The sequence below is a fragment of the Mauremys mutica genome, chromosome 9 (genome assembly GCF_020497125.1).
Source record: "Mauremys mutica isolate MM-2020 ecotype Southern chromosome 9, ASM2049712v1, whole genome shotgun sequence".
NCBI classification, from domain to species: Eukaryota; Metazoa; Chordata; order Testudines; family Geoemydidae; genus Mauremys; species Mauremys mutica.
The window spans coordinates 85,377,532-85,449,620 of NC_059080.1; the positions used below are offsets into that span (position 1 = coordinate 85,377,532).

At 41.3% G+C, this 72,089-nt stretch overlaps 1 long non-coding RNA gene across 1 annotated transcript; it reads left to right on the forward strand.

Moving 5' to 3' along the window:
* Positions 1-12,565: 12,565 nt before the first annotated feature.
* Positions 12,566-44,208, forward strand: LOC123377906. Its single transcript, XR_006582382.1, has 3 exons — positions 12,566-12,726; positions 27,576-27,748; positions 43,272-44,208. It is a non-coding gene; the product is annotated as an uncharacterized LOC123377906 (long non-coding RNA).
* Positions 44,209-72,089: the final 27,881 nt, after the last annotated feature.

The following is a 72,089-nucleotide window of genomic DNA, read 5'->3' on the forward strand; positions in this document are numbered from 1 at the left end:
CTATTTGTAGTTTGGACAAATGATAGTAAAAGTGAGATTTTCTTAAGACTAAAAGCAATGTCACTGCTGCAAAGTATTCACAACATTTCATAGCATATCTTTTTATTTTAATTGCAAATGCTAGCTCTGAATGACTCTTTTATAGTGGAGCTAATAGAATGTATCCCTCCTCCCATGCCAGCTAAGGGGAAAATTTACCTCTCTCACAATCAAATGCAATGGAAAGCATTCAGTGAATTTTCTTAGCAAACTTATTTTTTCCACAGAGCATGTGAATGAAAATAGATCCTTATCCTGAGTGCCTGATTCATAGGCTGTTTCTTCTTTCTGTATTTATGAACAGATAATTCATCTTTTAATTTTAAAATTTAAAATAAATGAAATGATCTCTTGATGCCATTTTTAAATTCCAGTATTCAGCTTAGTTTATCTGACTAGCCTATATACATTAATCAGAGGAAAAAATATAATACTGGATGAGGGTACCATCCGTGATGTATATTCAGCGTTTTTCTAACTGATTGCTATAATTGTAGCTCTCCAAGTCCTATTATGATTGCAGGATAAAATATATACTTTTATTTCAGTTTAGTATTTTGGAGCTATGCCTTGTGAGTAAGACAGAAACTAATAATTTCTTGTCACTAGAAAGCTGTAATTATGTGTATTTATATTTAACCTTTCCAGATACTACTCATTAACATCTACTTGGCACTGGCACAGATTTCATTTTGATATACTGCTTTTGTGTAAAGGCTGTAATGACTATGTAATCTTTGTCTTGCAACTGTTCCTGTCCTTAAAGTGCTGGGGCTATGTCAAAATGTAAACTTGGGAGAACAAGGGCTGGTTTCTTTCTGTGTAGATACCCAAGAGATCAATAACAGGCATGACTTTCCATGCAGAGGCCTCCGTGACGCTACACTGCTGGGGATTTCTCCAGCTATAGATGCTCTTGGAAATGTGGATCTCCACAAAGAAGAGAGGTAATAGGAAATTATACCCTTAGACTGTTATTTTCTCCCTGTGTTCCAGAGAGATAGTAGAGGCCTGGTTTGCCAGTGCTCATTCGTTACCCCAGACTGCAGACCATCCTCTGACGAGCCAAGAGAAAGGGGACAGGATGCACAAACTTTAATAGTTATGAACTATAAGTGGATTGCGATTAGAACTACCTTTCTAATTAATATAATAGAACAATCATGATGTTTTCAACTTTATCTTAGGAAACAGGTGAATGAGTGTGTGTGTTTGTTGCTGTTGTTTAAGGTTTAAAAGAACAGAAAAGAGAGAGAATGATAAAAAAGAGGATTCAAGTGTATTCTTAGATTGACATCCATTCTATTTAAAGCTATTTTAATCTTACGAAGGTAGATTTCTTCAATGAGAATGACTGGGAAGGTGCATAATTAAAGGCCAAAGATGATAAGGCCATTGTGGAGAAACTAAATGAATTCTTTGCATCGGTCTTCACATCTGAGGATGTAAGAGAGATTCCAAACCTGAGCCTTTCTTTTTAGGTGACAAATCTGAGGAACTGTCTCAGACTGAGGTGTCATTAGAAGAGGTTTTGGAACAAATTGATAAATTAAACAGTAATAAGTCACCAGGACCAGATGGTATTCACCCCAGAGTTCTGAAGGAACTCAAATGTGAAATTGCAGAACTACTAAGCGTAGTCTGTAACCTATCATTTAAATCAGTTTCTGTACCAAATGACTGGAGGATAGGTAATGTGACATCAATTTTTTAAAAGGTCTCCAGAGGTAATCCCAGCAATTACAGGCTGGTAAACCTGACTTCAGTACTGGGCAAATTGGTTGAAACTGTAATAAAGAACAGAATTGTCCCACACATAGTTGAACATGATTTGATGGGAAAGAGACAACATGTTCTTTTTAAAGGGAAATTGTGCCTCACCAATCTACTAGAATTCTTTGAGGGGATCAGTAAGCATATGGACAAGTGGAATCAGTGGATATAGTATACTTAGATTTTCAGAAGGACCGTTGACAAGGTCCCTCACCAAAGGCTCTTAAGCAAAGTAAGCTGTAATGGGATAAGAGGGAAGGTCCTCTCATAGATCAGTAACTGGTTAAAAGATAGGAAACAAAGGGCTTCCACCAGTTCCCCTCCTTTTTCCATCCAGGTTCCCCACACAATCCATTTATGAGACCTTACCATCCACCTCCACCCCCATAGAAGGATTAAGGTGGGCTATAAGAAAGGGGGGTTGGCTCCCTGCCATACCAATCATAGGAGTCCCCAACCCCCCTTTTAAAGTCATTTTCCAAGCCATTTATCTCGTCGCTGTATACCTTCCCTATGGAGTACCTGCACTGGACATCCGCCCCTCACTTATATAATGAGTTGTGATATATAACCTACCGCTTGTCATGCCAGGCATGAAGAAAGTTCTCCCTGAACCCACTGTGGGGAGTGTGAAAACCCCCCAACTCCACCTAGGGCCAGTCTAGTGGTGAGAGAAAAATTCCTTCCCAGTCACCCTAAAAAAGGGGCGGCTAGTGCAATGCCCACAGCAAGTCATGACCAAACCTGGTATTTCACCACCTAAAGGGGGCGGGAGGTGCTGCCTGAGCCTGCTCTGTGTAAAAGGGGGCTTCATGCACAGAGCTGCCCCTTTTAAACCCTTCCGCCCATCCAGTTCCCAGGGGATTAGTCAGTGTCGCCATGCTGGCCCCCTTGTCCCCTTTTGCTGCAGTTTGACCCCACCCCCCAGCCATAAAGCACTGCTCCCCTTATTCGGCCAGCCAGCCAAACTTCCCCCCGTAGAAAGGTGAGGTGCGGTCATTGGCAGTGTCAGGAGATGACTCACTTATGTTTTCTGGGCAAGGATCTTCTCTGACTGACTTAGGCAAACAAAGGACATGGATCTTGGCCCAACTGAGCCTGACCCTTTCAAAGACTATCCTGAAGAACTGTGTGCCTCCATTTGCCACTGGAGATGGTTGAAACTCGACAGTTTGTTAGGTAATACGGCCAGTAAAATGTGTGCTCAGAGCCAATTTTAAGAAGCAGGTAAATATAACTGCCCTGAGCTAATCTTTGCAGGTAATACAAGTAAAGCTCTTTCATAGACTGAGGTGTCAAAAAATGAAGAGGTGTAGGAACAAATTACTCATTGACATTTCAATGTCAGCAGGACCAGATGGTATCCATACAAGAATTCTGAAGGAGTTTAAGAGTGAAATGGCTGAGCTGCTAGCAAAATTGTGTCATCTAACAAAAATCTGTATAAGTAGCAGTGTGTGCCTGATTTGGATGATCCGATGAACAAGGACATGGAAAATTTTGTGGCTAACGCACTATATTTATTTATTTTAAGTTAGTGAAATCTCAGGCGCATTCTCAGGCATTTCAAATGGAGCTAAACCTTGCTGGAAAGCTGGGCAACAGGATAGCAGATGAAATTCAATATAGACAAGGTGAATTCACAATGGAGGAAATAATTTGAACCGCTCATATACAATGATGGGTTCTAAATTAACTGTAACCACATAGGAAAGGGGCCTAAGCATCACCATGGACAGCTTGATGAAAACATCTGCTCAATGCACAGCAGGGGTGAAAAATAATAAAAAGCCAAGAAGGAGGTTTTTCTGCACTTTAAAAGAAGGGATAAAGGGATAGAGAATAATATTGAAAATCTTATAATACCATTATATAAATTGATGGAACACCCTTGTCCTGAACACCATGGCCAGTTCTGGTCTCCTCACCTCCAAAAAAAAAATACAGCGGATTTAGAAAAGATCCCAAGAAGGGCAATGAAAATGATTAAATGCACAGAAAGGCTTCTCTAAATGAAAGGTGATTTAAAAGCTTAGAGCTATTTAGAGAGGAGCTGAATAGGAATGGACATGACAGAGGCATATAAATTAATGAAAGTGGTAGAACAGGTTCATCATCAAGCAGATCAAATAGTTAAAAATACTAAGATTCACAAATATATAATGTGAATAAAATTACCGAGTTGATTCTCTGTACAGGAGTCCATCCTTGTAGGTTCTTCTCAACACATGTTTCTTTTTGAACATCTTGTTCAGGGAGGAGTATATCCCATTTCTTCTGCATTAATATTGTGGGTGGGGTTTGCTTTTGTTTTTCTTCTTTGGCATGCCTGTTACTCAGCATGTGGACATTCTTTTTTCCCTGTTATTTCTTTTCCTCCACAAAATCATTTCTCACGCATGGCATTTAGGTCTGCTCATGACTCAGCATAACAACAGCCAGAGCCCAATTCCATCCTATGAGATTAGACTTCCTCAGTCATGGTGTTGACTCAATCACCTTAGTGTCATATTGGCATAGATCCCTCCTTTGTTATCTTCCTTCAGCAGCCCCGAAATCTTCACATTTCCTCAGAGTAGACTGCAGAAATAGACTAATCTTAAAGTGTCAAATACAACAAGGGCTTATTGGGAGAAGCTCAGATTAAATTAAAGTTGATTTTAATTCATGAAACACTAACATGATTATGTATTAATATTTAATAGGGAGATTAGGACAAAAGCACATAAACTGGCATAAATTATCTACTTAATCTCTTATCTGATGTATGCAGAATTTAATAGTTAGGTGAGATTTCCTTTCCATGAAGCAAAGAAGAGGCAGGAATCTGAGTACATAGGGCTTTATCCCAGGGGAGAATGAACAGTTACCTGTGAAAACTTACAAAATCCATTTGTTTTAGGGACAAAAGAGAAATAGTGATGCTTAATAATGATTAAAGACAACATTAATCAAATGCTGTAAAAATGCCAAGTCCTTAGTCGCTCACAAGTTCATTAAAAAGGCTTAGGATAAATCCTGGTCTCATTGAAGTCAATGGCAAAATTCCCATTTGCTTTAACGGCGGGACTAGTGTTTGCCCTTTGTTCCACTCAGGCTCCAGCTTCTTGTTATTGGTACTAACCAAGTGTCATAACATTCTTAGACATAATGAGCATAAATTAGGCCAATTTTCTATTGCAGTATATTACAGTGAGTCTTTGATTTATAAAAGCTTTAATAATTTAGGCTTTAGTAGGAATTAACAGTTCAGCACCTGTCAGGATAAAGCCATTGGTGATCACTCCTTTTCAGATGCAAGCTCAGTTTTTAGGGTTTTCATGCTGTCTGCACACAATATTTTTAAAATGTTCATTGAATCTGGTCTTTTCAGGATTCAGGGCCTGCAGCAGAGCAGGTGGGTGAAGGGGGAAAACCTCAATGTTGAGGCAAAAATGTTTATTAACAAAATTATCATTTATTTTATAATGTTGAGTCATGCCAAACCTGCCTGCACCTTTACTCAATTTTAAGAGATACTTCCCAATATGTTTATACCTCAGATGCTTGGAGGATATAACAGCACATTTTTGGTTGTTTATTTTTTAAATGAAATGCCAGGCTAATTTAATTAAATTCCAGGAGGTTTCTGCTTTCAGTTGCTAGGGCCAAGTGTCAGGGAATGTGACATCTCTGGCCATGAAACCATTTTATTGCACATTTGCACTCAAGCCCTAAAATGCAGCTTTCATAATATCTATTTTGATTTAATTTGCTACACTATTCTCCTTTATGCTGTGTTTGAAAATATATATCAGCATTGATTATTGTGATGTGTTTGTATGAAATATTTAATAGAAGTCTTTAGTGGCAAGTTGTAAATATCCTGCAAATGGCAGGTCATAAAGCCAAGGGCTTTAGTCAAAAGGCAAACAAATTACAAGAGATCTTATCAAAGAACAGGACACCTCTTCTTATACCAGTTGGTATAGAGATGCTCTTACCTTGAAAGAATAAGCTTTAAGATATTTATGTTTTAGAAGAAAAAAAGTCCTGACTTTAAAAAAAATAAAAGAATGCCATTTATTAAAATACTTCAAAGAAGAGCTGTAAATAAGAGATGTTATTAGAAGCTATAAAGCCAAGTCATAAAAGCAGGCCTTCTTACCTTTCCCCTTTTCATAGAAAAATACCTCAGCTTAACCCCCCACAAAATTCTTATTGAAAGTAATTTCTTTTATGAATACTGTAAAATTCTATATAGTTGAAACAACAGAAAAATTGATGGTTGGAAAATGTTTTACAGAAGGTTTTGTTTACTTCTATCTAACTCAGGGATCGGCAACCTTTGGCCCACGGCCTGCCAGGGAAAGCCCTTGGTGGGCCAGGCCAGTTTGTTTACCTGCCGCGTCCGCAGGTTCATCCGATCGCAGCTCCCACTGGCCGCGGTTCGCCTCTCATGTTTCCTTTTAGTGGTGCAAACTTTGGTTGTTACTTAAATACTTGAGATGACAAGCTTCTTTTGAGAGGCTCTGACGCATTCCACCACAGATGTATATTTGCAAATATTTTATTTAAATGCAAAGCTTCTATTGGAATATCTTCCTAATATCATTGCTAGGTAAATGGTTAGATGCTTTAGGTACCAACTTGGAATCCGATGACCTTGTTGGACTGGTAACTAATACAAGAAGCTGTTTAACTACAGAATATGTACATTAATTTGGGGGATTCATTAGTTATTTGGCAATACTTAAGCAACTCCCTCGCCTAACTCAGAAAAATAGGTGTCACCTCTTAACAAACAAACAAAGCCCAGATCCCCAATTGATTTCAGTAGGAGTTAGATGCCTAAACACCTTTGAAGAACAACCGTTAGAAGTGTGCTACTTATGCATTAAACAGTCTACATATTCATGAGCTTAAAGTGTTACTAAGGCCCATGAAGATATGGAGCCAATGAAAGGATGACAGCAGCTAATTTTGAATCTTGACAAAGGAGTGAAAGGGATGTTTTCCTCCTTTCATGAAATTAGAGGAAAGAGAGTTATAAAAACTCTCTGAATTGAGCATCTAGCAGCTCACCTGCTCTCTCCACTTCCCTCCTCATCTTCACTGTACTCATCAGAGCACATCCAGTTTATCTCATCTCTTTAAATAGACAGCTAATAAGAACAAGCAGTGTCAGAGAAGCATCAAGAAGGAACAACTTTCCAGTTCAGATGAGGCTATTCCCAGGACTTCAACACAGCTTAGTAAAATGGAAGTTAGCTAAAGCACTGAGAAGGGATTAGATTTTTTGTAGTGATTTTAATTGGGCATTGAAAATACTATTGTAACATAAGATACTAGTAGCTTATCTTAAATACAAACTGTTTGGACCATTCATTTCTAGAGTAGAGACATAGATCTACTGTTGATAAGAGAGAAATAGTGGGATTTGATATGGATTTAAGATCAGGCTGAGCAATATTGTCTCATTGTTTCCTTGTACTCCTCTGTCTGTGTATCTATCCATCTATGTCTCTTGTCTTATACATAGATTATGAACTCTTTGGGGCAGAGATTGTCTTTTTTTTCTATATTGGTACAATGCCAAGCAAACTGGGGTTCAGTCCATGATGAAGGATTCTAACTGCTATGATGATACAAATAATTAATAATAATTCTTAATTAATTTGCCTATCTTAAGAAACCCACTTTTGGGTTCTTCTGAGTAATTGATTTAAAAACTTCTTTGGTTTCATAAGACTTAGTTAAGATGATCCACCCTTACCCATCAATAAATGGTTTCAGTGATCTCATTGCTAATTTCATGGAATAATATACTTTGGTCTTAATTTACAGAGAGAGGAGTCCCCCTACATCCTCTGCCCCAGGCAGGCCCACTCTCAAAGGTGTAATCTCTGTTCAAAGCTCTCCACACAGGCATACAGGAGAGACTTAGGTCTGGTCTACACTACACAGTTAGGTTGACATAAGGCAGCTTACGTTAACATAATTATGTCACTGTACATAAATCCTTCCTCCCACCAATGTAAGGGCCCTTCTACACCAGCATAATAACTCCATCTCTACGAGAGGCGCAGGGCTTATGTCAACGTAGTTAGGGTGACGCAGTGTCTGTGTAGACACTGTGTTACTTATATTGGCAATTAACTCTCATGTCAAATTCCAGCAGAGCTGTGAAATTGAGAAGAAAGCCGGGCAGCTAGATTCTAGCTCTAGTCTACTCTAGACTTTAGCTAGACTCTAGCTCCCCTGGAGAGCTGTACAGATGGATCCCGCTCCTGGCTGGGAGACAAGGCAAGAAGCTGGACCCCGTTCCTGGTGGGAAACAGGGAGAGAAAAGGCCCAGGCAACTTCCCTCCTGCTCCCGGAGGGTAATGGGGAGGCAAGATGCCCTGGGTGGCTTCCCCCTCTTCTCGGGGGGACAGGGAGCCAAGGGGGGGGGTCACCCCACCTGGTGCCCAGGAGCTGGTGGGGCAGCAGGGCTCCCGGTAGGAAGCTGCCAGCTCCCCACACTGCCCCTCTGATTTCGATGGAAGCACTCCTGGTGAGAATGCGCACCACAGACCCCAGGGGGGGTAGTGTGGACGTGTATCACTGCTGTAATTACTGTGGTGGCTGTAAGTCAACCTAATATAGGTTGACTTAAATTTTTAGTAACTGAAGTAACCATTTTTTAATTGTTGTACTGTTTTGTTCTGTTTCATATTTTCTTTTACTTACTAATAAAATAGTTGTAGTTAATAATTGTGGTTGTTCTGCATGTCTTTAAGCATGGTCTCTGCTAAGGTATGTCTAACAACCCCATCTGACTAAAATAGTAGAAGTCTCCCTGAATTGACATTGAGAAACAATTGTTAAGATTTGGCCTCCAATTTCTTGTTTCTCCAGACAACATTTGTATTATTTTGGGGATAAAATTACTTGGCTCTCAGCAACATAAAACACCCTTTTCTACCCCACCTGGGTATTGCATATGTATGCTTTAGATAATATTCTTTCTTATCTGATTTATCTTTCCATCCAAGGCAATATTAATGCCTGTGCCTGTGCTAATTTTAGTGATTATCTTTATCTTTATGGTCCAGTTTCTATAGGTGGCCCTGCTACTTTGGTCTATGCAACTAACCATATCTACAAGTAGAGAAATAGTTAGAAAGCCTGTATTTCTTTGTTGCTATTGTGCATTGCTCCTGCACAAGAGAATAAGACAAGACCAAAAGAATAAGACCAAAATGGTAGTAGTGACAGCGGTTCGCTGCTCCAGGCCAATGGGAGCTGCTGGAAGCGGTGCGGTCCGAGGGACGTACTGGCCGCCGCTTCCAGTAGCTCCCATTGGCCTGGAGCAGTGAACCACAGACAATGGGAGCCACGATTGGCCGAACCTGCAGACGCGGCAGGTAAGCAAACCATCCCGGCTCGCCAGGGGCTTTCCCTGCACAAGCAGTGGAACAAGTTTGGGAACCACTGCTGTAGGAGGTAGCCCTATGCCACTGCTACTTATTTAATGTTTAGTGCTTTCTGAAACTAGAATGGCCCGTATTTCTAATGAGAATTAAAAATAGTACCATTATTTCTGGAGCATGAAGAAGAGTGAACTGTTTTATAATAAACTGGAACCCTGTTCTGCTTCAGGATACTATAGCAGATGGAGACACTGCAGAGAATCCTGAAATGATGCAAGATGCATTGCTCATTTATTTTTATTGTAGCTGTTCACCAGAAATAGCAAAATGTAGTACTGTGCATTGTAGCAATTGATTCACAAATAAAGAAAACCCAATCTGGAAAACATTAAGTGCCCCCAGCCTCAATCCTAACTTTGACAGACACTTTTAAAGTTTGGGTTGGTTTTAATAAGCCCTTTGCCATCTTCTCCCTTGTTATCAAGGCTTTCTGATAGCCTACAGAATACATGGGTTGAAACAGATGTCAGAGGGAATTCTGGCATGAGCAGCTGGCATGAGCCCATCAAAGATTACCTGCACACCCACAAATGGAATACCAATCTAGCTGATATAAAAGATGGTCTAAAAGTCATGTCACAGACTTCCTGTGAGTGACTTTCTCATCTGTAAAGTGGGAATAATAACAGTTCCTTTATAAACATGTTTTGAGGATAAATTCATTAATGTTGGTGAGGTGTTCAGAAACTACAGAGATATGGGCTACATAAGTACATAGAAAAAATTGTGGCCAGTATGTTAAAAGGGACTGGTTGAAGGATGAATAATCTGTTCAGAGAGACTAAAAATTTGTTAGTCTCTAAGGTGCCACAAGTACTCCTGTTCTTTTTGCGGATACAGACTAACATGGCTGCTACTCTAATACCTAAAAAAAGATGGAGTCCAGAGGAAGATAGGAAAAGGAAGAAACAGGGTACATCATCACAGCTAATAAACAAAGGTCTGTTCTTAACTTGGGTTACCTCACCTGCATTAACTAACTCAGATTAAAATAGCTGGTTTTAACTCTAACTCCTAATTTATGTGAAAAGCCAAGTCACTGTGTCTTCACTGCTACTTTAACCTGAGTTAGCTAGTTAACACTTTTCTGCAGTGAAGACATAGGCAAAGAGACCTCAAGAACTCAGTTAAGTGGGCAAACTTTACAGAGCCTGCCCAAACAGTCCAGCCTTTTGAAAGTTTATAAAAATCCCACTATAAAATCCAGTATTACATTTTAATTTTAAAACAACAACAACATAGGGCTCATTTATTCCCTCCCATAGGAAAACTAAACCTTTACTGGAATTTTAAATGGTAATGGACTTGGATTGGAAACTGGATCTAAATCTTAGTGCTGCTCACCTTGAAATGTTGGGAAACTTTGGATTTAGCAGTAGATCCACATTCCATGTCCTCACTATGGGCAAAATCATCCAATGTAAATCAGCACAGTTCCACTAAAGTCTCAGTGTGTCTGTCTTTAGTTCCAAAACTTCACTTCATGTTTAAATAAATGTTTTGCTTTCAGAAGGAGAAATACAGGAATATTTCTTCTGAATTAAGTGAAATTCACCCTGCTGAAAAGTGCAGACACAAGGCCAACCCACTACTTAAGTGCCACTTAAGCCCTATTTGAGGTGAATTTTACCTCCTGTTAATCTGATAAGGACTGGCAAATTGATTTGGAAATAAGTAGGAAGTACCCAAATATGAACCAAACCATTTTTTTTTATTTTTGGAACATTTGGAAAGGCTGCTTATTCACCTTTTGATTTACACCTATATTGAAAGAGGTAGAACTGGCAAGTACACAAAATTTCACAGGAAATCTTAGCAAGATTTCCAACTTCAAGTGCATGCAGATAACCTTGTGCAAGTCTGAGGTTCATTAACTTGAAATACACAGACAAGTTTTATTATAAAGCCTGCTTGTGTAATCCAGAGGTGAGTGTGTGTTACAGGTCCCAGTCTTTACTGACTTACAGAGGATAGGAGTCTGTGACAGCCCTCATAGACAAGCCTGGTTACTCAGCTCAAACTGTAGCAGCTTGTGCTTTTGGTTCTGGCAGTCCACAGTTCAGTTCTCAGTGTGTCAATCAAGCTTGTTTATCGTGTTTCTTTGTGAACAAGGCAAGCATATATATTCTTTTCTCATAGGAAAAACTATATTATTTTGCATACAAACATTTTGTACATTTCCAAATGTATTGTCTTGTTTTAAAAAACTGATCTATGACAATGCTGTCATTAGCAAATGTTATACAGTGTGTATAAATGCAATGCCATGTAGAAATGCTAATGCGATGTAAAATATCCCTTTCTTCCACGTGAACCATAATACTTAAATAAAATTATCTGAACAGTACTCTTTTCAGAGTGTGGTAAAACATCTCCCAGACACCATTACTGCAAAAGGTTGTAAAACAAAGACATCATGTTAATGTTTGGTTCTGAAAGTCAGGTAGTGATGTAGTGAAGGCATGATCAGGAATATTTTACCATTTTCCTGTCTGCTGGCATTTTCTTTCATCCTGTCTCCTAATCAGAACAGAAAATAATTGCCACCTGGAAATCATGAACACTCTTGGCAGTTCATATGAATACCACACCATAGTGTGAGTGGGCAAAGATGCTTTGATTAATGTACTGGAGGAAATCTATTTAACTCTATATAGCACTAAGAATTTTTCACCATAGGTATATAAAATTATAACTCTGCATTGCAGCAGCACTTCCCTCCAAACACTAAGGTATACTGTGTAACATCTACAGGAGAGGCCACATACTATTTTATTTGAAAATTAAATTAACACTATGGCTATAGCATATGTATTTCGTTCTCTTAGGATTTACTTTGCTATTTTGGATGTTTCTGATTTACTAATACAATGTAAAATACTCTCTGGTTTATTTCATTTACCCACTCCAAAAAAATCAAAGTTGCTTCATATTTAAGAACTAACAGGCAAAGCTCTGAGAACAAAACTTACATAGAGAAGCTGGATGAAATATAGCAACAATGTTTGGTTTTCTTTATCTGGACAAAAATTCTTGGTTTTGAGAATTTTTATGAAATGGAAATAGATTTTTAAAAGTTTGCCAGTCTTTGATGAAGAACATGTGTGAGGACATTTTCACAATCATTGCCTAACAGCAAGCATTTGTTTCCCTCATTTCTTTTCCACATCTTGTGGGTTGGTTGAGACTGGTCACATGAGACACTCTGTGCTGGGTACTGATTGGCTAATTGCCTAGGCCCACCTCATATATTCAGGAGTCATAGGTTTAACAGAAGCCATTTTGATGACTACTTTCAGAGGAAGCAAGTCTGTGCAATATTCTGCTGTAGTGTGGTGTGAGAAGAATGGGTATCCCTTATCCAAGGAGAGCCTAGGCTTTCAGAGAGGCAATAGAAGAGAAATTAATCCACTGAAAAACTGAGCATGCTGTTCCTCCACCTGCAAGACAACATCACCAGGTAAAGCTGAAGGGGTTGTGTTGGGAGAGTGTGTTACATATCCTGCATGAGAGTCCCCAGGATGTAGGTTTGGATATTTAAAATAGGTGTCCAAATGTTGACTTTTTTGTTGCTAAACTGATATGGAATTTGGTTTTGAGGAAGATGCTTTTCAGGGTTCTGTCTCATGCAGTTAGCTATTTTAGTGCTCAGATTTACATGGTTTTTACACTGTGCTCCTCATTGTGTGTAGGTTGAAAGAATTGGTAACATTTTGGGGCCCATTGGTGGAGTCCAGGTGCGAGCACAGACTAGCTTTTCTTATATAACTCTGTAAACAATAACTGTTTTGCCCTCAACCTTAAGTTTGTTTTCCTTCCCTTTGTTGCCTTTACATTCTGGCTTAAAATCATTCACCACACTGGATGTAGTGTAGATTTCCATGCCACATGCAGAGGTGAAACATGATTGCATCTTTTGCTGAACAGGTTATCCCTCCCTGACATGATATGTACCTGTCTGTGGACATTTGTGTCCCCCTGTGGGTGAAAGCAAAGAAAGGTGACGGCACTTAGCACCATACAGGATCAGACCACTAGAAATTGTTATGGAATGCTGTAAGGTATGTTTGTGTATTTTACAGCTAAACCACACTTAAGCCCAAGCAAATGAGCTGTAGACAAGAGGCTGGGTTAGTGTGACTGCAAGGGTGTTGTCCTCCCAAGCATTCAGACCTTTTTGTGGGTTCTCAGAGTCTCTACAAAGGGATCCATACCATTTCAGTTGCATTCAGGGTCTTCCTTCACAGGCGGGTTATTTGGCTACTCTTCAGTATTTCAGGCCTGTCATCTCTCTAGTTAAACAAAGAATAACTAAACAAGACTATGCTCAGTGTGGGATATACTTTCAGTTGGGCATTCATAAATTCTGATATGGCAACAGGATGAGTTAAAGCTCATGTAGGAGAGTCTTTGCTGCAGAATTAATTCACAGAGCTATTCATGAATTACATGGATCATTATTATTTTTGTTAGCATTAATCCAAACTATCACAGGAAAGCTGTTTCTTCAAGTACTATTATAATGTACTCTGTGTTTGAACTAGTATGAGACTTTGGTATATTGGCAATTATTTTAAGAGTGCTTTGATACATAAAACTTATCAGAATATGAATATTACAGTTCTTCAGTAAGAATTAAACCAGCACCAGAGAAGTGATAACATGAAATACATTTAGGTAGTTAGTGTGAATGCTAAAGAATATACTTGTAACTGAAAATATACCATGAAAGTATTACAATGAATCCATTGCTTGGTTTATGTTTACATATATCATTGTCATGATCCTCTCCCACTCCTCATTATGGGTCATAAATGGAGGCCCATGTCCTTTTAGCTCCCAAACAAACTTCTACTACTGAAGTTCAAGTAGTAGCTCCATTAGCTTCAGCAGTTGCAAACTGCTGTCTCTTCTAACCCATCCATGAGAGGGTGACATGACAGATTTTGCCATTGTTTTTTGCTTGAATTATGTTAACAATATAGAGGCAAACTGTGCATCCCCCTACATGAGCATGTAATGCTACACCATTTGTAAAGGGACCAGGGCAATGGAGAGCTTGCACAGAGAATTGGGGCCTAACTATGTCTGTAGGACAACAGTTTTTCATGGCAACTTTTGAGGTTCCATTTGTTTTTCATTGAAATGAAAACAAACCCTTTTGGTCATGAAATGGAATTATGTTGGAGAGGTTTGTGTGCGTGACACAGGCTAGTCTGGTGGTTAGAGTACTGGCCTGGGATGTAGAAGACCAAGGTTTGAGTTGCTGTGCTTCCTGTGTCAGGTGAGCCTTTTCCATCCCAGCTCACTCCAAATCAGGCAGAGCAGAGAGTTGAACCTGGGTCTTCCACAATCCAGGCCAACATACTGAGTATCTCTGGCCCAATCACCTTTCCAGTGAAAGTTTTGTGGAATCTCCTGCATCATTATGAAGTGTTTCCACCTAGATGAAACAGCATATTTCTGCTAAAATCTTCCAACCAATTCTACTGGTATCTCATCTCAGGTATCATTGAGTGGAGAGCTGTTGTTGTTGTTAAATGTATTGTGTTCTGTCCAAGTGGCCCCAACTAAGGTTGGGGCCTCACTGTGGTACAAACATCGTTAGACAATCTCTGCCTAAAGAGTTTACAATGTAGACAGTCAAAGAGTGTGAGAAAGGAAGGACTTTTATCCCTGTTCTTACAAATGAGAAAACTGAAACTTGGATTAAGTGATTTGCCTAAAGTCACTAAACTAGACTGTGGTAGAATCAATAAAGGGCATCCCAATCAAACACAATGAAACACATGACTAGTCTTCCTCTCTTGCTTTGTTAGGACCATCTCATTTACAGGCTGCAATCTAATATTGCAAGCACACATCTCTGGGCATTGTGTATAACTCAGATTCTACATATAGGTTCATTATTTTGTTGCTTTCAACTGATATTTAACATTTTTGTGCTTTCTCTACCTCCATCTCAATTTTTGTGCTTTCTGTACAATACTTTATATTGCATGCATCCCATCTTTTGACGTTAAGGAGTCTGGTAAAAATCTGTTAGACTTCACAACATATTAGACCTATTTCTCCAAGGGTGTAAAGTAAATTAAAATGCTTGCTTGTTGCGCCACCTCAGTACAGATGTGTTCAGACAATGAAGGGCTATATGCGAGGTATGGTGGTTAATGGAATGTTCTGTGATTAATTTGTCAGGTTTGATCTATTTCTCTGTAAAAATAAAACTGTTGGAATTAGGGCCTGGCTTAAATCTACCACAGAAACTTCAGTGTTATGATTGCCATAGTACCCTTAACAGTGTTTCCATATGCATAGCTATTATGGGTCTCATCCTGCCCTCATTGCAGTCAATGGCAATGTTGCAGTTTAATTCAACGGTGGCAGAGCTGAGTTCTATTTTAACCCTTTCTTTTTTAATAGTTACAAGATATGGGACTATCTCTGGTGTCATTTACTCCAGACTCAAATTGGTGCATCTCCACTGAAGTTGACTTTTACTGGTTGGTAAAAACAGACAAGTATCAGGTCTTTTATAGATGAGGAAAATAGGAAATTAAACACATTAGAAATATTGTAAATTAAATGTTACCTAATCATCAAGACTAGGATATAGCTCAAGAGAGAGTTCACTGGAGATAGAGTTACTGGTGAAAGCCACTGTCAGTGAGAATATAGAGTTATAAATGAATGACATTGCAGTTCTGATTCTGGGGAATACAATTTTCAAACTTACTTGAGAAATTCAGTGGATTGAGGATTTGGCCCTTAGTATGTAAATCAAGCCTCAAAGTTTGTGTTAGCTTCAGAAATAGTATGAAGTGGAATTTACAGGATTGTTAATTAGACATTAAATAACTTGCCAAATACTATCGATTTTGTAGGTTTTATAGTTCAGGAAACAGAAAAAGCCAGCTGAATTTCCCTATGGCTATGTGGTAGTTGAGTTACCTTCTGGGTCAATAGTTAATGTCATGTTACATGTCAGTATTGCACAGATGTGCAGAACTTATCCCATGTAAAGAATGTTTAAAAATCACTTTTTAGTAATTTGACTTGTTTTCTTTTCATATGAACTTTATTTTTGTCTTGGCCTGGTGTTGGTCCTCTATATAGGTGTAATGGGGACTTGATCTAACATACTGAAATCAGTGGAAAAACTTAATGGGTATTGGAGTGGACTCTTATTCAGCAGTACCTGAATTTCACAATTACTGTATTTTTTGTTAAATTATGGGAAATGATGGATAATACCTAAAGTTTAATAGAACTGGTCTACATTTGGGAATTTTTTAAAAAAATTTACACTGACCACTTTTACAACATGAAAATCTAAATTGTATTACATGATTACTTGAGTCCTTTAAACTAAAATGGTATTTAATGTTGTGCTGGGTAATACTGGATGGAGCTACAGTAACTTTAGGGAAACATCCAGCAATTTGTCAAATTTTAATATTCATGTTCATCAGAGGGTGAGACAAGCATTTTCCTGTCTTTTAATTGGCTTTTTTAAAAACTTGATATCAATTTTTAAACAAATTATAAAACTTTGTATACCTGTAGGAGACACTGCCTGGTTTTGATCTGCTTATTTTATTTATACACCAATATATATGAGAAGATGAGAGTAAATATTTGCCTTTGCTTTGGGGCATTTAACTTTGAAGTATCCTTGTGAGAAAAATAAGGTTTCTGCTGGAATTTAACCTTGTACAATTCATTCTTGGTATCCGCAGTTCTGTCACTAGATGGCATGCTGTATGTATGAATTCAGAACTGCTTTTGCGTAAGCTTCCTTTGTATCTTATACTTTAGAAGAAGCTAAATAATGCCAAGTAATGAGTTAATTCATAGAGACATATAAGCAGCCAAGGAATGCCAAATAGACAGTTCATATGTAAAGAAACCAGGGTGAAACTGACAACCACTGAGAAGGCAATTTAACTGAATGTAAACTTGTGTAACACATGCTGAATGGCTAGATAGCAAGAAATGGACACACATGACAAATGCCAAGCTGACAGGCTCTCATATAGGTGTATGATACAGACATCAACAAATCATCATTATTAGAAACATAAGTGATTACCAGATATACGGTTCTGATGAACAGATATCACTGCTCTACAGACAAAATGCTTCTGAAATAAATGTAGTCCAACTTTACTAATTCTGGGTCACTGAGAACAAAAACTGATGCTTAAAATTGGCTCTAGTTTTCAAGATATGCTATTGGGTCAGTATATATGACCCTTGACTTGGGAATAGTGGAGGATAAGTGAGTTATAAAGGGAAAGGATCTCAATTTAAACCAGAAATGACTAAAATACATCTTTGACTGGATCTATGAATAAATCTATGACTGGGTTTGGACAGTACTTGCTTTTTAGGCAAAACAATGAATGATGCAATCTGAAGCTGGTATTGCATCATACATGATATGAATTGCATCATGTTATTCCTAGAAGTCATGGATGATGCAATCATAATGAAGCTTACATCACTCTGTTGAACAAATTGCCCTATATCAGCTCTAGAAATCATACAGTGTTGTGCTCTCATTTGTCAGTGTTTGATTTTTGCAAAGGGACACATTTCTGTTTAGCCAAAGTGAGCAGAGATGCCTTGTACTTGTGTGAACAGTGCAGATAACTTCTGCTATGTTTGGTGAAGTGACTTTTGCATCACAAAAGCGCAGTATAACCACTATGGTTAAGAAAGCCTATCACCTTTATTTTGGCTGCAAAATTGGAGATCAGGACAAGAGGTGGGCCCCACACATGCTGCAACACTTGCACAACAAATCTTCGCCAGTGGTTGAACAGGAAAAGGAAATCTATGCCTTCTGCAGTGCCAATGATTTGGAGAGAGCCAACAGATCATACCAGCAATTGTTACTTCTGCATGGTGCCTCCAGTTGGGAAAGGTGTGTCAAAGAAGAAAAAGTGGACTGTGCATTATCCAAACATTCCATCTGCTATACGCCCAGTACCCCACGGAGAAGGACTGCTGGTTCCTGATGCACCAGAATCATTCTCACTTGAGTCAGACGAGGAAGAGGATGAAACTTCTGGTCCTGAACCATCAATGTCACAGGACCCACATTTTCTCCCATCCTCCTCCTCTGAACCACACCTCATAACACAAGATGAACTGAATGACCTTGTCAGGGATTTGGAACTACCCAAGAGTAAGGCAGAGCTGTTGGGCTCCAGACTACAGCAGTGGAATCTCCTGGCAGGTGGTGATAGGGTTTCCATGTTCCGTGACCGTCAAAAGGATCTTGTCCCATTCTTCTTCATGGAAGGTGATCTTGTAGCCTGCAACAACATCGATGGTGTGATGGCAGCCCTCAACATAGTTCACGATCCAGATGAGTGGAGACTGTTCATTGATTCATCAAAGACGAGTCTTAAAGCTGTTTTACTGCATAATGGCAATGTTTTGCCATCAATTCCAGTTGGTCATGCAGTCCATATGAAGGAAACCTATGACAACATGAAACAACTTTTGAGGTGCATAAACTATGACCAACATCAGTGGCAGCTTTGTGGCGATTTGAAGGTTGTTGCTCTCTTGCCTGGTCTGCAGACTGGATACACAAAGTACTGCTGTTTTCTCTGCGATTGGGATTGTCGTGCAAGAGATTCCCACTACATCAAGAAAGATTGGCCACTCCGACAGTCATTGGAGCCTGGGAGGAAAAGTGTTCAGCATCCACCACTTGTTGAATCAAGGAAGATTTTATCACTCTTACACATCAAGCTGGGTCTGATGAAGAACTTTGTCAAGGCCATTGACAAAACACAAGCAGCTATCAAGTACCTCTATGGAAAATTTCCAAGGTTAAGTGAAGCTAAGATAAAGGAAGGTGTCTTGGTTGGTCCTCAGATTCGTGAACTTCTTCGAGATGATGCATTTGACCATGCACTGCGTGGCAAGGAAAAGACGGCATGGAAAGCCTTCCAGTTAGTGGCAATAAATTTTCTCGGAAACAACCAGGCAGACAACTACAGGTTGTTGGTGGAAAACCTCCTCAAGGCATACAAAAGCCTTGGTTGCAACATGACACTAAAGATACATTTTTTTGTACTCATCTAGATTTTTTTTTCCCACCGAACTGCAGACCAGTGAGCGATGAGCATGGCGAGCGATTTCACCAGGACATTGCAACAATGGAGAAATGCTATCAGGGCAAATGGAGCCCATCAATGCTTGCAGACTATTGCTGGACAGTGACAAGAGATGCTCGATTTAATGAATACAAGAGACAAGCCAAGAAGCGCCGAGTAGACACTGAATAGGACTAAACTATGTACATAATTTTTTGCCTTTGTTTCATAATAAATTTTAGTTATATAACCCTTTTGCTGATTTTTGAAGTGTTACATAAACAGGACAGGTGAAATATTATCATGTAAAGCAACCATAAACACATGAAAAGACCTAGGTTTACAATTTATGATTAAAACTCTATCTACACAATATACATAGACATAAAATGTAAACTTAAATATCTTAAACAGTAGCCAATCAGTTGTTTTGTTTGTCATATTTGAATTCAGCACGTCAAAATCATAATAAATACCACATTTTATCTCTGAAGCAGACGACTTCTCAAATTGTAGACCAGTGTATCCAGCAAAAACAAAAGATCAGTTATTTTGATTAGCAGCAAAAGAATCCTGTGGCACCTTATAGACTAAGACGTTTTGCAGCATGAGCTTTCGTGGGTGAATACCCACTTCATCGGATGCAAGTGGGTCTTGCATCCGATGAAGTGGGTATTCACCCACGAAAGCTCATGCTGCAAAACGTCTGTTAGTCTATAAGGTGCCACAGGATTCTTTTGCTGCTTTTACAGATCCAGACTAACACGGCTACCCCTCTGATACTTAACCCATGTGATACTAATCAAAATTAACACACCAAAATATGTTCATGTGTAAAATGCAAGCAAAACACAATGACAATTATCAATATTTATGCTGTAACTATTATGGAAACTATGCTATTAAACCCATTCCACTTATAAAAAACATTAAAACCTGCTGAGAGAAGGTAGGTAAGAAGATTCACCACTTCCCACTGATGCTGTGAAAGTTAGATGCGCAGCTCAAGGACAGTAGTATTATATTTCTTACATTTTTTGAAAAACCATTTGTGTGTGTGAGATATTATGCTTGTAACTGCTTCCTCATTTGGGACCCAAAATTACATTGAAAGCTTTGTATCTTAAATTATTTACATCAGAAATGCAGTCATGACCCCTGTAACTTGAACTTATAGGGACAAATCCCACAGCATTTTAAACTTCCCATATTCATTTTTGTATATGCCTTTGTGATGGCCAACGCACGGTTGGTTGAACCTTGGGCCTCCTGTCTTACAGATTTGAGCTACCACAGCTTGAGCTAAAGAGTCAGGCTCTTCAGCTGACAACTAGAAGAGGCTCACATTCACTGCAGATTGGGTACAGGGGGGTTACATAACACACAATGACCAGCGAGTTACACCTTGTCTGATGTCTGTGTTCTATAGTGCATCTGACATTAAGCCTCAACAGTCTGAGAGCTATTCTAGAAATGTCTCAGAATGGAATTTTACTAAATAGTAAAATATCTTACTGGGTTCTTTATATAACGGGTGGCCGAACTTTGGCTTATGAGCCACATGCAGCTCTAACCCCCCCAATTCTCCACCTACCAGACTTTGTTGGGGGGGAGAGGGAGCTCGGGACCTCCACCTTGCAGCAGGGTAATGGGGTAGGGGCTTCTGCCCAGCGGGAGGGGGTGGGATCTCAGGGCTTCGGCCCCATGGGGCATACCTGCTGGGGCTTGAGGCCCTGAGCCCTGGCAGGTGTGCCTTGTCTCCCACACTTCTGAATTATTGTATGTGGCTCAGAGGCTCAGTAAGTTTGGCCATCCCTGTCATGTAATAGTGTCTGTAATTACATTAGGATAGATTCTGTCACCTTTACTTATGGAACAATACTTTACTTCTCTACTAGCCCTACTGATGTAAACAAAACAACTTGAAGTAAAATATTACTGCACGTGACAGATTCTGGCCTTTTGTGGCCTCCTCCAATCACATTAACTATATGGTTTCACTTCATATTTACAATCTACTGGATTTTGTACTAGGTACATATAGCAACAAAAATTACCTTCAGAAAAACTGCAGTAATGTCATATACAAAGCTAAAAAGGTAATTAATAATTAGCCTCCCAGGTCTATGAATTGTTTTTTACAAGTGTCTAAAAGCATAACAGGATATTATAACGGATAAAGAAACCATTTTTTTAAATGGAGTTTGCTTCCAAAAATTGAAAGAGAACCTTGTCCTCTGCTTTTATTTCTAAATATAAAGTTAAGGTCCTAAGTGGGCTGTATTTTGAAAAGTGCTGAACCTGAAGCACTTCCTGTTGATTTCAGGGTGAACTGTTGATTGTTCAGCTCCTCTGAAAATCAGCCCACTAACAAAGGTGCCTAAGGGATTTAGTGGCTTAATTGTATGCACATATTTCTGAATCTTGGTCAAAATAAACATTTATTAATCAAATCCTTCTCCTTAAATACTTTTCCAGTCTCTCCCTGCCAGTCTCCTGCTTTCCTTCACAGATCACTGGCAGAAGGGCCACCAAAACTGATCCCATTGTCTGAGGTTACCAGAACTAAAATGTATCTTCTGTGCAAAGTGGTTCCTTGTCTGGCACAGGATGAGGTTTACAGATTCTGCAGCCCTTCCTTATGCTGAGTAACATTTACCCGAGTGAATTCCCACATTGACTCACTTGAAGGAATGCTGCTCAACATGAGTGGGTTTGTACAATTTGGATCTGTTTTTCTCTGACAGGTTCAGAACTGCTGTGGTTTTGTAACATTAGCTATTGACCAGGACTATAGTGGCTCCCTTCATGGTCATTACAAGCCTGCATCTCAAAGACAAACTTAGTTGCATTTGCTCTAATTTTCCGTCACCAGCAAATGTGAAATGGGATCCCTTTGCCCACAGGACTGAGGGGGAGTAGGGTGTGCTGTTGGGGGGGGGGGGGGGAGAAGGAAGGGGGGATTATACTGGAGACTCAAAAATGTCTAAGATCTGTGTAAATAAAGTGAAATGGGAGGACATGGGGTCCCAGCAAACATGATATACCTGGGCTCCAGATGTCTCCTGACAGACCTGTTTACTCACAATGGGTTTCAAGTGAGGCTATGATTAATTTGTTCAAGTTCCACATGGAGATATTACCAATCTCCCATACTTTGTACCATAGAACATAATTTAGCATTTAATTAAAACACTATATACCTGTGGAGGAGCTGGCAGAAGATGTAGGGTGAACTCCTGGGCCCACTGAAGTCACTCAGTTTTGCAATTGATTTCAGGTAGTGTCAGACACTTCACAGTTGAAGCCTATCAGCTATACAAATTGAATGATAACCAAAAGATGAAGATTTTCACTTTTGTGATGCTACCCATATTAATCTTGCATTTAGATCTACCGTATTTTCCGGCGTATAAGACAACTGGGCGTATAAGACGACCCCCTAATTTTCCTGTTAAAACATAGGTTTTGGCCTATACTCGCCGTATAAGACTACCCTCCCTTCTGAGGCTGAAGGACCCACCACCGAAGACCCGGTAGGGAACCGCCCAGTGAGTACACCCCCCACCCATGTCCTGCCCCCCCCACCCTGCTCCTTGTCCCCTGACCACTCCTTCCCAAGACCCCCAACCCTAACTCCCCCAGGACCCCACCCCCTGCCAAATTTGCCCCGCTTCCTGTCCCCTGACTGCCCCGACTCCATCCACCACCATCCCAACAGACCCCAGGAACTCCCACGCGGCGCCTACCCAACCCCCCCTTCCCCATCCCCTGTCTGCCCCCCCCAGAACCTCTGCCTGATCCAACCCCTCCTCCCCCGCCCCAGTCCCAGCCCTGGCCTCTTACCCCTGCCGGGGGCCAGGGCCAGGGCCGCAGCCGCGGGGCCCGGCTCCCCGGGCCCGGCCGAGGCCGGCGCCACAGCCGCAGAAAACAAAGATAAAAGATAAAAACAAAGATATAAAAAGGTAAGTTGTCCCGCCCCCTCCCCCACACGCCCGGCTTACCTGCCCACTCCTTTTTTCAGGCTTCCCGCAAACATTTGATTCGTGGGAAGCCGGGGAAGGGGAGGAGAAGGAGGGCGGAGCGTTCATGGGAGCGGTGTCATCTATTAAGCCTGCTCAGATTGGCTGAGTCAGAGAGGCAGGCTATTACAACCTTTGCCAATCCAAGCAGGCTTTGTATGCATTAATAGCATACACCAGTGAGACCCCTCCCAGGATTGGCTCAGCCGAAGCTGTTTATACCCGGCGTATAAGACAACCCCCGATTTTTGGGGGTTGTTTTTTAGTTTAAAAAGTCGTCTTATACGCCGAAAAATACGGTAATCAAATATTGCTTATCCCACCATGAACAATTTGACAATACCCATAAAGAACAAGGGTTGTGAGAGACTCTTAAGAATTGTGGCATAATTTAAATAGAATGCTCTAGTCAAGCAGACCTCAGGGTATTTGGCTAACAATTTCTGAGCCCAGCAAGATGGGTAATGAAAGAAGCATTGCATGATTTTTGTTTCTGTGCTTAAAGGGGTTGGGCCAAGAAATTCTACTCTTCAACTTAAGGATGATGAAGTTTGAAAATATAGAGCAGAGATGTACCCAATTTAGCAGCACTTTCCATAGAACATGGGATGCTATCAAATCCTTGTCTCTTTGAGATACATGAAAGGAGGTTAGGGTTTGTACTGAAGTAAATACAATCTTCCTTGTAAAAAAAACCCTTGTTTTAAGCATCCATCACCAAAATAAACCTCCAAAACCCTGATCTAGTGACTTTAATGGCTCCCAAATATAGATGCTGGATATAGGGCGTGGGGGGTGCTACTGCACCGCCAGCTTGAAGTGGTTTTCATTATATGCAGGGTTTATAGTTTGGTCAGTGGCTCTCTTTACACCCCCTCCCATAAAAAATTGTTCCAGTGCCCCTACCCCCAAAGATCAACAAACACTACAGGTAGCTTTCAAATATTTACATACTTATTAACCACGAAAGACCACACAAAATACTTAAATCCAGATCCATCATCATCATTACAAAGCTACTGCATATGAGCTCCTTGCTATAGACAGTTATCAAAATCCTAGCTGCAATGTCAGCAAGACTCCTGGGAATATAATATGCTGGGGTAATTTTTATCACCCTTTGAAAACCCTAGAATTATTACATTTGTATCCCTCTCCCTACGAAAGGAGCCAGATCAATTTAAATGCAACAAAATCTGGCATCCACCATAAAGCATTAAAACCAGTCATCTGCATGTACACGATCCTTCCATGGAGTGTTTTGGTTTGTCTTTTTGCTGTAGATGTCATTTAAAGAAAGTTCTTGTACATAACAAATGCATAAGGAAAAATAAAGACTGAAAGTTACAAAAATGAAGCAACAGGAAAACATGGATGAGACACTTAAAGAAAAGATGCTACATAACACACCAGCAAGATGCCTCTAAAAACTTGAAATTAGATTGCATAGATTTCTATTTATTCTTTCTGTAGATTAAGAATTCATGTTCTCTGAGCACAGTGTTAGCTAATTCAGCCACTCATTCTTTGTAATTGACAATGAGGTTTCCCCCAGTTTTTTTCATATGATGCTTTGATACTTGGTGTGCTTTAAAGACTACCCTCAAGGTAAAGCGTGGGAACCACAAAGTCATAGCTTACAATAGGGAGTGTGGTAAAATAAAAATAAAAGCAGGAGCAGCTTCTTTAGATGTCCGTCCAGCACTTCACAACTTTCTGGCAAGAGACTGTGATAAGTTTGCAGGCTGCATCTAAATTTAACACCAGCAGCACTCTCCATCAGACACAAGATCCAACCAATGCATTGTTTTACAGTGACAATCTGGTGGAAGATAATAAGAATTAGTAAATTTAGGAACACTTACTGAGACAATTTTCAATCTCCAAACCATATACAGTTGTATAATTCTTTCTCCTATTTAATTTTAACTCATACAAAAGGTATGGTGAGTGTATTAAACCATTTATGTATTTTTCTCCCTAATGCTTCAATCTGAAAACCTAATCAGGACCTACATTTTTTATTTAATACACCATGAAGTCTCTTAACTGAGAGATCTGAAGCTGAAATGAGGCAGAACTTTGTTTAGTGACTTAGGATGAAATCCTGGTCCCACCGAAATCGGCCCAAAACTCCCATTGACTTCAGTGGAACCAGATTTCACCATTAGTTTGGAACTGCTTATTTATTGTCAATTTTTTGTTCAGTCCCTTCCCATCAACTTTTTCTGACCGGCCCAACTTATTTTCTTTTTCTCTATTTTTTCCCCACATTTTTCCCTTCGCTTTTTGCCACTGAAAAATAGAGGAGACCTGAAAATTGAAAACAAAACATTTTTCATTTGGTCAAAAAGGTTATATTCTGAAAATAATGAAAACATTTCATTTGTTTGAAAAAGTACATTATTCATTTTAAAGATGTTTTCCATGTAACTTTTTCACCCATTTAGCTAATGAATCAAACAGACAGATTTAATATTGATTTGAATAAGCTCTATTCCAGGATCTCCTAAATCATGTTTAGGATCTCCCTAAGGAGGTGATTCTTGCACTCTGTAACCCTCTCTTCTGGAAATCAGAACAGGATGCTCAACACAAGACTCCCTACTACTCAACAGGTTCCAGCAAGATGGGGGAAAAGAACTACTGATCTAGACCCAAATCAAATTTGTATTTTCTCCAATGCCTGGTCATTGTGTAATAATACTTAGCTTTTATTTAGTGATTTTCATTCATGGATCTCAAAGCATTGTGCCACAGTGGTCAGTAGTAATCTTTTACAGGTGGGGAAACTGAGGCACAGAGGTGCAATGACTTGCCCATGGTCACCCAACATGTGTTCAGTGCTCAAGGTGCCAATAGAGCCCAGGTCTCCTAAATCTTAGGCCAGGGTTCTATCCACTATGCCATACTACTACCAATAGTCATTTACACCTTTGCAAAGTGGGTTTAAGATGTTATCAGTATAGAATGGTAATAGTTTACACTAGTGTGACTACCCAAGGTAATGCAGAGTCTAGAGTATTTCTTATTTTCTCATAAAGAGCACTTTGCAATTGAACATGGACTTTTCCTGGAACCCCCCCATCACAGGCAAATTGCTCTCTAATATTGTGTGTATAGTTAGTCTCCACACACAATCAACGTTCATACACCAATTTAACATGTTATGTTACAAAATCAGATTTATTTTCTTGTGTTGGTTCTTTATCTGGGTGTTAAACATGCAACCTGGTAGGCTCAGACATCTTTTCCCCCCAAAAGAAATTAGGCCAACATCTTTTCCCATCTTTCATAATACTTAATGTTCATTTACTTGCAGTAGCTCTCACAAATCAACTACTGATCAGTGGAACTGGAACAGAGATCTATTACAAATAGAAATAAGTACACCTTAGCTTTGGCTGTGGTGACAATTGTATAGGACATGTGTAGCATGTTTGTGGATTCATATACATGCATATATCAGACAAAACATTAATTATATTTTCTGAGACTACAGTGTTTAAGGATGTTCCTAAATGTATGTTAAAATTATTGTGCATTTGTTCAAGACACTTTGCGCTCAGAACAAGGGGATTAGGTCCTCATTTGGTGTACATTGGTTCAATAAGTTTAAAACTCTAAAAATCATACAGTACACTTTGCCAACATTACAGCTCCATTGTTTAATCCTTTAGCTATGGCCCCACTGCCATCACTAATGACCTACTGCATGTCCTTTAAATGAAAAGGCACAGAGTATGCTCAGCAGCACAGAAGGTGTGTTTAGCTGGGCATACTGCTAATGTTCAACAGCAATTAAGCATTTGCAGCCTTATTATATATTTGACTTTAAATATTTCCTTCCAACTCAGTTTTATAGCTATTGCTTTGTATGAAACACCTTTTGGAATAAGGTCAGGCCAGGCACTGTAACAAGGTGTCCTGTCCCTTTAAGGGCCAGGGGGCTTAATTCCAGCCAGCCCTATTCAATTGATCAGACCCAGCTGGGAAGGATTCAGGTGAGCCCTGTAGGGGGCTAAAAGCCATTATTTGAGAAGGAGCTACAGGAGGGAGATGGGAGTACTGTAGTAGGCCCTGAAGTAGGAGAGACTCAGAGGCAAAAAGAGAGCCCCTGGGATGCTGTAGCTCAGGGTGGGCTGAGCAACTGTTCACTGTGTTTTCTTAAGTTTTATGTTTGGAGAACAATACTTTGCCTGGAAAAAGACTCTGATTGTGGCAATGAGTCCTTCATGCTGAGGAGAGAGGCGAGCCGCCTACATGTGGTGGAGAGTCTGGGGAGGCGATCGGTCCCTGGACCTGTGGGGAAACTGAGGCAGCAACTAGCCAAAAGCCAGACCAGGTAAGTCACTTGGAGTAGGGTTGCCACCTCTGAGATACCAAAGATCAGGTCACTTGGGATGATCCCAAGCCCACAAAACTGGGCAGCTGGCAGTTTACTGAGCACTTTTAAAGATTGCCCAGGACAGCTACCTCAACAGGATGATTCTGGGAAAAGCTGGGCAGGTGGCAGCCTTATCTGTGAAAGGTGCATTAATCATTTTTGCAACTGATTATTGATATGAAAGTCTAGAATACTTCTCTTGTGCTAGTCAGTAATTTTTGACTGTTGGCATTGCCTATGCGCCAGTTCACATCGCTCATTACACCATGCCCTATAACATCTTAATTGCTTTCAGGCCCATACATTTTTTTGGGGGGAAGAGGGCAGTGAAGAAGACTATTAAACTTCACTTGCTTTGAATAGAGTTAAGGAAATGAATTCCTTTTGCCCCAACCCCCAGTGCATTCAGCAGACAGCATATATCTGTTATGTAGTATGATTGCAACTGCACATCTTGTTTAATGGCCGGCATTGAATATCAAAAGTAAAATGGTGATTGTCTCTCTTCCATGTTTTACTTTAGAGGATGTATGTGCCAGTAGAAAAGGAGGCTCAGCATATACCCATAATAGTCCGTAGCACCTATCATGTGCTTCACTTGCACAAACATTAACAATTATTTCTCAGACACATCTGTTGCATCCTTTTTATGAAAGATGGGGAACACTGAAGCAGAGCTAGTAAGGCTGCATAGTGAATCAAGTGAAGATCTGGGATTAAACATAGTTTTTTGGTTTCCCAAACCCTACTCCTTTAGACTGTGCTTCCTGGGTTAACCTTCATCGGCCATTAAGGCATCATGCCTAGTTCCTGAAACTTGTGTATACTGGCACTTTCTCACTCAGGGGTGTGAAAAAACAGCCCCCTGAGCGCGGCAAGTTTCAGCACTGTAATGTGCCAGTATAGACAGAGCAGCAGCACTGGGAGCTGTACTGGTAGCTATGCCCCTCATGGAGGTGTTTTTGAGAGGTCTGGGAGAGCTCTCTCCCAGTGCTGTGCTGCGACTGCCACTGCAGCACTTTAATGTGGCTTGTGTAGTGTTTTAACGTTGCCAGTGTAGATAACCCCCTAAGACTGGACTAAGAAGCACTTCTGTAGACTGAGATAGCTGAGAAACAGTGTGGAATCATTCAGTAGATTGCCTCTGAACTGAATGCTTCAGACAAATTAGACTAAAGTGCCTACCCTAAAAATTAAGCAGCTCTATCAACACTGATCCCAATTTTTTTAAATTTTGTGTAACTGTGATTTACAAACCCTACAAGGTCTTGTACAATTTTAATGAGTCTTAAAAATACATATAAAAGAATGAAAAAACAAGTTTTTGTTAATATGAACATTATCCTGCAGTAATAGTAACCCAGCACAAAGACATAACCTTAATATGTGAATATTACATGGAAACCAAAAAGTAGCAGTGCCCAGTCAAATTTCCTTGTCCAAGCTGAATAAAATGTGAAAAGCTGAATGGGATAAATGATGGAAAAAGTAAAATGGATATTTGAAATCCTTCCACACACTGAACATGCTAAGGTGATAATAGTAATGACAATAAAGATTTCAAAATGCTATTGTGGTGTTGGGATCCAGATTTTCAACCCACAAAAAGGGCCTGATCCAAAACCGATTCAGGTCAAGGGAAGTCACTTTATTTACTTCAGTGGGCTTTGGGTCAGGCTTAGTTTGGAGTCGAGGGGTGAGGCATGTGTTTGCCTGGATATTCTTACCTGCCCAAAGGCTCCAAGAAGTCCACTAAGGCCTTTCAAAATCTTTTTTTCTTTAAACAAGGAAGATGCTCAGGTTCTATGATGGTGGCAGAACAAAGAGCTGGGATAGACAAGTAGGTAGATAGGCCTCTAGTTCTTATGGCAGACAAACGTTCCTGTATCACTTCAAGGTTCTCTGTAGCCATTCTAACATTGGAAGAATACAGAGAAGTGGCTTTAGAAATGAAATATGAATTCTAGTAGGGAAAAATTACTTATCACATTAATGGTCTGTTGGAAAGGTGTGAAGATAGTGTCACCGATTTATACTTAACCAGGTTATAATGAAACTCCATTTAGTTATGGGTGAATGGGTTTTAGACTCCCATTAACGGCATTAAGACTCTAGGATGAAAAGATACACCATGCGCTGCACTAAACTGAACATGTTCCCCAAATAATAAAGTGAAGAAACAGAATGTGGATTATATAAATTTGAATGGAATACAACATAACATTCCTGTGAGCAGCTCCTTTAAGGGGAAAAGCTGCTGTTTTTTAAAAAAACCTACCAATATATGTTGTCTTTCTGACTTTATACTGTATTATTCATTCCAATCACTCATCCATGTAAACTCCAGACACAAATAGCTGAAATTTCTGGAGGTGAGGCAGGAACAATTATCACTCCAAACCTCAGTACACAAATCCCAAGATACAGGAATGAATTCCTGGAAGAGAATGGATTTTACACCTTTAAAAAAACCCTAAAAATTAAAGTACAAGATTTCTCTTCACACTGCCCCCCCGCCCCAAAAAGGGCAGTGTTAGCGGTTGACTTAGGAGCCTTGGTGTGGGAAATGCAACATTATTACTTTCACCACTGTGCAGAGGTAGAAAATCAGGGTTTGGGTTTTTTGTTCTGGGTAAACTTGTTAAATATTAGGTGGGACTAAATCTTCCTTATTAAATGGGCTATAACCCTGTTACTGAGCCACTTGTATATAGAGCTATTTAATAATGCCTAGCTCCTATATAACACTTTTCATCAATCGCTCTTAAGGCCCTTTACACAGATGGTAATTATCCCCATTTTACAGATGAGAAAATTAAGGCACAGAAAGTTGAAGGGACTTTCCCTAGGTCACACAGTCAGTGGCAGAACCATGAACAGAACCCATATCTCCTGAGCTCCAGCACTCTCAGCCACTTTGTTCACAAGCTTGATTTGGAATCGCACAGAACAGCTAATACTGCTAGCTGGGGCTACTTGGTCATTATCATTTACATATTCTTTCTGCAACCATCATGAAATGAAACTTGTTTAATTGTTAAATAATTTGTCATTAAATTCTGGCTGGTTTGAATTCATTCATTCTCAACCCTTCCAATTCTGCTCATGTGAAAACTTTTACTAAGAGCAGATATTTGCAAATCTGGCAAACTGAGTCTGTATTTACTCTTCCAGGTTTTTATGAAAGATTGTAACCGCTCTACCCACCCCTCCCCCGCTCTACCCAACATCCATGTGGGGCATCCTCCCTTTGGCTTGGCATGGCTCCTGAAACCAGTCTTTTTCCTTCTGATATACGCATGCAAGTCCCTATGACTTTAAAGAGAAACTCAGAGGTGTATCTGAGGAGAAATTTGTCTTTGGGCAGCAGTTGGAACAATGATCGCTAAATTGTGCCTGATTTAGGGCCTGATCTTGCTTCTATTGACATAAGTGGAAGTATTCCAGATTTCTATACATACAAAGAATGTAAAGGCTTTATCTTGTATGTAATTTAAATATGACTTTGCAGGTTGTGATTTGGACAGAATTTGGTCCATTATCACTGGCTTTAACAGAAGAGAGATTATGGGAGCAGCAAAAGGTAGGATTGTATGCCTTGCTAGAAACAGGACACTCTCTGTTCATGCCAGTTTGCAGGAATGGTATGAATGTAAATTAAAGAAGATTAAATCCTTCCTCTTTCCATTTTTTCCTAAAAGTTGTAGCCCAAGGACTTGTATACTGACTGTATGCACTGTCAAGACAATATATTTCCCCAACCAGATGCTGTGTGATCATACACACTGCTGCAAATTTCTCAATACAGTTACTATATTGATCAAAGCAAAGCCATGCAATTTTCACTGTGCGCTACAGATGCTGTGCGTGACTTTGTTGTACAATGCTGTATGATACACCCATGTTCCTAGAGACATGAATATAGCAGTAAAGTCCTCTGAACACGTCTGCCAGTACTGTTGCTAGATTCTTAATTAGCATGGTGTAATTAGATGGTGTAATATCTTTCATGCATATACCAACTTCCTGTGGCGATACAATTAGTTAGGTCTGTTTGCAGTGTTTGGCAGTTGAGCTATGCCTCCAGGCTTGCTTGGAGTTCCTGTAGGAGTCAGAACTCTAACTACTAAGAACCCCTGCCCCAGGGAACATACAAACTATCTCCTTTCCTAGCTGAGATCCATGACTAGCTGACCCGGCCCTATATATAATACATATCTTTGCAGAACCCAGAGATCACTTTTCCCAAAGAGTATGTTGGGAATAATATGCCTAGCAATGGCTTCTTCCCCTTTCAATCTACCCATTGTTTCTCAGGAGAGGGGATTGAGTTGCCCGATCCTATTACTAATAATATAGTGGGCACAGGGAAGAATTCTATACCTTTGCACAGCATTCCAATTACTACGGGTGGCATTACACTCCATATTCTTCAGTCATATGATATGATTATGGCATAACCATGTAAGATAGGTCATGTAAGGTATCATTGAAAAGGATTCAGAGTAGCAGCTGCGTTAGTCTGTATCCGCAAAAAGAACAGGAGTACTTGTGGCACCTTAGGGCTAGTCCATACTTACCTGCCGGGTCAACGCGGTGAGTTCGACTTCTCGGAGTTCGAACTATCGCGTCTAATCTAGACACAATAGTTCAAACTCCCCGCGCGCTCCGGTCGACTCCGGTACTCCACCACTGCAAACGGCGGTGGCGGAGTCAACCTTGGAGCCGTGGACTTCGATCCCGTGGCGTCTGGACGGGTGAGTAGTTCGAACTAGGGTACTTCGAGTTCAGCTACGCTATTCACATAGCTGAACTTGCATACCCTAGTTCAACCCCCGCCCTTAGTGTAGACCTGCCCTTAGAGACTAACAAATTTATTTGAGCATAAGCTTTTGTGGGCTACAGCCCACTTCATCAGATGCAACGGATACAATTCACTGAATGATTGTCCTATTTGTATGTATATATCATTTTGGTATCTGAAGTTAGGAATATTGTCTATGCATCTATTACAAATGTTTACACTTGAGGAATGCCCACTATGCAGAATGCAATCAGTCTAGATGGCTGGCTGGGAAGGGCCGTTGGGGAGAACAATACGTCTCAGAAGATTTAAGTATCCAAATCCCATTAATGTTGAGGGAGAGACACACATACCCCTCTAGACACTGAAAAGAAACTAGACCCATTATGTTCCTTTTTAATCAGACTTCTCTTAGATGCTGTTTCAATTTTTGAACTGACACTCACCTTATTGATTTTTCTTCACTAAACTGGCCCTTCTGCTGTATATCTGATCAGTTACAGAGCCACCAGGATTTTATAACCTTAGCAAGTACATCCAAATACAAAATGGTGACTTCTTTTAATGTTGGGCTGCTGTGTAGTTTAATAAAATCCTCTCATAGCTAATTTTAAGAACAAACAAATGGATTTCCTTTTCTGTCAGCAGCAGGTATCTTATTTGGGAAAACTTTTAGAAAGTACTTTTGTTGCATAATGCAAGCTGTGAATTAACTGACCTGGCCTTTATGTACAAGTAGACCTTTCTTTGATGTGGTACACACCTGAGTGATAAGCCTTAGGGCATTCCTCACTGTGGTACATAAAATATGTATCTTTTAAGGAAAAAATAACCCCCCAAAACTTTGAAAGGTTTTGAAAAAGAAAAGAGGGCAAGTTACTGCAGCCCCAGAGCAACACTAATATATGCACCACAAGCTACAAAGCTTTAACTCTTCAGTAAAACAAAGTTTTATAGTATTTCAGTGACAAATCTTCTGTCCCAGATCTCTGGTGAACTTCAAGAATTAATCATGCACCAAAATTTAACGCAACTCTGTTTACTAAAGTTCGGAACTCTGGTAGGCAAACTGTTATAGGTTGGAAATGATTCAGGGTTCTATCTCTGCCCATCCAATTGGGATGGGTCAGTCTTGTAATTAACAAGAACAGTTCCTTCCTTTCCAATTTTCTCTAAAAGAGTGCTGAAAGCTGGGATTGCTGGTAACTGCTTTCACTGAGCCTAGATAGTACATCATTGTTTAGAATGTTATCAGACAATTCTGAATTTGGAATTGAAATAAGGGGCAAGTGTGTGGTGTGGGCAGTGATGTATTAATATCCAGGACATAATTCTTCTCCAGGACTGTCCCAATGAAAGTGTTCCTTGGTAGATTTTCTTTTTAGTTTACTCTACATTACATTAACAAAGATCTGATTCTAACTGCTGTATTTCATAATTAATATATGTATCTATTTGTAAAAATGTAAGAGCCTGACTTTCCTTTTATGTCCAACACAATGTCTCACAATCAAAATGTTTTGTTTACTTCAAATTAACATTTTCCTTTTTTTTCCCCCTCATCTAACTGTAGCCTAAGTCAAATATTTGTCTATGGGGGGGAAAAGTGGTGATTCTAGCTAGAGAAAACACAATTTAGAAAATGTGAGACTACATTTGATCCATTGGCAGGCAATTCAGGTAGACAAGGAACAATCTGAATTTTCTCTTTCCCTCTTTTTTTTCTCCCCCCCCCCTCAACTTCAGGGGTATGTTTATACTACAATCATGGGCTGTGATTGCAAATGGAGTAGATATCTGTTTTTGCTTTAATCTAGCTATATCTTGGGTTCCAAAACAGTGAAGCTGTGTTGTTGAACCCTGGATAATTACTCACAGGGCAGCCCACACCGAAGCATGTACTACTGCAGCTGAGCTGCTCCAGGACCAGAGCTAACTAGATCAAAGCTAGCTTGGTTAGGTCCACCACAGCTGCAATCATACCCTGTGATTGCAGTATAGATGTACCCTACTTGAAGACATAGGAAGTTTGTCCCACAAAGCCAGCAGATTCCTGACACCTATGCTTTGGCTCCTCATAGGCAAATAAAACAATCTGCACAAAAGCAGCAAAGAGTCCTGCGGCACCTTATAGACTAACAGACATATGTTGCCACAGGACTCTTTGCTGCTTTTGTACAGATCCAGACTAACACGGCTACACCTCTGATAATCTGCACAAAGACTCTGTACCTCCAAACAGGCTTCTCTGACTTCTTCTAGCTCCATGGCAACCCTGTAAGTATGTTGATGTAAAAATTCTTCCTCCAATTGCAGCCCTAGAGCCTCCACTGTGTTGGGGAGGGGTTTATAGTGCAGAGGGGGAATGAATTCATTCTCTCAAGGTCACATACAGGAATTCATGGTCTAAGGGATAAATGATGCTGAAGAAAGAGGCGTCCCCTTACCTCCCACAGAGTATATGGCCCAAAACGCACACCTCTCAAAGTGGTCTATAGGGTCTGTGGAAGAGGAGAAATGATGCTGAGGAGTGGGGCCACACATGTTCACTACCCATCTAGGTCCACCATGTTCTCATCCCTTGCTAGTAAACCCATTTTTGGCAAAGATTAGAATATTAACCTTAAAATATTATCCTTTTTGTTTTTCGATCTGCTCTCCTACAGGCATCTTTCATGTTTAGCCTCTGCTTTTCCAATGATATAGGAGCTTCATTATAATCCTGATAACCTACCAACAATAGCTAAGTATCAGAGGGGTAGCCGTGTTAGTCTGGATCTGTAAAAGCAGCAAAGAATCCTGTGGCACCTTATAGACTAACAGACGTATTGGAGCATGAGCTTTTGTGGGTGAATACATCACCGACGAAAGCTCATGCTCCAATACGTCTGTTAGTCTATAAGGTGCCACAGGACTCTTTGCTGCTTCAACAATAGCTAAACCATTTTAATACACAGCACTTCTTATTCCTGTATTCTACATCTCACAAACGTACAGCTTTCTAAACCTTCAGGGATGTTTTAATGCTATCATTTGAAATTGGCTCATCATAATTTATCTTCCAAGGAAGTAATATACTGCAGGTCGATCATTATAAATCCAACTTCTGTGAATTTCTGAATTCTTTGGTTTCCAGCTGATTCATTGTTAAGTTTCTCAAGTATTTTTTCCCTCTTGTAAAGGGAAAAAATCTGGGTTGTTTCATAGCAGTAGCAAAGACAGGAGTTTGAAATGGAGCAGAATTCACAGCAGAGCCTATGAACTCAAAAGTTTGCTTTTCCTTCTAAATTGCTGGAAAAAACCTGCAGGGCAAATTATTACTATTTTTATTACACTAGCATCTGGAAGCCCCGTGAAGGGCAGGTCCATTGTGTTAGTTGCCATACAGACACACAATAAAGGGAAGCCCATGCTGAAAGCTTGCCCTGATCCTGCACCAAGTCCATATGGGCAGGGCCGCCCAGAGGGGGGGGCAAGAGGGGCAATTTGCCCCAGGCCCCGAGCCCCACAGGGGCCCCCACCAGAGTTTTTTCAGGGCCCCTGGAGCGGGGTCCCTCACTCGCTCCGGGGTGCCCGGCAAACTCTTGCAGGGCCGGGCGCAGGAGCTTTGCTCCCGGTCTTCGCCAGCGGGGGGGTCCTTCCACTCCGGGGCAGAAGGACCCCCCCGCTGGCGAATTACCACCGAAGACGGAGTGGGACCCGCCGCCGAAGTTCAGCTTGGTCTTCAGTGGTAATTCGGTGGTGGGGGGGGCCCTTCTGTTCCGGGACCCGCCACCGAAGTGCCCCCGAAGACCCGTGGCGGGGGCCCCCCTCCGCCAAATTACCGCCAAAGACCAGGCTGCGCTTCGGTGGCGGGTCCCGCTTCGGCGGTAATTCGGCGGCGGGGGGGCCCCCACCGCGGGTCTTCGGGGCACTTCGGCGGCGGGTCCAGGAACGGAAGGGCCCCCCGCCGCCGAAGACCCCGGGCCCCCGGAATCCTCTGGGCAGCCCTGCATATGGGTGAAGCCCTTTGCCTGTATGGAAATGCCAAAGTCAGCAGGGCACCCTACAAGCACAGGGATCCACCTTACTTCATTCATTTTGCAGTTCGGGGCCCTAAATAATGGTGTCTGCTCCCTGAAACCAAAGCTGGCACTGAAGTACCTGGCCCTTTGAGTGATATTCTTGGTGTGAATGATCCTGAGTACATCCTATACCAACCGAAAAGTTTCCTGACTCTACCTTAGTTTTCTGGGTATTTTTGAAGGTACATATCAAGTATTCAATGTAACCTGAGACTCGGGAATTATCCCTTGCTGGCTGAATGAAAACAATGTTTAGGTTTCAGAGTAATAGAATGAAATCTGGCTTAGAGGATATGGAAACTTCAGTTTCACAGGAGTTTTGAACAAATGGGAAGCTTCTCATAATTGGAAGAACCTAATTGAGTTGTAATGTTTTGCTGCAAAATTCTTGGATATCGGCCATCCAGGCAGGGGGTTGCTTTACTTTGTGAGGAGTTGACCTGTATAGAGATGCCTTGGAAAACAAAATGCTGTTTAGGTATTCTTTCATCATTGGCAAATACCTTTCAACGGCCATTTATTTTGGAGATAGTTTTCTCATCAGCTTCTACCATGTCACATTGGCAATTTCACTTTACTGCATAGTCTCACAGAAATATGCTCTTAAAAAAACACCAAGAGCTTCCCAATAAGAGAGGCTATTTGACAGAGGCTGAGGAAGAGCTTTCTGGCATAGAGATAGTATTGGAGGCAACAGATCTACTGCTGAGCAACATGAGCCAATGTGAGCACATTACTTCAGTGCTCTGCACTACACTAGCTCCCCATTGAATACAGAGTCAAATCCAATATACTGATCTGGATATTCAAGCGTTTCATGCCATAAAATCCTCCCTCCCTCCTTGACAGGACATCTCGTGACAGCTGTGTTCTGAGACTGCTAACCTCTAAGGGAGGCTTGTAAGTACATGGAGACAACTTTTAAAACAGCTGAACTTAGAATGAGGAACTTGCTTCCAGAAGAGAGAAGAATTACTGTCAAGCTCGCCACTTTCAGAACACAGTGAAATGAAAAGATTACTGTGCACTTAATTTTATTTAAAAAAAATTCAAACCATTGTCCTGTGGATGGAGGAGTAGGCAGAAGGAGAAAGAAAGCTATATCTTTATTTAATAATTGTGAGGTGCTCAGATACTAAATTGTTGGATGCTGGATAAAAATCTGGAAAAAAGATAAATTAGATACCAATAGATCTTTATCAGTATCCATCATTCTAGGTAAGGGGTTCTCAAACTGGGGGTTGGGACCCCTCAGAGGGTCATGAGGTTATTACATGGGGGTCATGCTCTTCCAGCCTCTACCTCAAACCCCACTTTGCCTCCAGCATTTATAATGGAGTCATAAAGGAAAATAACTTTAATATATTTTAAGGGGGGCCACACTCAGGCTTGCTACGTGAAAGGGGTCACCAGTACAAAAAAGTTTGAGAACCACTGCTCTAGGTGCTCATACACCCTGCCAGAATTGTAATTGCTGAACGTTCTTTATGTATTGATAATGGTAAGCTATCAGGTACCTACAAGTCTCATCACCATAATGTCTAATCTGCTCCTAATTTTTGATGCCATGGTACTACCTTTCTATGCAAGGCTAGCAAAGAGTGAGGATTCCTCTTCCTTTGGAAACACTGGGATTCTTCTCAGTTTTGAGAGATTCGTGGAAAACTTTTTTTTAATCACACTTTGGCAATACTGATTTGCTTTTTTTTCCACCATACGTAACTTGTAGATAATGCAGGAAAACTGCATTGTGGAAACCATTTGTGTTAAATAGTTAAAACAATATAACACTAGTCCTATGCCACACGTCTCTCAGGAGTGCTTGTAATCCCTCATGCTCCTGATCTGGACAAAAGTCTATAGTGACCTTTAAAAAGCAAGCATGCTGTGGCACTTGGTTATCGACTGATCACTGCCTACATCCCTAAGCTCTTGGAGATGGCAAAAACGTGTGTGAGAAATAGGGATACATACCCCAAATCAGCAAAGCGCACAAGCGTATAGTTAAATCAATCCCAGTTTGACAAATCACTAAGCATGTGCTTAAGGTAAGCATGTTCTTAAATGCTTTGCTCAATGGTATGGATTGCTGAACTATGCCCATTTGATTTTAAAATGGGTTGATTCTTTCCATTGGATTTTTTCCCATTAACTTCAAAGAGCTTTGGATGAAACTCTAGTACTATTCACTAGCAAAAACTGAGTAAGGAACTTGAAATTTGTGCAAATTCAAAAATAATCCATAGGCATAAAATATTAGCTTTCCTATTGCTTTGTGAAGATGGATCTGGTTGAGCATAAATTTCAGATTTAATATTTAAAACTTCAGGACTGTCTTTATATCAATAGTTTCAAACTTAATCTTGCATATTTCTGTTTATTGCATTACAATTGCACTCCACAAATAAGCTCTATCAATTTATATATTTTTGATATTCATTTCTTGTATCCCATTTGGAAACTATAGAATTTAATAGATGACATGAAGTAGCTTCTTTGGAAGGGTAATCTTCTATTAATGTAAGAACTTATAACATTTAATACAGAACATCTTTTCATTAGGTTTTTCTGTTTTAATTACTCTATAGAATTCTATATCAGGGATATGATATAATCTGTGGAATTCTATAGGATGGTCTTAAAAAAACTAGGTAAGTTGTTTGCTGTTTAATCTCTTGTGGGAAAAGTTCTACAGGTGTTCATGAAATAGCAAGAAGGGGAGTCAGTATCTCCTGCGGACTGTATATATTACTGTATTGTCAGATCAGTGTTACTTTGACAAAGGAAAACATATATGGTCATAATTTAAAGAAACAGCTTTTCCATGTATTATGTTAGTCTTTTATTTCACTCCCTACCAGGGCTAAAAACAAGTGTTGTGTGCTTTGCTTGGAAAGTTAGGAATATCTCTCCTTTTTTAGTGGTCTAAAATTTCCATTTCTAACCCAATGGGTCATGATGCAAAACTGAGACCAATATTGTTCCAGGAGACAAACATTTGTGAAACAAATTGGTTTTAAAAATGGTGACTTGTGCAGAATGTTAGAGTATATCCCAGTGTGAATGGACTAGTAGTAGCCTGAGACTAAGCCTGACACTAGTGCAGGTTAAGTGTCCAAAGGAGCAAAATAAATGTTAGGGCACGTATGTAATAGAAACCTCTGCAGCATCTGAAAGGTGGTCCTATGACATTTTTGTTTATAGACAAATTGTTTCATGGGTAACAAAATAGCTAGATTAGCTATAGGTCAGCAGAACACCATTTTTGCAGACACCTGAATCTTTGGTATGGAAACCTGGGATATCTCTAAAACAAATACACATGGTGGAAAAGGTCAACATTGTACAACACGGTATGAGCCAACATAAAAATACTGTTTTCTACTAAAAGAAAACAGTGCACTGGTAGCAGAAAATATATAAACAGAGGGGAAAAAAGCCAGATAATCTCACTTGTTTTCTGGAGAGAAGGGTTTCTCTTAGCCTGCTAAGTCTGTTTTTAAACATCTCGGAAAACAGTTTATTGAAGAGAAAACACCAGTGTTAATCCATTCTCATGGCAAGAACAGAAAATGGCACATCAATTATTTGTCCTGACAAACTAACGAGAATGGGGAAAAGTACAATCTCATTACTAACTTAATCTTCTGGCAGTTCTTGGATGCAGTACAAGTGATTCTATCAATCTGGAAACAAAAGGATTATTTTTGCGCCAATTATACAAGCTCAAATACTCTCGACATATGAAGTGGGTTGATCTAAAAACCCATGGCACCATAGAAGTTTAAGGCGGATAGTATTCTGTTGGCAGTGTGTAATTTGTTTCTTTAATGAGATTATTTGTCATGCAAGTATGCATAGCTTTCTCTGTTTCAAATGTGTGCTTTTGCTGCTGCCATACAACTTGTTCTGTGACTACTGACAGCTTTAGCAAAGGAAGTAGCTGAACTTTGGCTGACATTGCTATGAGTTTACTTTTATAATTAGGCTTGTTTCTTTAATTTTCTTTCCTTTCTTCCCCCCATCCCCTTGGTTAGTTGTCAATAAAATGGAAATTGATATTCTATGTACTTTAAAGGCTGTTCCATAGAAACGTACATTTGAATCTGTTTCCGCTAACACAAGGAATTCATTGGGCCCGATTCTATCCTCTATGCTCATGGAACTCCATTGACTTCAGTGTGGCTGTAGAGGTGTGGGCAGAATTTGACCCATTGACTCCAGTTGAAGTTGAACTCTCTCATTAAAGAGTTTTATGTCCAATTATTTGAAAGGTATCAGGCTGCCCCTCTTCAGTTAAGTGTTTATCCAAGGGAAATGTAAATAGGAGGAGAGGAGATCCAGGCTGCAGATGTAAAAGGGGGTGTAGAGTCCCATTTTTCCAGAAGATGCTCCTTTTTTTAAACTGAAATTCCCAGGCATCACTTGGACCAGTTTGGAGTTAACTTTTTGAACACATCCATAAAGGAAAGCCAGGCTATGTCAAGGTCTGTAAGCGGGACTTAGCTTTCCTTGTACAGTAGATTTGTTCTGATGTGTAATGATGAAATGATTGAGTAACATTTAGAAGTATGTGTAAGAATTGCTAAAATAAGAACACTCACTCTGATGTTGTAACTTTAGAACTGTCCTGAGTAAGGAGTGGAGTGTATTCCAAAGTCTCAGATACCAAAGGAAAATTAAATTCAGAAGCTATGTTGCTAATACAATTAACATTTTCATAACAAAAGAGTAAAGTGAAAGTTAAGGATGAAACTCCTTTCCAGTGTGAAAAGAACTCCTTATATGTATGGGTTTGAGTGACACAATTCAGATTTTGAAAACCCCACAAGCTTATGGTTCTGATTTGGGCCATGATAAAAACAAATCCTAATGTGCTACATTTGGGTCCAGGATTAGGTCTTTGTTTTTTGCATCCTCACACTCCCTGAATGCTTCTGAATGTTGGGAGTATCTCTAACTAGTGACTTGAAAACATCAAAGTTGCTTCCTCAATTGTTCATTTAGATAGATATTTAGGGTGACCTACAGTCTTTACTGAGACACAACTCTTGCTCATGTCAATGAAAAGTTTTAAAAAAAAAAGTCAGGTAGAAGGTTGTGAAATAAGTTACTTATTCTGAATTCAGAATAACACAAAGAACCCAAAAACAGAAAGCCAAAGCAGACTGCTCCCTAAAACAGTGGTGCACAACTCACCCCAGGTTGTTAGCAGACAGACTGCTGCTAGGCACAAAATGCATGCTTCTCCACAGAGCCTCCTAGTCTGCAGGCCAGATCAGGAAAACCTCCTGAGCATTTCAAGTGAGAGTATGCAATTTCAGTGCAGTTTTCAGTAACTGCAAGAACACGAATCTGTTCAACTGCTGCCAGTAGGGTGACCAGACAGCAAATCTAAAATTGGGACAGGGGGTGGGGGGGTAATAGGACCCTACATAAGAGAGACACACAAATTGGGACTGTCCCTATAAAATCAAACATCTGGTCACCCTAGCTGCCAGCCTCAACAGGCTTGGATAAATCCCAGACAAGCCCCCAGTTATGTGACTACCCACACACTAGAGACTGAACAAGAGATCTCTAGAGCTGAAAGCATGAATCTGTGTTTCAGCTAATGGGGCAGACTCTCTCCCTGGGGGCTATAATAGACTTCTCTGAATCAGGCACTGATAGGAACTTGCAGCTCTCACTGATCAGCAGCTTAGAACTGCACAAGTAGGAAGTCAGGGAAAGGTGAAAAGTCTCACCTATGCTTACTCCACACAAGTGAGTTACAGTTCCTATGGTTGAGTAGCACAGGATTCCTCTTTGTTCACTTCCCCCCACCATGAAGCACATTACCCCAAATATGCAAGTAGAGGTAGCTTGTTTGGTTACTGGGTGGGCACTCAGAGCTGTGTCTTTAAAGGCACAATCTGTACATCAAATACGTATTGAATGTAAAAAGGAAAAAACACTCCATTTTTAAATGTTATAAAACCATATTAAATAACCAGATCCTGTCTTGTACTCACTCCCCTTTCAAAATCATTAGGTAATAAGTATGCACAGCATGTACTCAGGATCAGTCCCTTTCATCTTTTGTAACCACTTCTGAGAATTCCATACAAAGTTATGTCTAGCCAATGTTCTCCATTGTGAGACATACTGACAAAGATTTAGGAATGTCAAACCTCATGCTGAAATCTCTGCTTGTGAGGTGTCTTTACCTTTGTTTAATCTTTTACACAAGTGTTGCACAGACCCTGTGTTTTAGTCTTCCGTTTGAATTTTCTGGCATTTGTCTGTCTAAATGGTAACATTTATATGCAGTTTTTGTATTTAATTTTGTCTAATGAATACTCTCTGTAGCAGTCATAAACCATGCACAGTAGCATATGCATATTCACCCGTTTTGACATTTCTTCTTTCCTGTCAGTAATCTGACAAAAAAAGTAAACTAGAAAAGGGAGATCCATTAATCACATAAGGTGTCTCCTGCTGTGGCAATAAAATTATCTTCCCTATACTACATTTCAGTATTCTTGACATCTGTCATAAAACTAAGATCATGCATATTTATCTGCTATTAAAATAAGAGCCATCCTAAAACAAATTCCTTTGCTATTCCTAGGGCCATGTCAAATGGAAACATCAACGTATTGTCAAGGTGTCCAACCTTTCACATTACTGCTAGTTATATAGACACATCTTTGCTGAGATGTTTACTGCTGGGGACTGTTTTCAAGCTTGAAGCTGAAGAAGAGACCTGGATGCCAGACATTGATGGTCCTGACCAATGTGAAGATTCTCAGGGCCTCACAGGATTGGGCCCTGTGTCTTGACTACAGCTGGATACTGGGAAAGGTGTAATTGGCCTAACTCTGTTCCCACTGAAGCCAATAGCAATGCTTTCAATTGAGTGACAGAATTTCAATAAAGGGCTAACCCATCAGTGAAACCACAAGGAAAAAAGCTTAAAGTAAATACAGAGACTGAGTTCTGCCCTGACTGATACCTTTGCACACCAGAAGTCACATTTCCCATTTGATCAGAAAGCTAATCTTTGATCCCTCCCCAGTTGGAAGGAAATGACCATGTGCAAAGTCATATACTTTGTTCCCCAACAAATTTTCAGGGGGGAGGAAAAGGACATTTCTTCATACAGTTAGTGTATCTGTGCTGGTTTGTATGCAATAGGCAATGCCAGGAACTGGAACCTTACCCCAAAACCTTTTTTGTACAAGTTTTCCAAAAGCTTTTTTTTGTTGTTGCTGTGTCTTTGCGCAGCTAGAGGTCATCCAGTGGAAGAAGTGAGGGAGCCTTTAGCTGCAGCTTATCTGACTCGGAAATCTGATGGAAGAATCTGTTCTAGTGAGACTTCCAGAATGAGTTGCATAAACTTCAGCAAAGTGTTCAGACTGCTGTGTGCTGCTGTACTAAATTATCCCAGTTCCCCTGAAACTTCGAAGATCTGTGATAATCTGTTTGTGTCAGGCATTCATCCCAGAAGAGACAGTGTGTTCCTAGCCTCAGTATGTAGAATGGTAATACTCAGTCTCTGGCCCAATTCTCCTTGGCCCTGTGAATTGTTTACCTTAGTACAAAGTGGATGTAAAACACTACCATTCTGACTTGGTAATATTTTGCATTCACTTTGCACTGATGATGATCTCACAAGGTGCATGGCAGTGAAGACTCAGACCAGGGTCAGCTCCAGGGTTTTTGCCACCCCAAGTGCCAGGGGGGAGAGAGGGAGGGAAAAGCCATGATTGGCGGCAGTTCCACCGTGCTGCTTTCTTGTTTGGCGGCAGATCCTTCCCTCCGAGAGGGACTGAGGGACCCACTGCTGAAGAGCCCAATGTGCTGCCCCTTCCCCTTGGCCACCCCAAGCACCTGCTTGCTGAGTTGGTGCCTGGAGCTGGCCCTGAATCAGACCCTGTGTCTGCAGAGCCATACTTTGCCTTTTTGGGACCCCACATGTGACTTTTGTGCTGCTCATTGATTTTAATCATCACTTACTGCTATGGACAAAGATAGAAGTTGCCATGAGTTCTTCTTGCCCTTCCAAGCTGCAAGGAGGGGAGAAGAACTCCTGTCTCTGAGCAAATAGCTAGGAAGAGGTGAGCAGAGAAAGTAAATACTGTGGATCTCAGGACTTCCAGTTGCCAGAAGATAAACCATAAACATAGTGACAACCTGACATTGCATTGTAATGTCTGTATCATGGCATCACAGCTTTTGGCAATGACCTTATCTTGCAACAATGCAATGTCACATCATACACTGGAGCTGCATTTGCTGGCAAATTGTCTCTTGAGCTCTTCAAGGCCAATATCGCTGAAGTAGAATAGTGAAATGAGGTCAACATGCCAGAAAGCACCAACCAATTGTCTTTTCAAAAGGCAATGCCACAGTGAAACCATTTGCAGAGCTCTAATTCACACTCATGGGAAGTGCATTTTGCACTGTACAAGTGTGGACTTCCATTTTGCTTCACTGTATGATGTTGCACTGTATCTTGGCTCAGATGAATAGGTTCCAAATAGCTGACAGGTTTCAGAGTGGTAGTCGTGTTAGTCTGTATCAGCAAAAAGAATGAGGAGTACTTGTGACACCTTAAACACTAGCAAATTCATTTGAGCATAAGCGTTCATGGGCTAAAATCCTCTTCATTGTATGCATGCAGAGGAAAATGCAGTAGGAAGGGGTGTGTGTGAGGGGAAAAAATGGGTGTTGCCATACCAACAATAACAAGAGTAATCAATTAAGGTGGGTTATCAGCAGGAGAAACTTTTGTAGTGATCAGGATGGCCCATTTCCAACAGTTCACAAGAAGGTGTGAATAACAGTAGGGGAGAATTAGCATGGGGAAATAGTTCTTACTTTGTGCAATAACCCATCCACTCCCAGTCTTCATTCAAGCCTATATTAATTGTGTCCAGTTTACAAATTAATTCCAAATCTGCAGTTTCTCATTGGAATCTGTTTTTGAAGTTTTTTGTTGGTGTATTGTGATTTTGAGGTCTGTAATTGAATGTTCAGGGAGGTTGAAGTGTTCTCCAACTGGTTTTTGAATGTTATAATTCTTGACCTCTGATTTGTGTTCATTTATTTTGTGTAGAGACTGTCCGGTTTGGCCAATGTACATAGCAGAGGGGCATATTTCACATCGGTAGATGTGCAGGTGAATGAGCCTCTGATAGTGTGGCTGATGTGATTAGGTCCTATGATGATGTCCCCTGAATAGATATGTGGACAGAGTTGGCAATGGGCTTTGCAAGGATAGGTTCCTGGATTAGTGTGTGGTTGCTGGTGAGTATTTGCTTCAGGTTGGGGTCTGTCTCCCAAGATCTGTGAGTGAGGGATCATCTTTCAGGATAGGTTGTAGATCCTTGATGCGCTGGAGAGGTTTTCGTTGGGGGCTGAAGGTGACAGCTAGTGGCATTCTGTTACTTTCTTTGTTGGGCCTGTTCTGTAGTAGGTGACTTCTGGGTACTCTTCTGGCTCTGTCAATCTTTCTTCACTTCAGCAGGTGGGTATTGTAGGTGTAAGAAGGTTTGATAGAGATCTTGTAGGTGTGTCTCAAGGCACAATACTCCAACAAAATTCAAAAACGGACTCCAATGAGAAACTGCAGAATGGAGTTAATTTGCAAACTGGACACCTTTTAAAATAGGCTTGAATGAAGACTGGGATTGAATGGGTCATTGCACAAAGTAAGAACTATTTCCCCATACTATTTATTCCCCTATTGTTGACACCTTTTTGTCAACTGTTTGGAAATGGACCATCCTGATCATCACTACAAAAGTTTTTCCTCCTGCTAATAGCCCACCTTAATTGATTACTCTTGTTATAGCTTGCATGGCAACACCCATTTTTTCGTGTGTATATCTTCCTGCTGTATTTTCCACTGCATGCAGCTGATGAAGTGGATTTTAGCCCATGAAAGCTTATTCTCAAATTAGTCAGTCTCTAATGTGCTACAAGTACTCCTCCTTCAAATATCTGTGTAATAGTTCCATAGTGAAAACCCCAAGCCAAGCGAAACTTACTCACTTGGGTTGTCTGTCTGGAATCTGAAACTTGGGCCAAGTTCACCAGGTTTTACAGCCCTTTTGAACAATCTTGGCCTGATTTACAGGTTTTGCATTATACTATAAGAAAGCTGGTGGTTATTACTTTGACTTGAAACAAGAGGAAAAATGGTGTCTTTCAAACTTGACGTTTGGGTTTTGTCAAGATTAGGAAAAGTCTACAGGATTAGGTTATGACCTTTCCTCTTGTGTCGATGCAGGTATTAACCTTTCTTCTCAGTGTAGTCTGAGAGCATAGAGTCCACTAGTTGACAAAAGGTGTTAACTTGCATCCACATAAAGGTAAAAGTTGTTTGCTATCCCTGACCTAACCATGTGTTAGCTAATGTTACCCTAATGCAGTGGTGCCCAAATTTTTTTCGTCTGGCAGGCGCCAGACGACGAGCCACGGAAGACCATGGCTGCGAATGAGCATCCACCAAAATGCCACTGACAAGTGGCAACATCAGTAGATGTTGCTGCCAAAATACTGCCAACAAGCAGCATCATCCAGGGGTGTCGCTGTCAAAAATCGGCAGCATTTCAGTGGTGACGCCTCTGAATGCCGCTGCTTGTTGGCATCATTTTGGTGGATGCTCGTCCACCGGCCAGTGCATGGGCACACTTAGATGCCCCGGCGAGCGCCATGGTGTCCACAGGCACTGCATTGGGGACCCCTGCAACGTAAACCTAATTTAAACCTTCATAGGGGACAAACCTACTGAGAAGCTTCCTGTGGAATGAAACTGCAGTGCCCTGCTCAGCTCCAGTAGTACTAGATAACCATAATAGCAAATGAGTGCAGTTTCAAATCCTGGCATAAGTAGAAACACAAGTCCTGCTAAACTGGATTTGAGTAGGTGGCTCTTGGACAATGTGTACCTCAAGATGTTACATTCATAAGATGAGTTTTGAATGGCCGTACCTTTTTGCCTTTGCCTCTTGTTTGCTTGTAATTACTATCTGTAAGCATGCCAATAAATGTAGCTAGATTCCTCAGGACTTCACAGGAAATGGCTTTCTAATCAATGCAGGCTTTTAGAAAAACCAGTGGCTACGTTTAAAAATTGTTGTTTGCTTTATTTCTTTGTGTTTGCTGGGCAGCTACAAAAAGTGTATCCATGCTTCCTAGAGCCACATATCAATGTTACAGAATTCCAAAGCCCCCCTTTATCAATGTGAAAATGACTTGCTTCCAGTTGGACCAGAGAATTGCACAATTAAATATTAAAGGAATTAAATCAAAGGAAAGAAACAGGGATAACAGTCAACAGTAACATGATTTCCTACCAAGATATCTAACTTTTTAGAACTAAATTCTGTTCTAGTTACCTTAGGTACTTGTATTTAGCCAGGGTAGTCAGAGGGGAATTTGGCAGTTGGTTTTCAGTTTGTTTGAGGGCAACTTTTACCGACAATTTTCTTCCTCAGTCTCTATTTTGTGGCTTGTTCCTTATTTTATCAATTTTTGAGGTAAGAACAAGTACCAAGAAATCAATCAACTATTTGTTGCTATTAGGGGGGAAAGTGTGGCATAGAACTGCTGGAGTAAGTCTGATGTGGCAATGATATTTACCCCTGTCAAATGATCCACATTTCACAGGTCACTTTTCCACTCAGACCTGTGAGCAATTCTACATGATTTTTACTACAGCTCAGCTGTTCCCTTTCTTGCTTGCTGTCTGCCCAAGCTTCCCCCGCTCCCATGTCTGATATAGATTGTCAGATGCAATGGATGGAGGAAATGTGGCAAACTTACAGCTTCATCTGTTGGTGCAAGTGAAGTGGAACAGTGAGGCAGCATTAAGAAATGCTAAATTGCATAGCTTAGTTGGAAAAAAGTCAGGATAGCAGTTTATTTTTTCTCATTGTGATATAGTTTTCTCATGTGCAGTGATTTTTCTTTCCTTTTTAACCAAGCATGGAAAATATAGTTGTGATCAAGATTTGATTTATTTCAATAATTTAACTATCCACAAAAATATTCTTTATTTCAAGCAGATCAGATATACATTTAAGTTTGACCTAGAATACAGTCCTGAAACCTCTACATTTCTTCTGCCTAGCAAGGTGAATTCCACTCAATAAACATTGACCTCCTGTTGAAAAATTCCTGTTCCGCAAGACAAGTGGAATCTTAAACTGTGCCTGCAATCCATCAATTTATTGGTACCAACATCTTATTCACGTGGCACCCATGACCTGCCTAGCTACCTGCAAAGACTAAGTTGGAACTTTGTAATATTGAAGATAAATGGCTGGGTTTGGACCCTTTAATTGACTTTCACAGTTGTAGCCACCTAATTCTGTTAGGTTTCATTTTAAGACCCTATACGTGCAGTCTTGCAAAACATGGTAGTGTCAGTTCTGGGGAAAAAACTTATACATAATTCTAACTAAAGAGTGTTGCAGTTTTTTAGAAATAATGTAGAAATCCTGCCAGTGGACAGGACAGCTTATCTTGGCTATTGAGGGTAATCTTGTCTGAAGTGGAGCACCAAATGCTGCTCTAGCTACAGTGGTGTTTGAAAGTACTTATCAAGCAAAAGCTATTTGAATATCATTCTAGTAGCATGGTTTGGTGCCCTATGGAAAGAAGCTATTTCTGAGCTGGTGGGTGACTTACCAAACGAAACATCAATAATTTCAGTACTACCAAAGTTTATAACCATAAATCAATAGCAGATACTTCAGAAAAGGAAATGTGTAAAAAATAACAAGGTGCTCTGCCCCTCTTAGGGCTAGGGGGATCCCTAGGGAAAGTGAGCCCTTTCTGAAGCAGTGCCCCCTTCACAAGCAGGTGTTTGAGGCCCTGCAATAGGGAATTATCAGATCCAGATGGGGGGTTCAGGGACTTCATGATGAGCACCTGATTCTATAAAGATTGAAAACTCATTTGTAGTGGATACCAATAGGAAGCAGGTTGTCTTTATGATAGGCTCTGGAGTCCCAGTTAAATGGCCTATATGAAGATTGAGAGAGTTCGCTTGGGAGCAGATGGGCTCTGGCAAGGTAGGCCTGGAGACTGGGGAAAATAATGCTTGGATTTAAATTGAATTACTTCATTTTGGTCTTGCTGAAGATTGATGCAATTTATAAAGCTGAAGCCCTGAGAAAATGGCCTGAACCCAACTCTGGGTGTAGTGCCCAGTCCTTCATGGGCTGCAGAGATAGACCAGCAGCTTACAGCCCCCTCAAACTTTGTAGCCTAAGATTCAAACCACTTTAGAACATGGGTGTGCAACCCTTGGCATTCTCCTATGTGGTTCCATGGGTTCTTCCTAGGGTTAACTGTGACCAGATAATATGCTCTTAAATATGACTACTGTCCTCCATATGAAGGACAAAATTGTGTCCTCCAACATGGTAGTTAGTGTGTGAGACATTTATTGTAGACAAGGCCAGTGGGAATAAAGAAGAGAGAAAAGACCCTTATGAGCTGAGCTGGTTGCATAATGGGAGTGATTTTTCCACTGAATGTTGGTTTAAAAATTTAGCGCTTGTTTCTATAAAAAAATTTTTTTGGAAAATGTATTTGTTGCAAAAATGAGAACCAAATATTTTTTTCAGCTTAAACTGCCACAACCCAAAACATTTTTGGTTTCAGCATGCAATTTTTTCAACAAGCTTTCTTATGAGAAGCTAAACCATTAATTTTATTTTCCTCTGAGGCTTGTATGCTGCTGCTATATAAAAAGTAGATCCTAAAGGGAGATAGGATAGTCAGCACTCAGGATTTTGTACATGCCTCTTAACCAACATTTAGATTAGGGATTTAGAGTAGATGACCCTTGTGGTCCCTTCTGACCCTGTGATTCTATGATATTGGATGTTTCCCATCCATTGTTAAAGTGAGAGGAATGTGGGCTCAGTGCTTCAGTCACGGTTCTATCTAGCATCCTTACCACCAGCTCAGGGATGCAATTGACCTTGGTCCAGATTATTTACTCTAGCTAAGTAGAACTCTATTTGGCTGTATACTCAGTAGGAGTTCTCTTAAACTAAGATTGAGAAGACCCAGAGAGACAACAGGCCAAATTCTGATCTCAATTACACTAGTGTAACTGCTTTTGTAAGAAATGCTTCCAAAACATCCCAAATGCTAGCTCGTGATGTGTAGTGTAGAAGTTGTCAGCAACCAAAGTGAGGATGTTTGGACCTAGGGGTTGAAATGGTGGCAGTTGGGACTAGTGGTCAGAGGCAGAATAAAGAGTCAAGAGCAGCGTTGGAACAAGGTAAAAGTAGTGCTGGAAGTTAGGCTGGTGCAAAAGCAGGGCTGGAGCAGGCTAAGGCCTTTAATCTGTCCCTACTATCAAGCGCAGCACAGCAAAATAGAGACAACGGATTTCAGGAAGGTCGATTTTTTTTGTTAAGCTCAGAGAGCTGATAGGTAAGATCCTATGGGAATCAAAACTGAGGGGAAAAACAGAGGAGAGTTGGCAGTTTTTCAAAAGGACACTACAAAGGGCCCAAAAGCAAGCTATTCCGCTGGGTAGGAAAGATTGAAAATGTGGCAAAAGACCACCTTGGCTTAACCACGAGATCTTGCATGATGTAAAAAGGAGTCTTATAAAAAATGGAAACTAGGACAGATTACAAAGAATGAATAGAGGCAAACACAGCAATGCAGGGGCAAGATTAGAAAGGCAAAGGCACAAAATGAGCTCAAACTTCCTACAGGAATAAAGGGAAACAAGACTTATCAATACGCTAGAAGCAAGAGGAAGACCAAGGATATGGTAGCCCCTCTGCTCAGTGAGGAGGGAGAAACAATAGCAGGAAACTTGGAAATGGCAGAGATGCTTAATGACCTCTGTGAAGACCAAAACAAAGAAAAGTCTGAAGGAATGCCTAACATAGTGAATGCTAATGGGAAGGGGGTAGGTTTAGAAGATAAAATGAAGAAAAAAGTTAAAAATCACTTAGAAAATTTAGATGCCTGCAAGTCACCAGGGCCTGATTGAATGCATCCTAGAATACTCAAGGAGCTAATAGAGGAGGTATCTGAGCCTCTAGCTATTCTTTGGAAAAATCATGGGAGACAGATTCCAGAAGACTGGAAAAGGCCAAATATAGTGCCTATGTATAAAAAGGGAAATAAAAACAATCCAGGAAACTACAGACCAGTTAGTTTAACTTCTGTGCCAGGGAAGATAATGGAGCAAGTAATTAAGGAAATCATCTGCAAACACTTGGAAGGTGGTAAGGTGATAGGGGATAGCCAGCATAGATTTGTAAAGAACAAATCGTGTTAAACGTGATAGCTTTCTTTGATGGATAACAAGCCTTGTGGATAAGGGAGAAGCAGTGGATATGGTTTACCTAGACTTTAAGGCATTTGATATGGTCTTGCATGATATTCTTATCAATAACCTAAGCAAATACAACTTAGATGGGGCTACTAGAAGGTGGGTGCATAACTGGCTGGATAACCATACTCAGAGTAGTTATTACTGGTTCCCAATCCTGCTGGAAAGGTATAACAAGTGGGGTTCCGCAGGGGTCTGTTTTGGGACTGGCTCTGGTCAATATCTTCATCAATGACTTAGATGTTGGCATAGAAAGTGCACTTATTAAGTTTGCAGATGATACCAAACTGGGAGGGATTGCAACTGCTTTAGAGGATAGGGTCATAATTCAAAATGATCTGGACAACTTCGAGAAATGGTCTGAGGTAAACAGGATGAAGTTGCACAAAGACAAATGCAAAGGGCTCCACTTAGGAAGGAACAATCAGTTTCACGCATACAGAATGGGAAGAGGCTGTCTAGGAATGAGTACGGCAGAAAAGGATCTAGGGGTTATAGTGGACCACAAGCTAAATGAGTCAACAGTGTGATGCTGTTGCAAAAAAAAAAAAAGCCAACACGATTCTGGGATGCGTTAACAGGTGTATTGTGAGCAAGACACAAAGTCCTCCTTCCACTCTACTCTGCACTGGTTAGGCCTCAACTGGAGTATTGTGTCCAGTTCTGGGCACTGCATTTAAATTTCTCCATCTTTCTTGGAGAGAGTCTAGTTAAGAGCAACAAGAATGATCAAAGGTCTTGAACATGACCTATGAAGGAAGGCTGAAAGAACTGGATTTCTTTAGTTTGGAAAAGAGAAGACTGAGAGGGGACATGATAGCAGTTTTCAGGTATCTAAAAGGATGTCATGAGGAGGGAGAAAACTTCTTCACCTTGGCCACTAAGAATAGAACAAGAAGCAATGGGCTTAAACTGCAGCAAGGGAGGTTTAGGGTGGACATTAGGAAAAGGTTCCTAACTGTCAGGATGGTTAAACATTGGAATAAATTGCCTAGGGAGGTTGTGGAATCTCCATCTCTGGAGATATTTAAGAGTAGGTTAGAGATGTCTATTTGGGATGGTCTAGACAGTATTTGGTCCTGCCATGAGGGCAGGGGACTGGACTGGATGACCTCTGAAGATCCCTTCCAGTCCTAGAATCTATGAAGAAGCAGAGGAGAGTTCCAGGCCATGACACAACACAGAGCAGAATGAGTTGCTGTTTCTCCTGTGAGTTTTATATATCTACTCTGAGAGTCATCAGACAGCTCCTGGCTTGTGGATTGGCTAAAGCCAAATACAGGAATGACTCGTTACTGCATGTAACTTAATCAGGCTCTAGTCCAGGGATCATAGTTTCATAGAATATCTGAGTTAGAAGGAACCTCAGGAGGTCATCTAGTCCAACCCCCTGCTCAAAGTAGGACCAAACCCCAACTAAACCATCCCAGCCAGCGCTTTCTCAAGCCTGACCTTAACATCTAAGGAAGGAGATTCCACCACCTCCCTAGGTAACCCATTCCTGTGCTTCACCCTTCTAGTGAAATTTTTTTCCCTAATATTCAACCTAAACCTCCCCCACTGAAACTTGAGAGCATTACTTCTTCTGTCATATAGTACCTGAGAACAGTCTAGATCCATCTCTTTGGAACCCCCTTTCAGGTAGTTAAAAGCAACTATCAAATCTCCCCCGCTCATTCTTCACTTCTGCAGACTAAACAATCCCAGTTCTCTCAGCCTCTCCTCATAAGTCATGTGCTCCAGCCCCCTAATCAATTTGTTGCCCTCCGCTGGACTCTTTCCAGTTTTTCCACATCCTTCTTGTAGCGTGGGGCCCAAAACTACACACAATACTCCAAATGAGGCCTCACTAATGCTGGATAGAGGGGAATGATCACATCCCTCTATCTGCTGACAGTGCCCCTACTTATACAGCCCAAAATGTCGTTAGCCTTCTTGGCAACAAGGGCACACTGTCGACTCATATTCAGCTTCTCGTCCACTGTAACCCCTAGGTCCTCTTCTGCAGAACTGCTCCCTAGCCACTCGGTCCCTAGTCTGTAGCAGTGCATGGGATTCTTCCGTCCTAAGTGCAGGACTCTACACTTATCCTTGAACCTCATCAGGTTTCTTTTGGCCCAATCGTCTAATTTGTCTAGGTCCCTCTGTATCCTATCCCTACTCTTCAGCATATCTACCACTCCTCCCAGTTTAGTGTCAACTGCAAACTTGCTGAGGGTGCAGTTCACACCATCCTCCAGATCAGGGGTCGGCAACCTTTCAGAAGTGGTGTGCCAAGTCTTCATTTATTCACGCTAATTTAAGGTATTTCTGGCACGCAAAACATTTTAATGTTTGTAGAAGGTCTTTCTATAAGTCTATAATATAACTAAACTATTGTATGTAAAGTAAATAAGGTTTTTAAATGTTTAAGATGCTTCATTTAAAATTAAATTAAAATGAAGAGCCCTCCAAACCGGTGGCCAGGACCCGGGCAGTGTGAGTGCAGCTGAAAATCAGCTTGTGTGCTGCCTTCGGCACTCGTGCCATAGGTTGCCTACCCCTGCTCCAGATCATGAATTAAGATATTGAACAAAACCAGCCCCAGGACCAACCCTTGGGGCACTCTGCTTGATACCGGCTGCCAATTAGACATGGAACTATTGATCACTACTCATTGAGCCCAACTATCTAGCCAGCTTTCTATCCACCTCGTAGTCCATTCATACAGCCCATACTACTTTAACTTGCCAACAAGAATACTGTGGGAGACCGTATCAAAAGCTTTGCTAAAGTCAAAGAATAACACATCCACTGCTTTCCCCTCATCCACAGAGCCAGTTATCTCATCATAGAAGGCAATTAGGTTAGTTAGGCATGACTTGTCCTTGGTGAATGCATGCTGAATGTTCCTGGTCACTTTCCTCTCCTCTAAGTGAATCAGAATTGATTCCTTGAAGACCTGCTCCATGATTTTTTCCAGGGACTGAGGTGAGGCCGACTGGCCTGTAGTTCCCCAGATCCTCCTCCTCCTCCCCTTTTTTAAAGATGGGTACTACATTAGCCTTTTTTTCCAGTCATCCAGGACCTCACCCGATCACCATGAGTTTACAAAGATAATGGCTAATGGGTGTTAAGGGTAATTAGCATGAGTGACTTCATTTTGTAAGTTCCCCTATTTTGTATCCATCATTAACTAAAAGCGAGCACATCACATACACAGCTCCCAAAGGCAGCATTAAAGAAAGATAAAGCCAGAAACAAGAAAGAGGATAGGAAAAGAGCAGCAACAACATAATTAAGGAAAAATTCTTGTATGCAAGGTAACAGCTGGACTGTGCAATAGCCAGCACAAGGACAATGATTAGCTGTTATAGGCTAAAGATAAGAAAATGGCTTGTTTATTGGCTAAGGCTTCGGATCCACGAGGGTAGCATGCACTCCTAAAAGGTGTATATAACTTCTATGTAATCTGCAGCCTGGGTCTCTCCCTGACTAGCAGGGGGACACCATGTTCGAACGTTGTTTGAACCTTGCGCAATAAAACTTGGTTGTTTGGAGACACTGTAAATCTTTGGTTTTTGTGCCTCAGCCTGGAAACAAACGGTGCATGGCCTACAGGTATAATTCACAACATGGCTCTGCAATCACATCCGACAACTCCTTTAGCACCCTCAGATGCAATGCATCTGGCCCCGTGAACTTGCGCTCGTCCAGCTTTTCTAAATAGTCCTGAACTATCCTAAGCTGGTTTGTTTATAAGCCGACCCACTGATAAGTAAAAATGGAAACATTTTATGATACATTCATAAGCTGACCTGATAATTCAGGGGCCAGCAAACTTTGGCTCCCGGGCCGTTAGGATAAGCCGCTGGCGGGATGAGGTTGTTTGCAGGCACGGAAGTAAACCTAAGTAGACACTCGAGGTAAAGCAACCAAGTGTCCCGGCGTGCTAGCTGTTTACCCTGATGAGCTGGGACAGCAACTGGTGGGGAAATTTTTCTGGGGGGAGAAGCTGGGGGTCAGGGGAGTAGCCCAGAACCCCACACTCCCCCCCCCTTCCCACCTTGCCTGGGAAGGGCCAGGGGAGGATGTTTCTGGCCTGGCTGGAGCTGCTCCAGCAGGATGGGCAGTGCGGCTGCAGTATGTTCCAGTGGGCTGCAGCCGGGCGGCATGGCCCCCATCATGCTCAGGCTGCAGCCAGGAAGCACGGCTGCAGCCTGTCAGCCCCGGAGCTGCAGCTGCTTTGGAGGCTGCAAGGAGAGCAGCTTGGCCAAAAGTGGCAGGGCCAGAGTCTCTCCTCTTCCCTTCTGGCTGTGCTGCATCTCCTTGCTCCTTCTGGGGGGAGGGGCTGTGTCCCACCTCTCCCTCTCTATACCCATTCATAAGCGGACCTGGTCTCTGGTGCTTCCATTTCTTACTAAAAAATTCGGCTTATGAAGGAGTATATATGGTGGTACTTTCTCCACAGAGTGTTGGTCACCTCCTCCCAGTGCAGTAGTCTAGGAGCTGACCTTGTTTGTGAATACAGAGGCAAAGCATTAAGTACATTAGCTTTTTCCACATCCTCTGTCACTAGGTTGCCTTCCTCATTCAGTAAGGGGACCACACTTTCCTTGACTCTCTTCTTGTTGCTAACATACCTGAAGAAACCCCGGTTACTCTTAACATCCCTTGCTAGCTGCAACTCTGAGTGTGATTTGGCCTTCCTGATTTCAGTCCTGCATGCCTGAGCAATATTTTTATACTCCTTCTTGGTCATTTGTCCAATCTACTGCTTCTTTTTTGTGTTTAAGATCAGCAATGATTTCACTGTTAAACCAAGCTGGTCGCCTGCTACATTTACTATTCTTTCTACACATCGGGATGGCTTGTTCCTGCAACCTCAGTATGGATTCTTTAAAATAGTCAGCTCTCCTGGACTCCTTTCCCCCTCATCTTGTTCTCCCAGGGGATCCTACCCATCAGTTCCCTGAGGAATCAGTCTGTTTTTCTGAAGTCCAGGGTCCATATTCTGCTACTCTCCTTTCCTTTTTTTCCTTGTGTCAGGATCCTGAACTCAACCATCTCATGGTCACTGCCTCCCAGGTTCCTATCCACTTTTTCTTCCCCTACTAATTCTTCCCTGTTGGTGAGCAGCAGGTCAAGAAGAGCTCTGCCCCTAGTTGGTTCCTCCAGCACTTGCACCAGGAAATTGTCCCCTACACTTTCCAAAAACTTCCTGGATTGTCTGTCAGTGCACCACTGTATTGCTCTCCCAGCCAAAGTCAGGGTGATTGAAGTCTCCCATGAGAACCAGGGCCTGTGATCTAGTAACTTGTTAGTTGCCAGAAGAAAGCCTCATCCCCCCTGGTCTGGTGGTCTATAGCAGACTCCCACCATGACATCACCCTTGTTGCTCACACTTCTAAACTGAATCCAGAGACTCTCCAGTTTTTCTGCAGTTTCATACTGGAGATCTGAGCAGTCATACTGCTCTTACATACAATGCAACTCCTCCACCTTTTTCTACCCTTCCTGTCCTTCCTGAACAGTTTATAGTCATCCATGACAGTACTCAAGTCATGTGACTTATCCCACCAAGTCTCTGTTTTTCCAATCACATCATAATTCCTTGACCGTGTCAGGACTTCCAGTTCTCCCTTCTTGTTTCCCAGGCTTCTTGCATTTGTGTATAGGCACTTAAGATAACTTGCCAATCATCCTGCTTTCTCAGTATGAGGCAGGAGTCCTCCCCTCTTGCGCTCTCCTACTTGTGCTTCCTCCCAGCATCCCACTTACCTCAGGGCTTTGGTCTCCTTCCCCCCCCCCCCGTGAACCTAGTTTAAAGCCCTCCTCACTAGGGTAGCCAGCCTGCTTGCAAAGATGTTCTTCCCGCTCTTCGTTAAGTGGAGCCCGTCTCTGCCTAGCACTCCTTCTTGGAACACTATCCCATGGTCAAAAAATCCAAAGCCGTCTCTCCAACACCACCTGCATAGCCATTCATTGACTTCCACAATTTGATGGTCTTTACCTGGGCCTTTTCCTTCCACAGGGAGGATGGACGAGAACACCACTTGCGCCTCAACCTCCTTTTTCCTTCTTCCCGGAGCCATAGTCTGCAGTGATCCGCTCAAGGTCCTTCTCAGCAGTATCCACGTGGAAAAGCTGGAAGGGGTAGCGATCTGAGGGCTTGATGAGTCTTGTCAGTCTCTCTGTCACATCGTGAAACCTAGGCTCCTAGCTCCTGACTCACCACCTCACATTTAGCCACTTGGTCACATTAGAACAATGCATCCTGCATCCGACGAAGTGGGTATTCACCCACGAAAGCTCATGCTCCAATACGTCTGTTAGTCTATAAGGTGCCACAGGACTCTTTGCTGCTTTATTAGAACAAAGAGGACACATTCCTATTCTGAGACAAATCCTGCTACCTGTTGCCCAAATTCTTTCCCAGTGAAACCAGCAGTGTTGTATGGTTTAAATGAGTAGTGAGATTCATCCTACAGATGCAGGTGGGCTAGATTTGATATCATTTATACTAGTGTAGTACAGAGCAATTCCACTGAGATCAGAATCTAGGCCTGTGACTATAAAGTTCTTGAAATAGGGTGGGTTAAGGCTAACCAGGATCTAGATCAGTTGTTGGCAACCTGCGGCCCATCAGGGTAATCCACTGGTGGGCCATGAGACAGTTTTGTTTACTTTGACCATCCACAGGCACGGCTGCCCGCAGCTCCCAGTGAGGAGTTCCTCCCTTAAACCCAGAAGAAAAGGCCAAGGAATCTACTGAAAGTAAAAGGCAATGGCACAAAGGCTACTTGCTTCTGTACTGCTTCCTGTCTTTTCTCTTTTTCTCTGACTCCCTAGGACTCTAAACAGCAGGTGACTATGGCTTGCCCCAGAATCTATTTCAGGGGAGAGAGCAGACTCATTATGAAGTATTTTGCTCCAGTTTGGAGGGGATAGCCAGCCACATACTGCCAGGTTAACTGCCAAGGTCTACCCTTCTACTCATGCTTTGCACCTTCCCCATCCATGGATTAGAATATACCCAGTGCCCCTCTGGAACAAGATTTCATGTTGCTCAAGGAATGAATGTAAACATGTCCTGGTAAGCATGTTCTCTCCTCTTCCTCACTTTCATGGCCAGAAGTCCTTTTTTTGGCTCACCTCTCATTGTGGAAATTGTGTGGTGACCAGTAATTAGAATGTTTCCTTGGACTCTCCTACATGTTTTGAATTTAAAAGGCTGTGTAAAGTCTTCCAGAAATAGACATTTTTAGGCTCCCACCTGAAGAGTCTGATGTGAGAGCCCTACTTTTCCAGGGCTACTTCAGCAATGTTATGAAAATATCAGAAAATCTTATTGCCTGTCTGATTTATTGCTTGCAGTGAATGACAGTCACATTGGCCTGAGAATTTGCATGTCTTGATCTCAGACATCTTTGTATTTGGAATAGGCAGTGCACATTTAAAATCCAGCAAGTTAATTTTTTGGTTTTATGAGAGACTGAAATGTCTGGAAACCCAAGTGTCTGTCTAAATTAAGACTTTGCCCCATTTGATTAGCTTCTGATAGGCATAGATGTTTTCAGTCTTCCTGATGGTGAAATCTCCATTTTTTGCTCATAACTGGCATGAGTAATCAGTGTTGTACACTTGAATTATATTGGAATTAAGTTTCAAATGGAACATCATGGTAGTTCTTTCCTTAGCTATGAATTTATTCCAGAATTATGAAAAAAGCATTTTAAAGTTTTTTTTTCTTGTGTAGCTTCTTGTACTTGGCAGGCAGAGATGCCATAGGAACTGTTTAATGTATGTATTTGAAGAAAAAGTCATGGTCATGTTTGGTGTTCTGTCATGCATACATTCATATATTTGCATAACTTTATTGAAACCAATGGATGAATCAGCATTGAGGCTGGGATTTTCAAAGAGGCCTAAGGGAGTTAGTTGCCTCCTTTGAAAAGCCTGAGTCTCAGAGCTAAGTGTGGGTTGTCCTGAATAATTTAGCTGCTTTCCAAACCATGGTACAGTAGGAAATACCTTTTTGTATAGTAACTGTAGCTCAGTGACCACTCTTCCAATCCCATAATGTTGCAGTCTACTTGACTTCTTGCTCTCCATTGTTCTGCATATCTAGGCTGAGTCCAGATCTCACTGCTTCTTCCTATGACACTTCTAAAATTCTCCTCAGCTAGCTGAAAGTCAGTGGAACAAACCAATGTTCCAAACCAGGCAGAGTTCTCTTCTCTTAAGCATGGAGATACATTTTGTGAGGGGGTGGATGGGCTGTGGGTTAGGTTATTTAGTTTCCCTGTTCTTCACTGCACTGACTTTTGCCCATAAATCACTCTCCAAAACACAACCCCCTCACATTTATTCTACTGACTGAGTGTGCTTGAGCCATGTGATTTTGATTATCTGCAGCACAAAAGGAAACCCATTGGAATTCAGTGAACAACTTTCTTTAATGAAGGAGCTCAAGTTTAAGATGCCCATCAGCTGTTGCCTATTCTCACTGAAGTACCTCTATTCTCTAGTCCAGACTGTTGATCCAACTTCTTTATCCCAAACAAGCTGGAGCTGTCATGACTCTTAACTGTTTTTGCAGCTTCTCATCTGATACTTATTTCAATAAAACTATTAGTTTCATATCTTTGCCACTTCAAAAGCAATCAGAACTCTTGTGGCTGATGCAAAATATAAAGTCTGAAGATTTTAGAAATGCTAAATCTTTCCAGAGGCTAGGGTGAACAGATGTCCTGATTTTATAGGGATAGTCCTGATTTTTGGGTCTTTTTTAATATAGGCTCCTATTATCCCTACCCCGTCCCGATTTTTCACACTTGCTGTCTGGTCACCCTACCAGAGGCACACAGTGCCACCTTTCTGATTCAGTCCCTCTAGGTACAATATAAAAATGCTCCATGTGAAAGAATCTGCTTTTGTTATTTTGATGTTTAATACTAGAGGCACCTATTGCCTTATCGTATATAACACGAAGTGCTCTAAACAGCCTGTCATAAACAGATAGTTAAGGGTTAAGGTCTGTTTTACCTGTAAAGGGTTAACATGTAGTACCTGGTGACCACCTGACCAGAGGACCAGTCAGAGATAAGATTTTTTCAAATCTCTGTGGAGGGAAGCCTTTGTCTGTGTGAGAACTGTTTTTGGATCTAACAGAGGACAGTCATGTCTCCAAGTTCTCCTGGAGTAGTTTCTACTAATTAATAGTGAGTATTAATTAGGTGAATTAGTCTTATGATTTGATTTCTATATTTGCAATTGTGTGTTTGCTAAAGGAAATGCTTTATTCCTGTTTGCTGATATTGCTTTTACTGAGAAAAGGGGGAGAGGGGATTCTCTCCAGAGATTGATAAGGTTATACCCTATGAGTGTCCAGCTTGGGCTCATAGAGATTCTGTACTTTCTTTTTGTTCTCTTAATAAATTCTTTTCTATTAAGGACTTGTTGGTCTTTCCTTGGGTGGATTCTCAGGGAAAGGGGAGGGGGAGGTACCCCTCTGTAGTTGGATCCCGGTATCTCTCCTAGGAAAAGGGAGGGGGGAGGAAGAAGGGGGAATGGTTTGTTTCTCCTGGGTGTAAGAACTCCATGGATTTGGGGCTCTTGGAATCCCCTAGGATTTTGGGGAAGGACTGTGTCTCAATCCACATTTCTTGATTGAGTGGTGGCGGCGAGAAGGAACCCCACCCTAAGGGTTAGGGTGGTGGCAGAATACATGCGGGTCCCCATCTTTGAACCCACAAGCTCAAAGTGGGGGTGAGACCTTTGACATGGTGGCAGCGGAGTTTCGAACCCATTGTTACAAGGAGTTTTTTCAGCTGGGCTACGCTGAAGGAAGCTATTCTCTTCTTCTAGAGCAGGAAAGCAACCTGAGAGAAGAGGGAGTTTACAGTTTCAGCCAGGTTGGCTGGAGGGAATTAAGTTTCCAGCAGGCTTTGTTGGAAGCAGTTTTTCTTCTGTTTGCTTGGACAGGCAGCTGGAGGAAAAGGCAGTTTAAAGCAGTTTTCAGGGTTAGGAGGTTTTTTTCTCTGGCTATGCTGAGGAAAAACTCTTCCCTAGGAGGTGTGTGCATTCCTTAGGTGGGGGGAAGTGCCCTCACAGGTTTGCTGGGGAGATAACTATTCTCAAGCCAGAGGTTTTTAACAGTTCAGAGTTACAAACATTTTTAGCTCTGGTTGCAAGGAGGTGTGTCCCTCCTTTGTGTGATCAGGATTCCTTGGGTGGGGGGAGGTGCTCCTCGGAGCTCATCCCGTCCAACAGGGAAAACAGGTTTGGGGGTTGGACAGAAAAACCCTCCAGCCAGGTTTTTTTTTTCCCTGTGTCTTTTAAAATCCTCTGGAGGCAAGGAACTCCCTGCTCAGAGAGTACTTAGCAATTGCAAGGGAGAGTTGCAGGGCAGGTTTCCACCTTCTTGGGAGCCAGGAGAGGGAGATTGTTTTTTGGTTTTCTTTGAAACAAATTTTCAGCTGGGTTTAGCTGAGGGAAAAAGGTTTTCTAACGGGCTGTGTTAGAAAAGGATTTTTTTCTTCTTCTTTTCTTTTTTCTTTTTTCTTTCTGTCCGCTTAAAAACAGCTAGGGAAGAGGTGCAAGTTTTCTAGGAGGCTTGTTAGAAAGGACCCCCACTGTGAGGTACTTAGCAAGTGCTAGAAACAGGACAAACCAGTTTTTTTGGTCTTCTCAGTATATCAGCAAACAGCAACTACACATTTGCAAATGAAAAGGTTTTGTTTCTTTTCTATTCAGTCTCTCGGGAATAGAAAGGGTTAGGAATTGGGGAAACTAGTTTCACTGACTGCAAAGGGGTGTGGCCAGCACCAAAAAGCAACACCAGCAAGCCACACATAAAATTCACTAACTGCAGAGGGGTGTGGCCAGCACCAGAAGGCACTGTTCCCCATCCCAAGAAATTTCCCACCTACATGGCAGGTGAGGACACTAAGGCCTTCTTCAAAAAGGTTAAAAGGACCTGCCATGGGTACAGCATCCCTGAAGACCAGTACAAGGACTGGTCAGGAAAGTGGACTTTTGCTGTCTATTACAATTATTCCATCCCCATGCTACTGGGGGAAGACTTGGCCAACCATGTGCAGGTGGCCAAGAGGGGGGGAGTGGTCACCCGCGGCCAGGCCAAACAAGCAGGCACTCCCATCCCTGTTCCTGAGCCATCCACCAGGACGGCTGTCTGTGTTACCAGAGACCCAGACAGAGGTGGTGGAACCGGATCTCATGCCAACAACTACAGCAACCATAGTACATCCAGTCCCAGGACCGGAACTGGAAAAGCAACCAGCGGCAGAACCAGCGCCAGCACTGATGCCAGCGCTTGCAACTCCACCGCCAGGGGGCGCCAACGGGCCTAAACTGGCAGAAGCAGCAAACAACTCTACCCAAGAGGCTCAGCCAGAGCCTGATATATCACCTTGTGCACCAGCGGAGAGCGGTCCACAGTCAATGGAAACAACCTCATCACCTACATCACTCCCAGAGGAACTGGTGTCTCCCGCCTCAAGGGAACAGTTCCAGACAGAGCAGGAAGCCGATGACAGCCTTAAGAAAGCTTGGGCGGCGGCACGCAGCAACCCACCGCCTCTCAGCTCTTCTACCCAATTCCAGTTTGTTGTAAAACAAGGACTTTTACATAAGGACGTTCTTTCTGGTGAACACCAGGAAGGCCAGCATCCTCAAAGACAGTTGGTAGTTCCAACTAAGTACTGGGACAAGCTCTTAAGCTTGGGCCCTCACATCCCAGTGGGCATCCTGGGGTCAACAAACCAAAGACAGGTTGCAAAAGTCCTTCCACTGGAAGGATGGGCAAGGACGTCGCCAAGTATGTCCGGTCAAATGCATACAAAGTGTTCTTCAATGTCAAATATCTTGTTGTTTACATACTTAGTAGTATATGTAATAGTGCATGTGTTTTGTTTATCTGTTTATTTTACAGTTCTAGGAGGAAATCACCACCAGTAGTTCCCACTGTTGGCGATTTGGGGGGCGTGTCATAAACAGATAGTTAAGGGTTAAGGTCTGTTTTACCTGTAAAGGGTTAACATGTAGTACCTGGTGACCACCTGACCAGAGGACCAATCAGAGAGAAGATTTTTTCAAATCTCTGTGGAGGGAAGCCTTTGTCTGTGTGAGAACTGTTTTTGGATCTAACAGAGGACAGTCATGTCTCCAAGTTCTCCTGGAGTAGTTTCTACTAATTAATAGTGAGTATTAATTAGAAAGGCGAATTAGTCTTATGATTTGATTTCTATATTTGCAATTGTGTGTTTGCTAAAGGAAATGCTTTATTCCTGTTTGCTGATATTGCTTTTACTGAGAAAAGGGGGAGAGGGGATTCTCTCCAGAGATTGATAAGGTTATACCCTATGAGTGTCCAGCTTGGGCTCATAGAGATTCTGTACTTTCTTTTTGTTCTCTTAATAAATTCTTTTCTATTAAGGACTTGTTGGTCTTTCCTTGGGTGGATTCTCAGGGAAAGGGGAGGGGGAGGTACCCCTCTGTAGTTGGATCCCGGTATCTCTCCTAGGAAAAGGGAGGGGGGAGGAAGAAGGGGGAATGATTTGTTTCTCCTGGGTGTAAGAACTCCATGGATTTGGGGCTCTTGGAATCCCCTAGGATTTTGGGGAAGGACTGTGTCTCAATCCACATTTCTTGATTGAGTGGTGGCGGCGAGAAGGAGCCCCACCCTAAGGGTTAGGGTGGTGGCAGAATACATGCGGGTCCCCATCTTTGAACCCACAAGCTCAAAGTGGGGGTGAGACCTTTGACACAGCCAGAAGGATTTTTGTTCAAAAAATTGCATGTTGGCTAAAGAGCTCCAGTTTCTTTAACTCCTTAGGACAAACAGGCCCTCAACACACTTGAGTAACCTTCCAAAATCAGCACAGGTTGGTTTGCCCAAATAATTGTGTTGTAATTATGTTTTTTGCATGAAATAAGATGTGATCCCTGCAGGATAATTAATGACTCTTGTGTATTATGATGAATAAAGGTGCACTTGATCCTCTTTTAAAGACATGATTCTATCATGGTAACCACAGTCTATGCGCTGCATTTTTACTATACAATTTTCTTTTGAATTTGGAATACAAGTAATTCAGTTCCTTTGATCGGAAGAAGTCTCAATAAGTTGTATGAGTTCACGTAGCCCAATCAACTCCTGTAAATTAACATTTGAGTTAAAACAAAAACAATATTACTTCAAGAGCCATTCAGTAGCATTCATCATAAAACGCATAAACATGAAAATAACTGTAAAATACAGTAACTTCTCATTCGAGTAACTGGGAACTAATGGTTCCCACCCCCCCAGAAAGGAACTCAGATATTTTTTCTTTTTAAAGGATCTGCATAGTTATATTGTCTAGAAGGAAAGCATCAGAAAGATTTAAATAATGGAGAAAACACTGAACAAAACATTCAGGGAACTTAATTGTCCATATGAAGTTCTCATGCAGTAGAAAGACCAATCATAAGAAATGGGGCAAAGGGTTCAATTGGACTTTTATGAATTGAGTTAATATTAAAGAGAAGCCTTAGCTGTATAGTAAACATATTACATATCAGAAACATAAAACTAGAATTTCTTTAGCATAAAAAAGTTTAAGCTTATTAGCTCATTATTTCTAAGATACAGATTCATTAATGAGCTTTGTCACAGGAGGAGCTGGTCCTTTCCAGAGTTGGGATTCAGCCTCATCTGGGCCAGATGAGGGCAGTTAGTCCAGGGATCATGCAAGTAAAACATGTGACTCGGAACCACGCTGAGTTAAATGAGGGAGAGACTCAAAGAAATACAAACGATGCTTGAACTGCTGTGCAGCTCCTAGGCAAAGGACCTGAGAAATATGAACCTGGAGGGAGTAAGAACCACCTAAGGCTGGAGTCAGAGGGGGAGGGGGTGGAAGAACTTTTTGGAGAAGAACCACAGCAGGGACCAGACTAAGAACCCTGTGCTGAGAGTATGAGCCAGCTAGGAAGGTTGGGTGGAAATCTGTGGTGTTTTGAACTTTTTGTTAATAAATCAGCCTCCCAAAAGGGAGCATTTTTGAGAGAGCCAGGGCTGGCTCTAGACCCCAGCGCGGCAAGCACGCGCGTGGGGCGGCCCTTTCCCGGGGGGGGCGGCAGGCTGGGCCGGCGGACCGTCCGCAGTCATGCCTGCGGGAGGTCCACCGGAGCCCCGGGACGACCGGACCTGCCGCAGGCATGACTGCGGAGGGGGCGCTCGTCCCGCGGCTCCAGTGGACCTCCCGCAGGCATGACTGCGGACGGTTTGCTGGTCCTACGGCTCGGCTGGACCTCCCGCAGGCATGCCTGCGGCAGCTCCAGCGGAGCCGCCGGACCTGCGAACCGTCCGCAGCTGCGGGAGGTCCAGCCGAGCCGCGCGACCAGCGGACCCTCCGCAGTCATGCCCGCGGGAGGTCCGCTGCTCCCGCGGCTCCGGGGCGCCTCCCGGGCATGACTGCTTGGGGCGGCCAAAAACGTAGAGCCGCCCCTGGAGAGAGCATCCAGTTTTTGATGTTCCCTTAACTAGACATATAGGGAAATGAGTCAGCAGCAGGACCTGAATCTAGCCTGGGCAGTGCTGCTACAAATCTAAATCTTTAAAGAGAATTTTAACACACCATCTGGCCTTGCCTCTATTCAGACAAGAGTTTGGTACCTCTATTGAGAGATTAAAAATTCTCCACAGAGAACATAGGTGCTGTAAAGGTAGTAAACCAGTGTAGAATGATAGAACCTATGAAACTAAGCTATTTAAACTGATTCTGAAAAGGTTAACATTGCATACATTTCCAAGAACAGCAAGTAGTGATGTCTAATATAAATCATCTTATAAACATTTAGATAAGTATTTATTAGTAAATATTGTCTAGTACAAATTTGTAATTCAGGAAATGTGATAGTAACTCTGATTCATCCCTTGATTCACTGTCATCTTATGTTTATACTGAACCAGTGTTTGAGGCACTGAACATGAGAGAGAGAGAGAGAGAGCGCAAAAATTGGGCGTTTAAACCAAGTTTTTATTTGTGCTTTCCTTTCCTGTCTGGTAGTTGGTTTTCTTCCAACCTTTGATCCTGTGCCAATGATGCACTTTACAAATCAGATCTTCCACTTCCATTTCAGAGACAGTAGTGATATTTGTGCTGGTGATCTAGTTCTGAGTACCCAGGAAATAAAGGTGACTCGCTTTTTTATATCAATGGATGAAATGGGTTAATGGGAGGTGTACCCCACTCTTCACAAGGTTGTATATAAATACTTACATGAAGAAAGAGCAAACTGGATCCTCCTTTGAGATTTGGTCCTTTTGTGCCACTTGGGAGACTGACCACAAATGGTCAGCAGAGAATTCTTTGCTGGTGGAGGGGACCTCCATACTGGCTCCAGTGTGCTTGAGTTCATGCCTCTGCTCCCTTTGCCAAGGGGAGGAGCACTGGCAGCAGAGGGGGTGCATGGGAACTCTATTCCACCGCAACTTTCCTGCACCAGTTGTACAGGTTAGAATTTACCATCAGTGGTGCAGCTTAAAGCTGCTGCTGGGCAGCTCTGTCTCACTGTAGCTAGTTTTCATATTTGGTGAGCTGTAACTGGCTCCCTGGTGCCCCTAGTTCTATCTTATCCAGAAATAATCTGGCTCAACAAGGGGACATCAGTTTAATTAAAAATTAGGGATACATGGTCAAATGTGTAGCATGCACAAAACACACAAAGGTCATTAAAATTGATTAACTTTCTCTTTAATTTGGCTGCAATTGCATAAGCAGCTGCTCACTTTGCACACACAAATGACAGTTGTATATCCAATCTAAATGAACATTTCTCATTAATGTAACAATTATAATATATTCCTTTTGATCTCCAGGAGAAGATTGAGTGTTGTCATAACTGTTGCATATTTATCTAAAATTATCTTGAAATATTTTTGACCAGATATAAAGTTACTATGCAGTACATACAGTAGACAGCAGCATTCCAAAAATCTTTTTAAATGAATGACAGGACCGACTGAACTTATCTTTATTCTTCCCAAACAAGCAAGTTTTCTTGTTTTTTAAAGTATTTTTAAATTACTCAAAAGTCATCTGATAAAAGTGAAAACTCCAGAGACAGTCTCTTAATCACATAAATGAAAAGAAGCCTCAGGAACATGAAAACATAAAGGGTAACTGCATTGTATTTTCCTTGGATTTTACATTTCCTAAAGTGTTCTGATTGGTAACAAAAAGGCTGGTACTAAATTTAGCAAATGTGTGGTAGCAAATGGTAAATGCAGAAAGATTAGGAATTTGCTTATGATAAACTTTCTTGGGAATATACAAACCGCAAAAGAGTAGTCCTTGTGTCTTGCTTAACCCAGTGCATAAACTAGCTTTCCATACGCTATTTTGAACAACTCTAGCCAAACGTTCTGCTCCATTCAGTATCTGATTGTGCAGCACAGAATGAGGCCATCAGCCAACCCCAAGTGTTGAAAAATCATATCAATGCATACTAAATCATGAGATTTTTATTAACCAATATAATAAATTTTGGGAGGGGATTGGGAAGGATTTGGATTAGAGAATTGAGGCTCAAACATCCATGTTAATGGTTCAGAGAACTCATCAGACGACTATTTTAATATTCTTGGATACAAATTAGCTGGTCCTACAGATTTAAAAAATGTTTAACTTCAATAGCTGCTGTTTAACATCCTTTCGTGGCTTGTCTTCCTGTTTGGTGCTAGTGGTTGCTAATGCATAGTTTTCTTGTCTGCAGACTGAAATCATTTCAATCATTGAAAAATACTTTGATTCACAGACTGTTTTGAGTAATCTTCTTGGGACTGATATCACAAAAGTAGATACTCTTTCTCCAGTTTGTGGAGAAAGAAAAGTTTGGCTTTTTGTTTTGGCTATTGGGAGAGGGGGGATTGTTTGTTTTCTGAAAATGCTGGAAGTTCTGGAGCAGTACAGTTTACTCCTTGTTCAGGAAACTTATTTAAATATCTGGCTTACATCAAAACAATCTAGAGAAGCCTATAGACTGAGCTTTCACTCAGTTCTGATTAGCCAATTTTACCTTTACTGCAGATTTCTTCAAACAGAGTGGACAGATGGAACTATAACAAAATACATAAAATCTCTCTCATTTTTTGTGATGCCTATAAACAATACAATTATGGTTAGGCAGCTGCTATTGTGGCCATTGCTGCTTATGTGGATCTCAGTCATCTGTTACCTTGTGTTTCTATCTGTCTGTATTGTTTGTATCCACCTGAAGTCTCTCATCCTGTAATTAGACTGTAATCTTTGGGGCAGAGACTTTTTAATGTCTATACAATGCCTCGCACAACTGAGTTTGGGCTTCAACTCTCTTGTAATACAAAAATAACAGGTTTGTGCAAACTGAACACATTCATTTCATTGGGATGCCAGCTGTTTACCCTTAAGTCTAACACAATCAGTGTGAGCAGAGTTTGAATGGGGTTTTGCGACACATCTCTTCTCCCAGTTCACCCACTAATTTTTCAAAATTCTGAACAGAAAGCTGAGCAAGATCTTTCGATAAACAAAAGAGAACACACTGGCACTGACAACTGCTAGCCAAAATGATAGCTCCTACCAAATTTTGACACTGTTTTCTTCCTATGGTTCAAAAACATGGTTCTTTGCACACAGGTAATACTGTAGCTGTAAGGATAGAGGGAAAATAGGATAGTGGAAGTGAAAGGCAATAGACACTATTAGTAAGTTCATTAGTAGCTCAGTTTAATTGTATTTCAGGAAGAAATATGAAATGTCACCATTCATACTACTAAAATCAGGTTGTTTAAGCATTTCTGTTCTAATTTTATTTCTAAGCCTTGTGTTTTATCTCAAATGTTCTGCACTTCAGGTTGGTACATGTAATACTTTAGAACCAAGAAGACATTTAGCATGCGTATAACAGCCAATTTTATTGTATGATCAAAAAGAATAGAAATTTTAAGATGCTTGCTTGCTTCTGCTCCTGTAAATTAAAATTGACATGATTATATGTGTAATTTGGCTGGCAATTAGTCCATATCTGATTTATTACCTAATGGTATATAGAAATACATAAATTTCTAATCTCATCTATGGTTACAAGTAGTAACGTCCCCCCACAACATTTCATACTTGTCATATAAAGCAATTTTAACAGAGCAGTGTTCTCTTTATGCACATGGACACAATGCTGCCCATACCAATAAGGAAAGTTAAGTGGCAGTGCAGCAAGAGGAGGATCTGTCATTTCTGCCCCAATCCTGCCATCTAATTGGAATGGGTGGGAGGATCTTGCATCTGAAACCATGCACCTCCTACATGCACATCAGACTGAAAAATTGGGGCGTTAAATGACAACGGGAATGGTTCCGTTTTTTCTGAAAAACTTCAGTTTCCATTTCACAAGGTTCAAATCATTGTTTTCATTAAAATCATTGTCAGAAATGTTCACTTACTGAACCACATTTGTCAGTAAGCAAAAAAAAGACCCATTCAGTAATGTATTGAATAAATGTTTTGATTTTGGTGAGTGTTTGGTTTTGGGGGGGAAACTAAAGAGATTCCATGGGTGGGGGTGGGAAACTTTGGTTTCCCAAATAGGTCAATATTTGGTAAACCTTTTCTGAGAAATGTGGACCAGGTCAAATGACAGCCCATGGAAATGAAATTTTAAATCCCCAGCATGGACTCCTGTTATATGAAGATGTGAGGGTGTGTTGCTTCCTCAGTAACAGAAGAAAATATTGGGTGGGATTGTGGCCCATTATGCATTCCTGCAGAGGAATAAGAGGGTGTAAAGTACTTCGTTACTTGCCTGTCCTGTCTGTGCTACCTCACTGCCTGTGCAGATGGGTAGGAAGTGGCTGGAACTTGGATTCCTTCCCGCAATATGCTGGATAGCATAGTACTCAATGAGTTTGGATAATCTGCCTGCTGATCACAGCATATAGCATCTTTTAAGAGGAACCCCAGTAGTTCTGCCATATGGGGAGGAAGTAGAATGCTCTGAAAGACACAGCTAATAAGATGTCTACTGCTCTTCTATAAAACTTGAGGCCTGCCTAAACCCAAGATACCTGATCCTCAGCTGTTGTAAATTGATATAGCTCCACTGACTTCAATGGTGCTATGTCCATTTACTGTAGCTGAGAGTCTGGTTCACTGGGCTTATTTTTACCCCATTTACAGCCAGGCAATCCCACTGACTTCATTGACATAACATTGATGTAGTTTAGGGCAGAATTTGGCAGCCCTATAAGAATGTGGTTGGAGCAGGTTACTGTCCATATATGGTGTCAATCTTTTTACTCTACTGAATGATTTTTTTAAAAGCTCTGAATAAGCAACACAGGAAATAGTAAGTCAGCAAGCCAGCCTCATGCTTGTGCTTGTCTTATTTATAATATAACCAAAGGGCTCTCATTTTTTCCCAAATGCTTTGAGCCACTGCCAGCTACTTCAAGTACCAATGTTATTGTGCATAACGTGGTCCTGTTTCTTTTCTAGAGGACCAGTGCTGTGTAATTCTAACCTAAAGGTGTTTTTTAAAATTTCAAGCATTTTGCTGTATAGTTTTTGTTTTCTTTACTTCAGGGAAGTCCAGTCTCCTGCCACAGGGGAGTCTGCTCTCCACTCAGTAAGCAGATGTACAGTAACTCCTTCTGACACTAATGGGAACTGTGCCCGCATAAGGAGAGGATAATAGATTCCATATAACAAAACTCAGTCTCACAAATATTAAACATAATGGAAAAGATAAAATCATAAAAGACCATGGGCCTGATGCTGCTCCTATCTACACCAGTTTTATAGCAATGACATTCCACTGCTGTAAAAGTGAGACCAGAATAGAGCTGGGTTTTTTTGGTGGTGGTTTTTTTCCTCTTCCAGTCAATCTTATTCACTCTGCTCTGTCAGGCTCTGCAGGTTCTTCTGGTTCATCAACCAAACGTGAGTTAAGGGCATGCTACTGTCACCTGAGCAGTTTCTCTGTCCACTTGTACTGGGACACCATCCATCAAACAAACAGCTGGGAGGAAAAACAGAGTCT